General features: G+C 34.4%; 7 protein-coding genes across 10 annotated transcripts; 2 read left to right on the forward strand and 5 right to left on the reverse strand.

The window, feature by feature from the left end:
- The first annotated feature begins 14364 nt into the window (after positions 1-14364).
- LOC108218983 (calcium-transporting ATPase 4, endoplasmic reticulum-type) lies at positions 14365-21163 on the forward strand. Its single transcript, XM_017392190.2, has 9 exons — positions 14365-14546; positions 14712-16159; positions 16550-16622; positions 16710-16831; positions 18245-18526; positions 18628-19005; positions 19647-19756; positions 20065-20293; positions 20385-21163. The coding sequence occupies exons 2-9, from the start codon at positions 14750-14752 to the stop codon at positions 20949-20951; spliced, it is 3171 nt and encodes a 1056-aa protein (XP_017247679.1). The 5' UTR covers positions 14365-14546; positions 14712-14749; the 3' UTR covers positions 20952-21163.
- Positions 21164-26485: 5322 nt separating this feature from the next.
- Positions 26486-29077, reverse strand: LOC108217090 (disease resistance protein RPP13). Its single transcript, XM_017389941.1, has one exon. It carries the CDS (start codon positions 29075-29077, stop codon positions 26486-26488), a length of 2592 nt encoding a protein of 863 aa, XP_017245430.1.
- Positions 29078-29695: 618 nt separating this feature from the next.
- Positions 29696-30484, reverse strand: LOC108216383 (histone H4). The gene is made up of 2 exons (XM_064092421.1): positions 30343-30484; positions 29696-30173 (listed from the first exon to the last, which is right to left on the reverse strand). Exon 2 carries the CDS (start codon positions 30154-30156, stop codon positions 29845-29847), a length of 312 nt encoding a protein of 103 aa, XP_063948491.1. The 5' UTR covers positions 30157-30173; positions 30343-30484; the 3' UTR covers positions 29696-29844.
- Positions 30485-30882: 398 nt separating this feature from the next.
- On the reverse strand, positions 30883-31937 carry LOC108218252 (chitinase 2). The gene has a single exon (XM_017391156.2). It carries the CDS (start codon positions 31887-31889, stop codon positions 30972-30974), a length of 918 nt encoding a protein of 305 aa, XP_017246645.1. The 5' UTR covers positions 31890-31937; the 3' UTR covers positions 30883-30971.
- Positions 31938-34134: 2197 nt separating this feature from the next.
- Positions 34135-38963, forward strand: LOC108217724 (putative respiratory burst oxidase homolog protein H). The gene is made up of 14 exons (XM_017390604.2): positions 34135-34635; positions 34760-34922; positions 35074-35122; positions 35218-35331; positions 35643-36452; positions 36667-36759; positions 36846-36961; positions 37077-37179; positions 37415-37578; positions 37647-37803; positions 37897-38022; positions 38263-38391; positions 38474-38552; positions 38690-38963. Exons 1-14 carry the CDS (start codon positions 34248-34250, stop codon positions 38797-38799), a joined length of 2601 nt encoding a protein of 866 aa, XP_017246093.2. The 5' UTR covers positions 34135-34247; the 3' UTR covers positions 38800-38963.
- Positions 38964-39136: 173 nt separating this feature from the next.
- On the reverse strand, positions 39137-39801 carry LOC108218035 (embryo-specific protein ATS3A-like). The gene is made up of 2 exons (XM_017390958.2): positions 39703-39801; positions 39137-39601 (listed from the first exon to the last, which is right to left on the reverse strand). The coding sequence occupies exons 1-2, from the start codon at positions 39799-39801 to the stop codon at positions 39137-39139; spliced, it is 564 nt and encodes a 187-aa protein (XP_017246447.2).
- Positions 39802-40848: 1047 nt separating this feature from the next.
- LOC108218656 (phototropin-1) lies at positions 40849-52344 on the reverse strand. 4 transcript variants are annotated; one of them, XM_017391696.2, is made up of 24 exons: positions 52210-52344; positions 50392-50891; positions 49961-50129; positions 49581-49763; positions 48187-48278; positions 47824-48100; positions 47477-47726; positions 47239-47309; positions 46908-47014; positions 46596-46645; positions 46401-46505; positions 46252-46311; positions 46062-46151; positions 45757-45833; positions 44038-44122; positions 43687-43767; positions 43234-43337; positions 42994-43043; positions 42539-42645; positions 42255-42431; positions 42039-42090; positions 41704-41816; positions 41440-41580; positions 40849-41319 (listed from the first exon to the last, which is right to left on the reverse strand). In XM_017391696.2, the coding sequence occupies exons 2-24, from the start codon at positions 50885-50887 to the stop codon at positions 41215-41217; spliced, it is 3042 nt and encodes a 1013-aa protein (XP_017247185.1). In that variant the 5' UTR covers positions 50888-50891; positions 52210-52344; the 3' UTR covers positions 40849-41214. The 4 variants fall into 4 exon arrangements, with proteins under 4 accessions (XP_017247185.1, XP_017247183.1, XP_017247184.1 ...); XM_017391694.2 differs by lacking the exon at positions 52210-52344 and adding an exon at positions 52163-52182; XM_017391695.2 differs by lacking the exon at positions 52210-52344 and adding an exon at positions 51715-51901.
- Between the last annotated feature and the right edge of the window lie 19745 nt (positions 52345-72089).

Consider the following 72089-nt stretch of genomic DNA (forward strand, 5'->3'; position numbering starts at 1 on the left):
TATGTATAATTACTTCAATGTCATTGGTTTTTGTGCATGAACGTAAATTAACTAAACGTGTACTAATCAATCTTACACTGAACATGCTATAATATTGTCATTATCGACGGCAAACTGAGCTGTGGACTAACAGACAAGTAGATATTCGTCAAGAATAAAGAATAAAAATATTCAGGAGCCGCCATGATTTAAGAACTTGCGCGGACAGCTTTTTGGGTTTATAGGTGAACAAATATTATTTACAGGATTAAATATGTGTAATGACCACAGATCTCCCAACGACATTTAACAAATTCATGTAAGAATGAAGATTCTCAAAATAAATGATGATAGTGAATTACCAGTTATTTCTGTCCTATTCTATTTATTGTATTTTTCACTTAATATGTTAAATAAATAAAAGACAGATGAATATATTTTGTGGGATTATAAAATATATAAATTAATAGTGATATTCTCTTTGTAATCAAATTTATGATCTTGAAAATGATATTGATTATTATCAGGCGGGCTCTTACAATTTTGTAATGAAGATGGTGGAAGAAAAAAAATCTGCATATCATATCCTAGAGAAAAAGCAATGACCACGGTTTTTTATCCTCCAAGAACCCTTTCATCCACAGTTCTATACTTATGATATTTCATATGCTCAGCAGTGCGGGTAGAATGTGCAAACGCTGCAATCAAAGAGTGATTTTAAAATATCTTAATACCTTCCTCGGAATGATATTGTTCCCGGCATGTGTTGCAGCTTTGTATCGACTAAAGTTACAATACATATAATTTTCCAAATCTTTATCATCATCATAAAACTACATACAATCATTCTCACATGCATGTATTTTTTCATATCCCAAACTCAGCTTATTAATTGTCTTCTTGACAGCATATAATAATTAGAAGGGAGTTTATGTCCCACCGGAAACACGTCCCCAAGTTAAAGGAGCAACTCATCAAAGGCTTTATCACTACATTGGTTAAGACTCTTCTAATGCAGTAATCTTGAAATAAACTTCAATTGTGTGTACTTTATATTGCCCGGATACATTGGCTCCCCAACATTGTTTACATTGTCTATAAATTTAGTTGCTTGCTCGTTCGGGTCCTCAAAAATGTCATTCTCTACTTCCAAAGCTTTCGGCCCAAAAACATCCCTCAACATCTCATATTCATCATACACATTTTCGTGATCATTCATTTGTTCATTTCTCGACCCGCTAGATTCGTAATGAAAGTGACATATGGTATAACTCTCGAGAAAATGGGTTGCAAATAAGTGGAACTCGGCATCGGAAATTAGTTGATGTAATTAATATCTACATGTATCGCAAGGACATCTAATAAGAAGATTTGGATTATGCGGTTCTTTAGAATTGCTCTCGCAAATGCCAAAAAATATTTAACCCTCTCATTATATTCATCCGTAAATCCATAATCAGCGGGAATTATTCGTCGAGTGATCCAACTTCGATCATAAGATATCATATATTCATGAATAATATCTGTATCGATTTCAATATGCATATAAACAAAAATACATACTAACACAAATAAATATTAAAGAATAAGTAGTAACTAGGAAAAGAAAATATTAAAGAATAAGTAAAGATTTATCATATACTTACATTGATGGGAGTGGTGATCGTTGTTGTTATATCATATTTTTGGTGAAATCGCAGAGAAAATTATCTTGCATTGGTATAGAATAGTGAAGTTTAGAAAGAGGAATAGGAGTGCTGCTGGTTGATTATTCAGACTAACTTATTACGACGGACAGCAAATAGTCCGTTGTAAGTTCATTTAAATATATTATTCCGCAACGGTTGACTTAATGTGTATCCTAACATTAATTACGGTTGGTCAATTAATAAATTTAAATTCATTGAAATTACGACGGACTATGTTCTCTCCGTCGTAAACTTCAGTAAAAACGACGTCGGTGTAAGAGTTGGTACTTTTTGATTTTTTTTTAATTAAGTGAAAATATTTAAATAAACTACTTTATGACGGATCTGTTATCCGTCGTAACAACTCACGACGCACACTTGATCTACGTCGTAAGTTCGAGCGTCCGCGGATCCATTTACTCGTAAATGGCTCAGTTTACGTATATCTTGTATTTTATATTTATTATTTAGTTGTATATTTTGTACAGGAGCCATTTCACACTATTGCATCGGCAAGGTAAGAAGGCCAAAGCTCGATCAATAAAATTAAAATTGCAAGCAGGTTACAAGTAGGTTGGAGATGTTATAATAAGAAAGAGCAATGAAAACAATATTGATCAAATTATTATTATAATAAAAAAAATGGATATAGTAATTATTCAAAATCTATTAAGTAAAATTTATAATTTACTTAAATAAAATGATGGATATAAGGAAGAATAAAATTCACTTTTGTCAAATCAAACAAGTTTATTAGACTTTTTACAAGTAATTTTTACGAAAAGAAAGTAAAACTTTTTTTATTAAATTACATCCTACATTCAACCAAATAACCACTTAAATTTTTAAGGGATCACTTATGAAAATATGAAGAATGAACTTTGATTTCACCTCCGGTCGGCATGTTGTTCGAGTTGACCCAAAAACCTTGACCTAAAACTTGAAATTATATTATATTTCATCTCAATATCTTGACATTTTGCTCAATCTTGAAAAGAAAACTTAATTAAATTCATTTGAAATTCTTCATGTGATTTAAAATTGATTAATCATTATTAGTCAAGAACCTTTAAATCATTTCTTTATTAGAGTTGTCTTTCTTCATAATAGCTAATCAGACTTTTTCTACATCTTTTATAAACTTAAAGTTATAAGTTTGTTGGAATATGTTGTAATGACTTAAAAATCAATGACCACAGGCGGAATTTTGTCGTCCACAAATAATTTTGTCCGATTTCTTTAATAATCGCCTATTTTATCACTTACAATCAAATTGGGGCGTTTTGATGCGATCTATCGTCTAAAAGGTCGCATATACCCTGTTTTGAACACTAGGAACAGTAGATTGAAGAATTTCTTTTGTCATAAAAAAAACACTTTCATTAATCAAAACAAGATAAAGTCAAGAAAAAAATCCCCAACTGTCAATACAACATGTTGGAAAACAAATAATTAACAAAAATAATTAGCTAATTTATTTCTTAATCGTTTAACACATAAAATTCAAAAAATCTTAAACTAAAAATGAGATCAAAGATATTTCAAGCGATCCAAATTGCACCAATATCCAAAAAGCAGCAACATCACAATTGATCTTATCTATAAAAGCCTTAGACATGTGTTCATAAATTCTAATCGCATAAACTGATATTGCAGGAGCAGCATCCTAGTTATCTACATGCCGGCTACCAGCGATAGACATACCGTAAGTGTAAACACCCAACGATGTGAAAGTTGAGCTTTTACCATAGTCAATTAGTCATCATTGGCTCTCAGGCTTTCCGGATCTCAAAAACATCAATAAAATTATTTTCAACACATTTAACATCAAATAAATCCAAACATAACTAAACCAAAACATAACAAAATACTATAAAAGTAGGGGTGATAAAAAAAAGCCCAAACCGCATAAACCGTCCGCACCATACCAAATCGCACCACAAAACACGTTTTTTAATTTTCATGGTGCAGTTGCGGTTTGAATTTTTCACAAACTGCGCAGTGCAGTTCAGGTTGCGGTTTGACATGTTACTAGTACAGTTTAAACCGCACCGCACCATAATATTATAATATTTAAATATATTAGTGATTGTCAAATAAAATTATATTATATACATATATATTATTTATAATTATGTTATATATATATTTGTTAAATCTCTGCAAATTATAGTTAATTAGTATTATTTTATCAATCTCGCAATACTATTATACCAAATTTGTATGAAATGATTATATTATTATAATATGTCTCCTAGTACTCATATCTATTATCATATTTACACTTTGTTTGCACTATTTTAGTTGTTGTAGCTCTGAAATGATAAATATCATATAAATTCATTACAAGAAAATGTTTTAATCATCATATATTTAAAATTTGTTTCTTACTTCAACTAAAAATATCTATTCTTAAGTATACACCGTACAAACCGCACCGCACCACAACCACAACATATTTTTGTGGTGCGGTTTGCGATTTTTATGCTAGCGTGGTGCGGTCGTAATTTTGAGTTTTCAACCAAACTGTACAGGCGGTTTGGTTTTCGATTTAGTTTAGAAAAAACTGTCCGGCGATCACCCCTATTAAAAGAGAGACAAAACAAACACACTCTGAAAAAGTCGATGGAAGCCTTTGGATTAGCTTCAAAAGGGACAAAAACATATGACAGGAAGCGGATTTTCAAACCCTAATTTTTGAGAGAGAAAGTGAAAACTAAACCCTGTGATATTTATCTTTTTTCCCCAAGAATGTATCCCCATCTTTGTGTATATTTACCTGCAGTTATTTTAAAATCGATACAACAGTCTCCTCTCATTCTACACTGAATTAAGCACCCAGTGAGTGTCTAGAACTGGCCCTTTCCTTTTCTTTTTAAATATCTGCATAAAGAGTGGACTTTTTATTCTAATTTCTAAGAGTATCTCTAATCAATTAATGTGGTAAGTTACAAAGAATCATATTATAATTTTGATTTATATTATAATTTTGATTTGTATTTAATTGGACGGTTATATTTTAGGAATGGAGGAGAGATGGAGGAGAGTAAGAAAACCGTTATATAATAATTTCTTGCAAAAAGTATGAAGGACTCCAGAAGGGAAGAGAACTTGTTCAACCCAACTTTTACAACAAATTTTTTTGAACCTCTCCATTTACTACACGAAATTATTAATAATAAAGTCTAAGTTAAGTTAATTACACACTCTCTCAGTTTTTTCATCTAAATTTTATATTTTAAATGATATGATTTGGTATGTTACTCCAAATTCTTGATTTTATACTAGTATGGCTGAAATTTCAAATAAAATTTAAATCCTATTTTTTTATTTATCCAAATATGATCAAATTCAGAATTTCGAGATTTAAGTTCTCTAGTATATCATTTCAATATTTTTTAAATAGAATGTACCCTACTCTCACAATTTAAATTGAATCCCGCCACCCCAATTATCTATTTTTTTTTTTTTTGAATGATTATTTTTATGAAAATACTATCGAAACACGGGTGCAGTAATGAGATAGCGAAAGAACGACGTACCCTCGATTTTGGGTTTCTCATAGGACCACAGTACGAAAACATTTCGGTTGGAGTTCTCTAAAGAAGAATAATCAAGTGAATGAACATCGAAAGTAACAAGTTTGTTTATTTGCAGTGAATCTGCATTGGACCTACATGCAGTGACAAGTTTCTTTATGTTTCTCCCGTGATTCAACAAGTTTCTTTTTTTGTCTAAATATTGGAAATCCAAAAGAATAATTTTTGTTTTGTTTCGAGGGTAAGAAACAATCGAAATCATCTTTATGCTGTGGTCCAAATCATCTTGGATTCAATCTCGCCTCGGCTGACCAATGTTAATACGCTTTTTCAATTCCAAAAATACTGTGAGTAAAAGAATGTAGTAAGATATTTTGAATTTGTAATTTCAAACATGTGAAGCGTTCGAGAGATGATATTCTCTTTCTAATAATCAGCCTTTATTCTATGTAAAAATATGGTGAGTACCCAAGCGTTTCTGCTTATAGATTGCTGTTTTTTTTTACTGTGCATTCATACAAAGATGAGCTAAATGTAAGATATCTGTCTAAAGTACTCTTTCTGTCCTCAAGAGTTGAGTACGAAGATTAAAAAAATATATACAATAGATTGGAGAAGTAAAAAAAATAAGAGATAATTGTGGGGATTCACTAATATATTATATATAAAGTAAGTATAGTTGATAAAGTAGTAGGCTTAGTTGATTTTTATATTATAATTTACTATCTTTGATAAGTTTTAAAATATAAAAAGTTAATTGGAATATTTTATATGAGAAAAATATAAAAAATGGCTGAGAGAGGGTATATACAGTGTGTGCACTTTGTAATTCTGTTAACTATCAATCAAACACAGTATTTGAAATATAAATACGCGCACACTACTACCATCTGTGCTTCTATTAGTTTCTGTTAAGGACTGTCAACTCCTGTGTCCATAGTTTGTAGATTAGGTCGTGTATTTTTTTTTTTGACAAATGTAAGAGGATTTCATTAACTTCAATATGATACATTCTGCACACACTCCCAACCGTCGATACAATCAGGAAGTAAAACAAATAACATACTAAAAACAATTGGAAAAAATATCAAATTAGTGACTCGTTCCATTCAAATATATCAAGTAAGTCACCACTTTCGGCCAGTTTGACTTAAATTGGTCACCGAAGTACTTTTTTTGTTCAGCTGGTTAGATTCAAACAAGCGGAACGGTCATTTTTAACGTTAAACGTTAAATCAGCAGAAGACCGCCACGTGGACATGAGTTGGCATGCGAACTAGATTAAGACAAAATAAAACCCAAAGAATCTCAGACAAATATACACATATACATGTATATATGTATAAGTCCTTCTGTTCCCACGCATGTATGTATATGTGTATATTTGTTTGAGATTCCTTGAGTTTTATTTTAACGTTTAACGTTAAAAATGTCTATTCCGCTTGTTTGACTCTAACGGGCTGAACAAAAGAGGTATTTTGGTGATCAATTTGAGTCAAATTGGAAAGTGGCGACTTACTTGATATATTTGAATGGAACGAGTCACCAATTTGATATTTTTCCCAAAAAAAATTAGACGATTTGTTTCATAATCGTTTAACACATAGAATTTAAGAATTCTTGAAGCTAAAAACGAAATCAAAGACATCTCAAGCGATCCAAATTGCACCAACATGTCTGGAAATAGTAACATCACACACTACAAGAAAACAGTCAATAGACATCGGTTTTTAACGGATCTCTATGTTCTTTCCGGACCGATGTCCTTGTCGGTGATGTCTATATATAGACATCGGTCAAAAACCGATGTCTGAAATATATTTAGACATCACCCTTACCATTTTTCATGATGTCCATGCAACCATTATTTACAAAACATGTTGAGAAGTAAATGAGTTTATAATCAAATTAGTCTTACTACATGATATGTACAATTGCCCATATCACATAAAAATCATTGTTAGCTCAATGTTCAAAAACACCAATCGCATAAACTGAGATCGGAGAAGCGGCACCACAGATACCAGCTATACACCTGCCGGAGGCACCCCACCTATCTACATACTGGATACCAGTTATAGACAGGCCGAAAGTGTAAACACGTGAAGGATGAACAATCTTTGGTTGTGTAAGGTGAGCTCTTGCAATAATCACCACCATCCCAAATTCAATACAGTCTTTACAGATCACCAAAAATATCAATAAACTCGTTCTCAACAGATCCAACACGAAATAAACCCAATCATAACTAAACAAAAACATAACAAAACACTCTAAAATGAGAGACAAAACACACACTCCAAGAGAAGAGACACACAAACACCCAAAAGATTGGGTTTTATTGAGAGGAAATTAACGAGAGTAAAAGATAATGAAGGAGTTGGGGCTTTCCACCGGAGAAAATCAGTTAAAGCCCATCGATTTACTTGAAAATGGACAACCCTAATAGATGAGACAAGGGAGGCGGCTGCTGGACTTGATGAGCTCGTGCATTTTCGTGCCATGTGTTTTCGTGTTTCGTGTATTCGAAAGTGGAATCCATACCTTACCCGGTTTGGATTTGTGTTGCTAATCTAAAACCTATATCTGTTTCGAAACGTGTCGTGTACTTTTTGTGTACTTATAATATAGATATAATAACAAAAAATAATTAAAATATAATTTAAAAATACTTTTTTATGTATAATTTTAGGAAATATAAATTAAATCTTTATATTTGTATATAGTTGTGTACAAATTTGTACATAAATATGTATTTTATATATGTAAATATATATATATATTTACATGAAAATATACTTATTTATTTAAAAATATTTTTATATCATTTACATTCGTGTATATAAAATGAAAATCCATATCAAACACTAAATTTACCGTGTATTTTCGTGGCCGTGTACCAAAAATCAAAACTCAAACGTTAACTTTCTGTGTCGTGTATCAAATTGTCAAGTCTAGTACTTTGCTTTCTTTGTTCTCCTTTTTACCTATGTAGCCTTTATAACATCTAATTCCATAAGTATTTTATATTTTTAAAACATTAATATAAAATATTGAATTTTAATAATTTAAGATATTAATAGATATTCACATCTTCAACAATATTCCCTATATTAATTTCTTATATAATATTTATCATTAAAAGATATCATTATCATAAAAGTGAAGAGAGAAAGTGTGTGTTTTGATATAAATAATAAAATAAGAGTTAGAGTAATTTAAATAGTTTAGCTATTTGGAGTCTTAAACTGAAATATAGGAAATGTGGGGAAAAAACTACTCGAACAATATTTTAGCGGATCCTTAATCACTAAGATCTTCTTTTCATTCATTATCATTAACTAACATCTCTCCTTAGAAGACTCTTAGGAGTACAAGGACTATATATTGGTGAAGCTGTATGAAACCTTGAAAACATATGAACTTGTGATGGAGCAAGATGAAGAAATTGAAAAGGGCTAAAAGAAGAAAAAAAAATTGTGACCTTGGTAGCAGTAAATGAACTGAAAGCTGAAGAGGAAAATGCAAATGCAAAAGCGAATGAAACATTTGTCAAGGATGTCAAAGAAGGAAGCTATGAAACAAGCAAGGGAAAGAGCAAGATGATTGAAGAGATTGATTCAGGTGATGATGACATGGATGAAATTGATGAACATATGGCATTTATGTCAAGAAGGTTCTCAAATTCAAGAAGAATCCTGATGCAGCTGAGTCATTCATAAAGGATTTCAATACTGATAAGATGGTTGATAGGTCCAGTTTAAATGCTCAACTGTGGAGTAGCTGGACATTTCTTGAATGAATGCAGAAATTCTAAAGTTGAGTGGAAACAATCTGATAGTATATATGGACTATAAAAAGAAGTATTTTGACCTTCTTAAACAAAAGGAAAGAACATTCATCACAAAGGAGGAGGACTGAGTTGAGGATAATTTTGATGATGGAATTGGACATGTCGATCTTGCTCCTATGACCAAATCAGATTAACAGGAAGATAGTACAGCAAGCAGTCAGGTATATACTACAAACTTGACTGATTTGACAAAAGAAGAATGCAATAGAACTATTGATGAGATGTCTATTGAACTATATCATTTGCATATTACATAACAATCACTAACTAAGAAAAACTTTAGAATTAAAGATGTTAATACCTTTTTCAGTGATGAAAACAATATCTTAGAGTCTCAATTCATTAAATTTTAAAGAATGAAGGTAGAATGTCAAACTATAAAAGATGATCTTTCTTCGTGTCTTAAAAAGAGAATTTTTTTTTTTAAAGAAACGGTTAGAGAATGAATAAGAGATCATAGCAAGGTTAAAATATGATAAGATGTTGCTACCAACATTATTCAGGTTCAGGGTTTGGAAATCTTTGTTGAGAATGCGTGAAAAAGAGACGAGAAGAAAATTGAAGTTTTCCATACTAGCTAGCTCAACAGATGAATCAACGGATAATGATAATTTGTTGAAAGCTGCACACTCAATGGATGGAAATTACGCTTTGAAGAATAATCATCAGTTGACAAGAATACTCTTAACAATCTCAATAAGAAATATGGTTCCGTTGACAAAATTTTTGTAAAGAAAGATTGCAGCAATCTTAAGATTGTTGAAAGAACAAACATAGGTGATTCTGTTTGAAAAGAAATTGAAGTAGAGACTTGAACAGATTGATGTTAAGGCTGAGGATAAGAGAAAAAAACAACAAAATTAAAAAGGTAGACATTAACATCAGATTTCTATGCTCCTAGAAAAATATGTGGTAGATGTGGTGTGTTAATCATCTCTCTCAATTGCAAAACTATCCAAATGCCATCTTTTTCTATTATTATGCATATGCTTATTATGCCTATATGTGGTTTGAATGTGATGCCAAATATATTTGCTCAAACTTCGTATCAGCATGCTAATGCACCATTTAGTTTCAATTCATATTTGAATGTATTTAACAGTTCTTCAAAGAAAGCTGAAAGCAGTTTTTTTCAAAAAGTATGGAGAACATATTTTCCTTAAAAATAACTTTTTAAGGTAAAAATTATTATTCGGAAAAAATTATTATTAACAGACAATTTTTTAGCATAAAGTTATTATTACTGTTTGCTAACACAGTAACCATCGGAACCTTATCTACTCTCTTCGTTCCCCTGAGTAGTATATAGTGGTACAGAGACGCGACACATACTTTAATATTCTTGTAGAGTATAGTTCTGCAATTTATTTTTAAAATCTTTTTATGAAATATAAATTTACATGTTAGATTTTTATTCAATTTTTTTAAAAAATAAATTAGAAAATTAGAAAAAGAGTATGAACTCTTTTTTTTTTATCAAAAGAGTATGAACTCTTCTTCTTTTCTTTTTTTCCCGTCGTTTACAGAGGAGTACTATGAATTGAAAGTCCGTTATCGACTATTCTAGAATTCTAGTATACAAGTTGGACCACTAAAAGTGCCCCACTTGCAAGGGACCCACTATTTGACGTACAGGCTTTATTTTATGCGAAATTTCGACCTTGCGTTAAGTCCAAACACCAAAACAATTCGAATCAAACTTTTGCTTTTAATTACTCAATATACACGAAAGAACTTTTGAAAACGCTTTTCAACAATATCAATCCTGCTGTAAATACCATCATAATTAGTGTTGGCTACACGTATCTTTGATTAGTTGTTAATATTGCATAATGAATATCACAAAGATTCATATTATTTTTAGATTGTATATATTGTTAAACAAATCAAACACTGTTATTATTAATATTAAAAACTTAGTTAGTTTAAAATTATAATTTAAATCAAAATTTAAATAATATTGTATATTCAATTGTGTAATGTGCTACTTTATTCTTTATCAATGTTCCTTTTTGCGCGTTGATTTATTATTGTTTATATATATAACATATTTTTGAATTATTAATTTATTTATTTTGGAAATAAAAAGTATTTGAGTATCATATTTAAGTAATACTAATTACAGACTAGTAAAATAATTAAATGATAGTGATAATTATAATGAATTTTTTTAATATAACATGTATCTATAAATCAAAACTTAATATTTTTTTTAAGTTATTCTATTTTAGAAATATATATGTAAGATATGAAATTATTTCTTAATTTATATGAACTCATAATAAAATTTATTTATTTAAAATTAAAATAATTATATATATATATATGAATTAATTGATTCAAACAAATGTGAATTGGTAAAATACAATCCGGTCTAAATGTACATAAATTTCAAGGTGTGTCTGAAGTTTACACCGATTTGCAAGTTTGTGGCCAAACTTTAAAAATTACAAAAGTGTGGCCGGAGTTCGCATCCGCCTTTTAAAATTTTGGTTGCCGTTAAGTCCATTAGATTTTAACTGTTAACTCACTTAGAAATTAAAAAAATAAGGAGGCAGATACGTAAAAAAATATAATCCCTCCATCCCTTTGGGATGTACATTTGGAATGGGCAGACAGACTAAGGAAAATGTATAAAGTAGTGTAAAGAAATGAGAAAGGGAAAGAAAAGTAGGTAAAGAAGTGGGACTCATGAGTATTTAATTGATAGATTTGAAAAAGTAGATGAAAGTAGTGGGTGAATGTAATTTTTATATTATAAAATTTTACTATTTTGGGAAAATTTTGAAATATATAGAAATGAAAAAGGAATGTGTATAAAAATCAGAGGGACGAAGGAAGTATAGATAAAATTGTTTGGGGTAAAGCGGGAAGAAACAGAGGGGGCTAGGGTTCCTTAATCTTTCCATCTCCCTTTTAGAAGATAAGACATGCTAACTAACTGCCATGTGATTAAAATTGCAACCAGAAGAACTATGCCCGAATTACAAGCAAAATTTCGATGTAGTGACTCGCCCAAAACAAACTCAACCTACAAACTCAACCTACTGTTACTCAGTTGAAAACAAAATAGCTATGCGACTCGACTGTACATTAACGCAAAAAAGAAAGCCACTACTGGCTAGAAAAGTGAATCAGTGAACTCAGAAAAAAAATCACAATAAACAAACCACTCACCCAATTTAAAAAGAAGTGTGAACGCGGTGAGGACGATCATAGAACCACCGCATAAAAGGGGTCCCCATCATTGGTACTCGAGTTTCCAGGACAAGGAGAATCCGAGTGAGATACTTGAAAGGATGATGAGGTAGAAGAGAGTGTGGTGTGAAGAGAGAGAAAAAAAGAGAGAGAGGAGAAGAATTTTTAAAATGTCCAAAAATACCATCAACTATGTTAGCTGTGTTAGAGGTTAAATCGGAAGCCAAAATTTTAAAAGGCGAGGCGAACTCTAACCACACTTTTGTAATTTTTAAAATTCGGCCACAAGTTTGCAAATTGCTGTAAAGTTCAGCCACACCCTTAAAACTTAATCTAAAATATAGACGATTCAAATTCATTAATTCATACAAATTTGATCTTCAATCTATTACGAATCCATCCGTTTATAGCTTTTATACATCAACAATCACCATATATTTTATAAACCGATTTGCCATAGTAAATTTTTTAGCAAACACAACTATAAGGACGTTGCATACAACGTGATGGGTGTATTTACAAGCAACAATGACAACCGAATAAATTCATCAACGTGTTTTAGATATGAAGTTAAATAACCCTTTAATTAGAAGTGAAAATGAACCTTATGACCGAATATGCTGTTTCAGCTTTCTCTTTTCTTTATTCTCTTCCAACTTCCAAGCAATGTCGAGGAAGGTTCGTACATAGATTTCTAATACTTATATCTTCATTAATATAATCCATTCTTAATTACGGCGTGCCTTTATACTTGGAGTATCTTCTACGTGGCAAACAGCTATTGGTGTCTCCCCGGCCATCTTGTGAAACTTCAGTAACAATGCAAATGTGGAGTTTTCAGCTTTTTACAACATGATATAGTTATGTTAAGTGTGTGTAAGAGTGTAGCATAGTTTATTTCATGTTAAAATTTTGTTTATCTTTAAACAATTAGTGAACTTATTCTTTCGTAGAGTATTCTGTAAAATTCTTAACTAAAATTATTATTATATGTCCGGCAAAAAAAAATTATTATTACATGTTATATATAAAAGATTTATATGCGGGAAAGACAAATTTTTATGGGACATTCTTCTACTCCATAATTATAGTCATCTTCTTGTATTTAGACGATGTCCAGACTCCAAAGACCTATAACAGCATTCCACATCATTTATTATCATGTTAAATTATATATTTATTTATAATGATTTGAAAAATTGATTTTATTATTTTAAAAATATAGTCAATCAGTATAGTTAGTATCATCAAAACAAAATATTTTACAAGTTCATCAAATTTAACAGAATATCTTACAAGTTCACTATATCTTACTATTTTTAGTCGATATTATTGGAGATGCTTTTAAACTGCCTTGTAACAAATTAAAGTCTAAAATTCATTGCTAGCAAAAAAATGTGTACTCGACTTTTACTATTATTCAATGCAATATTCACTTCCCTCGAATTTTATTGAATTTTATCTCAAATTATTTTTCAAATAATAAAAAAAAGTATTGTATAAATATAAAACAAATATACTAGATTTGGTGTGAGCTGTCATCATATCTAATGTATTACCCCCTCCTCGTAATAGTTTACGTACACTGTTTGCACGCATTTCGAGTCTTCTATTTTATAGTTTCATAAAATTTTTTTAACATTTTATTTTTTTAATAAAAATTTAAACATCAAATTTTTATTCAGAGAAAAAAATTAAAAAAATATATTATGTAACTATACTTTAAATAAGTGTGAAAAAACGTGCCAAAAATTAACGTAAAAAAAATGAGGGGGACACATGAGTAATAGTTAGTGTGTCCGTGTGAAATTCCTGAAAATCGGTTTTATTTTCCTTGTTGAGATATACACGTCTCTTGATTTCTTCATACGTATTTTTAAACATTTTGACCGCACACTTATAAATATCAATATTAAATTATTATCTTTAAATAAAATTATGATATTAATTTTTTTAATCACAAAATTTTAATAATAATAATTTTAAACACACATTCAAATTTCTTAAAATTACGCGAGAAAAAAAAATAATCCATTAACATATCAAGATAATCTAGGAAGCATTAATTAAAGAATGATGATTTGTGAGCCATGCCTCCAAGAATGTTTGACGTTGTGAAGTAAGTAGTGCTCCTTGTTTTGTTCGTTGTTCCCAATACCCAACGCAACCGTATTCGTCTCACTCTGTCTTCTTCTTTTCTAGAGAGAGATAATTCTAGAGAGACAAACTTCAGTGAACAAAGCTCCCCACTAACGCATTATCTCCCTCTAGTCTCCATCAACCTTCTTGGTAATTCTCTCTCTCTCTCTCCCCCTCTCCCTCTCTCTTTCCCCCTCCATCTCTCTCTCTCCCTCTCTCTCATGTGTATGTATGCCTAGTTGTAGTACGTGTCTGCTCCCTCTTGACCTTATGAGATTTATTTGCTGACTATCATCATTAATTGTACTTCATCAGGTGTGAAATTGCATAGTATAGTTGTATAGTCGATATTTATGGGTAGAGGGGAGAATTATGGGAACGGGGAGGAATTAAATACGATGATATCGAACGAAGCTGTTTTCGTTGCGTGGGCGAAAGATCCACGTGAATGCGAGGAATTGTTGAATGTGAGACGTGAAGATGGTTTGTCGAATGAGGAAGTTGAGAAGCGGAGACGGGTGTTTGGATGGAATGAGCTGGAGAAACTCGAAGGGCAGTCCATAATTAGGTTGATTTTAGATCAGTTTAATGATACTTTAGTTAGGATTTTACTTGTTGCGGCTGTGGTTTCGTTTGTTTTAGCGTGGTATGATGGCGATGAAGGAGGGGAAATGGAGATCACGGCGTTTGTGGAGCCGTTGGTGATTTTTTTGATCTTGATTGTGAATGCGATTGTGGGGGTTTGGCAAGAGAGTAATGCGGAGAAGGCTTTAGAAGCTCTTAAGGAAATTCAGTCAGCGCAGGCGACTGTGATTAGGGATGGGGAGAAGAACTCGAATTTGCCTGCAAAAGAACTTGTTCCGGGTGATATTGTTGAGCTTAGGGTTGGGGATAAAGTGCCTGCGGATATGAGGGTTTTGAGTTTGATTAGCTCTACTTTAAGGCTTGAGCAAGGTTCGTTGACTGGAGAGAGCGAGGCCGTGAGTAAGACTGTGAAGCCTGTGCCTGAGGAATCGGAGATTCAGGGGAAGAAATGTATGGTGTTTGCAGGAACGACAGTTGTTAATGGCAATTGCATTTGTTTGGTCACTCAAACTGGTATGAATACTGAGATCGGAAAGGTGCATTCACAAATTCATGAAGCAGCCCAAAGTGAGGAAGATACACCTCTGAAAAAGAAACTAAATGAGTTTGGAGAGGTTTTGACCATATTAATTGGTTTGATTTGTGCACTGGTTTGGCTTATCAATGTCAAGTATTTTCTATCTTGGGATTATGTTGACGGATGGCCAACAAATTTCAAGTTCTCATTCGAGAAATGCACGTATTACTTTGAAATTGCTGTGGCCTTGGCAGTTGCTGCCATTCCAGAAGGTTTACCTGCTGTTATTACAACATGTTTGGCCCTTGGTACACGTAAGATGGCTCAGAAGAATGCTCTTGTTCGTAAGCTGCCAAGTGTTGAGACTCTTGGTTGCACAACTGTAATTTGTTCAGATAAGACTGGGACACTGACTACTAATCAGATGGCAGTGGTTAAGCTTGTCGCTATGGGTCCTCAAGGACATTCTCTCCGATCTTTCAATGTTGATGGCACCACTTATAATCCGTTTGATGGAGAAATACAAAATTGGCCACTTGGTCAAATGGATACTAACCTTCAAACAATTGCCAAGATTGCTGCTATCTGCAATGACGCTGGTATTGAACACAATGGGACTCATTATGTTTCTAGTGGGATGCCTACTGAAGCAGCATTAAAGGTAACATAATATAAGCTTATCTGTCGAACTTTCGAATAATTCTAATACTCTTTTTTAGCTATAATTCAGATGCCATCATTACTTCATTCCACTTGTTTAAACTCGTGCACAAAACAATGAAGTTGGTTGTATTATACATATGTTAAAAATTGCTACTTTGCTGTGTGCATTGGTGGCTCTAATTAATCTGGAGAACAAAGCAAATCCAAGTTCTTCCCAAATTAAATTCATTTTATTGTTATATTGCTTTAAAGTTGTTTATGCAGAAGATGCTGGGTTAAAAATATACGTGGTAGGTAGTTAATCTGCATTAAATTAGACAGAAATCACACTGACACACAAGCACAAATGTGAAATTTTTTTTTTTTTTTTTTTTTTTTTCTAATTCAGGTTCTTGTTGAGAAAATGGGGCTTCCTGATGGAAAGGATACAAATTCATCCATCACTGGTGGTGATGCCCAACGTATGCCATATATATAATTTAATTATGCATTAGGGTCTGCTCATCAAATTTGTGGTAACACTTAACTTTCACTTATATCCATTGAAGGTTGTTGTCAAAGATGGAGTGAAACTAATTCTCGAATTGGCACACTTGAGTTTGATCGTGATAGGAAATCAATGGGAGTTATTGTAAGTTCTATCTCGGGGAGAAATTCATTACTCGTAAAGGTGATACATCCTTCTTGACTCCTATCAGATGTTCTATATTGAAATAATGATGTATAAGGTGACTAAATAAGGTGAAAACAAAATAGTGAAGCGTATTTGTGTATTGAACCTTGAAAGCTCCCCACCTCCTCAGTTTATTGTTTCACCACGTATTGCCCAATCTCATGCTTACAGATTGAGTTGCTATTATTTCATAATGGAGCCATTTTCCCCGGTTGGCATTTTTTGTGTACAGTTTGGGCTTGTCAGTCATTGTTTCCTTTATAAAGTATTTAGCTGGAACATACTATTAAAGGTATATATACTCAGATATTTTATTTTTTTGGTGTAGGGTCTAGTTCATCTACAAACTACTAACCTAAAAGCCTACAAACCCACAAGCTTTAGTCCGGAAACTTGTAGTGTGTACATCATATAGATTGTAGTTTGTGTAGGTATACAGCTACAAAAACCAACGGATCAAACATAGTAATACGATTCTACAGAGATACAAATAATATGCAGAAATTGCGTAGGAATGCATTTATGGTTCATTAATCTGCTGGTTGGTTCATTTAGGTGGTGACAGCCGATGATTACATTAGCTGGACAACATTAAAGAAGTCAAAGATAAAAATAAAATTTTCCACGGATTCTTTTAACTTCATTAACATTTATGGTTTCAGCTATGGGGGGCTATGATCAATTTTCTCATTGATATGCAAGTGTCCGCTCACAATGCAACTTCAGCAATTCCTAGTTCCATAAGAATCTCTCATAAAATTCTGCAATTCCTAGTTCCGTAACAATCTCTCATAAAAATAATAGAACCTTTTATATTGCTCTTGTATATTTAAATTGATGATTAAGCAATATTGGAAGAAAAAAAAATTATCATTTTTATATAAATCAGTTAATTTTCTTTGGTATTTCAAAGATATAAAATTTCTCTTTTCTGTTGTACACTGATTTCTGAAATAATATTCCATTAAATTCCACTATGTGTGACATTTTAATTCATCTTCGTCTATAATATCAGTTATTTAACCATCATACACTAATGAGATCGTATAATATTAAATTGTTATTGTAATTTATTTCATTTTTCCCTGTACATATTGCATCATAAATAAACACTTAAGCCTTTGAACATTAAACACAGAACTTTAGACTTTAGTCTTTACCTTCCACTCTAATTTTCTTGAATTCCTATGAGTAATCTGTGTAGCCTAGATATTGTATTTTACTGAGTTACTAGATGTTTTAATTTACAATTTTTGAGTTATGTAGGTCAATGAAGTAACTTACGTTGATTAATATTAATGCCTGTACTATATCAGAAGAATATTGTATTGCATCTTGTTCTAATTTCTTCATATATATGCTTTATTTTTTTTCCTGGAAGTTGTCTGACATTTGTTATATGTTCAACAGGGTGCAGTTGAAAACCTGTTGGACAGAAGCTCTTTTATTCAGTTACTTGATGGCTCTGTCGTAGAACTTGACCAGAATGCTAGGAAAGCTATTCTACAGAGCCTTCATGAAATGTCATCGAGTGCATTACGTGTATTGGGTTTTGCATACAAGGATGATTTAGCTGAGTTTGCAACATATACTGGGGATGAAGACCATCCAGCTCATGAGCTTTTACTCAATCCATCCTACTACTCGTCTATTGAAAGTAAACTTGTGTTTGCTGGTCTGGCTGGACTTAGAGTGAGTTGCAAATTTATGTTCACTAAATTGTTGTATATACAAGTGAGTTTTGTGCATCTCTTTATCTTCTGTCTGATGCCTCTGTCAAAAATAATTCACAGGATCCACCTCGAAAAGAAGTTCGCCAAGCTATTGAGGACTGCAAAATAGCTGGTATCCAGGTTATGGTTATTACTGGAGATAACAAGAACACTGCTGAAGCTATATGTCGTGAAATTGGTGTGTTTGGACTGAATGAAGATATCAGTTCCAAAAGCTTAACAGGGAGAGAGTTCATGGATCATCGTGACAAAAAGAGTCATTTAAAGCAGAGTGGAGGGCTCCTCTTCTCTAGGGCAGAACCAAGGCATAAACAAGAGATAGTAAGGCTGCTCAAAGAAAATGGGGAAGTAGTTGCAATGACTGGCGACGGAGTTAATGACGCTCCTGCCCTTAAACTAGCTGACATTGGTATTGCAATGGGCATTGCTGGTACAGAGGTATAAATATCTTATCTCTGTATGTGCAACAGAAACTTCCGTGCATGCAAAAATGTCTGAATCAGATGTTTGTTGGTTAAAGTTCCTACATGTTTCATAAGCAGGTTGCAGAGGAAACTACTAAAAATAATAATGGAATGAATAGAGATGAATCCGGGTGCTTACAATGTGGTCACTTTTGCCATGACTTTTGCTTTAGGCTATCAAAAAGAAACCAGGAGAAAATCTTCATTATATGACAAAAGAAAATGTTGAAATATTAGACATGACAGGATTCAGAAGCTGAAACTTATGGAAATTTCCAATTTTTCTTATCGTGATGGATGCTTCAGAGCATTGCTGCCTTAGAAGCTCAATATAAAAGGAGGCCATCACAGTTTTAATTTTACTTTTTTCTTGCTAAATTAGGTTCAACTATCTTGTTATTCTTTTGTAGTCCCTCTCTTGTGGTCCAACTCAACTTTAGGGTTATGTCGAGTTTGCACTCTGTGTTGTACAAAACTGATGTCTTCATGTTTTTGCGATATCTTTATGTTTAAAAACACATCTCATCTTCTCTCATGGTAGCATTTTTTATATTCTTTGGTTCTATGATCTGTATTTCAGTTACAACTTACATTACTGCTTTATTCTTGTTTTAGGTTGCGAAGGAAGCTTCTGACATGGTTTTAGCTGATGACAATTTTAGCACAATCGTTGCTGCTGTAGGGGAAGGCAGGTCTATCTATAACAATATGAAGGCATTTATCAGGTACTTCTCATATGCCTCTCTGGTTTTACTTTTTTTTGAACTGATTAAGCAAAAAGAAAGCATGGATTCAACATTTTAGTTGATAATAGAAATTATCTTCGTATAATGCATGTGGAGGAACTGTTTCTGCTGTAGAGTTGACTTTCCCTGTATATTCTGGAGGAAGTTTCCTTCTCACTCTCTGAACCAAATTGTTTAATTTTGGCCTTTTTCTTGCCCGCAAATTGATTCTGATTATTTGAAGTATCATAGTTTATGAAGGATCCCTTTCATTAGTTTTGCCAATTTTTTTGTTCTGATATACCTAGGTATATGATTTCCTCAAATATTGGTGAGGTTGCCTCTATATTCCTCACAGCTGCTTTAGGTATACCTGAAGGCCTTATACCTGTTCAGCTTTTGTGGGTCAATCTGGTTACTGATGGACCCCCAGCAACAGCTTTAGGATTTAATCCACCTGACAAGTACATCATGAAGAAGCCCCCTCGCAGAAGTGATGACTCTTTAATCAGTGCATGGATACTGTTCCGCTATTTGGTATTTGCGTTTCATTGAATTCTACTTGAAGGAACTTTAGAACCCATTTTGTTTCGTTCTTTTGCTTACTTTCCTTAATCTGTCAATATAGGTGATTGGTCTTTATGTGGGCATAGCTACTGTAGGAGTGTTCATCATATGGTTCACGCAAGACTCTTTCTTAGGAATTGATTTGAGTAAAGATGGCCACAGTCTAGTCTCCTATTCCCAGCTTTCTAACTGGGACCAGTGCACCTCCTGGGGGAATTTCTCGGTTTCTCCTTTCACTGCCGGGTCACAAGTTTTTAATTTCGACACCGATCCATGCGACTATTTCCAGACTGGAAAAGTCAAAGCTATGACCCTCTCCCTGTCTGTATTGGTCGCCATTGAGATGTTTAATTCCCTTAACGCCCTTTCCGAGGATGTGAGTCTCTTGAGCATGCCTCCTTGGGTCAACCCATGGCTCCTCTTGGCAATGTCCGTTTCTTTTGGATTGCATTTCTTGATCCTTTATGTGCCTTTTCTTGCTCAAATATTTGGCATTGTTCCACTAAGCCTGAACGAGTGGTTATTGGTGGTGGCTGTTGCCTTCCCGGTGATTTTGATTGATGAGGTTCTTAAGTTTGTAGGAAGGTGTACACAATCAAAGAGTTCATTGAAGCTCAAGGCAGAATAAGGTTGTAGGTAAAGATACTAGGTAGATAAGATAATTTACTTACAAAAGCTTCAATAGGTCCAATTAACCTTGTTATTCTTGGTCCCTTAACCTCCATGACGAAACAGGAAGGGTTAGATTATGATGATATACTACATTTAATTAGACATTTGTAATACTCCATACAGACTTTAGTAGATGATTTTAATTTATGTATCAGCCTTGTCCTGAAATCTTTGCTTTTAGGTCATTACACTGGACAGCATGATGTTTCAGTATAGAACCCAGCTTAGAGCTTCAACTTATAATACAATTTCAGATTGTAATGGACAAAATACACATGCAAGAATCTGATTTCTAGAAATATTAAATTTTCAACACCTAATAAATCCTCAAAACTAAAAAATATAATGTAAATATAATTTTTTTTCATGAAATAAGCATATATTTTCATCATTTGAGACAAGTCAAACATATTCATTATCATTCATCCCACATACAGACCAAAGCAAACAGCTAGAACTACCATAAAACCCATAACTTCAATGATCCCATTATCAAAACCTAACCTCTAACCTCCAAATCCGTTACTAATGTAGTTGGATCAAGCAATACACCAATATAGGAACAGCAACGGGAAGCTTTTCTTGCAATACTAAACTAAGCAAAATCTCAAACTTCAACTTGTAAGCTTCTTTAAAACAGCAAGTTGCAAGTTAATGGAATCACGATGAAGATTAATAGTGCAAACTGGATTGAGTTCATAAAAGCAGAAAATATATGTAAGGCTTCAACATTTTCATTAGATACTAAACTGTAAACCGAATATTTCATTACATATTATAACCACACAATTCTACTTCTAAGTTGTGAAGAACAACATTCGAAACACATATCTAAGTTGTTAGCTACATTACTGCTGGAAAGGAAGGTGTCCAGGCGCATCACAGGGTTCTTAAGTTCCTGCCTGAATATGTTGTACTTCAGGCTTCAACTAATGGTCTAGTTTGTTGTCAAAGTTGCTTCGGTTCAAAACCCCGACTAATTTACATCTGCAATCCCATAAACAAGCAATGGATCAGCCTGCCATTTCCTCAATTTGACACCAAAAGCAGCCCAGCCTTAGCTTTTTACCCTTTTTCTGATGTCAAAGATGATGCAACAAACTTTAAAGTTGTTCGAGTTTATGAAGCTGATAAAGAGATATACAATTCTTTGTTTGTATTTGATGTATACTCATCAAAAAACAAAACGTCGAGGATGTCAGTGGAGATATATCACTGTAGTCAAAAATTGTTCAAGAACAAAGGCATCTTTGTGGCAGGTTATCTGTATTGGCTAACAGATGGCGACCAGATCTTGATGTTTAGTCCTAAAGATGAGCTATCTTTGTTGATAGCAGTACCTGTACCGCGAGCAGAGTATAGGAGCATCCCTCAGATGTGTTTAGGAGAATATAAAGGCAAACTTTGTTACGTTGTAGTATCTGTGGATGGACTCGTGCTGTGGGTGCTGGAGGACATGTTTAATTGTGTGGACACTGGAACATTTAGTAGCTCTAGACCTGCTAGAGGTCAAACATCCGTCATTTCCAGGTAACACTTCTAGTAGAATACAGAATCAGTTGGTTCCCCTGATAGATCCTCTACTTGTTACTGACGGACAGTTGTTTATGAGAGTGTCAGCCTGTCAGGGGATATCTTCTTGTATGACTACAACACAGGAGAGATGAAAATGCCGTGTCCCTTTTCTGAGTTGGGATTTAACTACTTTTTCTCTCCACTTGTGCTTCCTGTTCGCAAAAATCTACACGCAAGCGCACGTGATCACAAGTAATATATTAAGTTCGATCCCACAGAGACCGGTGAATTAAGAATATGCACCTATGCAACAATGTATGATCAATTTTCACTGCCAAGACAATTAACAAGGATGGTTTCTTTTATACTAATAACTAAAATTACTAATCAAATTCAGAATAGGAAAACACATGGGTATCTAACTTCATTATCGAACTTATCTAGAATTGAAATTACTGATTAACATGCGACTGTTGATCCTAATCAGACAACACGAAAGTAATACATGCCAACTCTCGTTGCACACATATCATACCAATCAAAATCCGCAATTAAGACAGAAATCTCATGGACACCAACAAAGCTCAGACCCTATATCTCTATAGCGGTAGTGTAAGCAGAGAGGTTTAATAGCAAGTCATCTATCGTGATTACACAGGGTGATAAAAATAGTTCAAGTCTACCACAAATTATGTTTCATTCACATAATCCTATGTTTACATGGCATAGTTCTAAATTCAATCATCCACTCTCGCTTCAGAAAGAATTAACAAACAACTTAGAAGTTAGCTACGCTCCTAAGAAGAATAAGCACGGCTCATGCAAAGAAATCAACGTACGTCGCAAGATCAAGTAATTAATATTCGTTACTAGACTACATCGATAAATCCATTAGAACCCCATGAAGGCGGTTAGTTCATAATCGAACTAATCGACATCATGGGTTCCAATGAAAGCATGATAAATAAAGGACAAGAATTAAACGAAATAAAAATATATACTTGAATTAATAATAAGGATCACACGTTACAGAATTGATGTTCACGATCTCGCTCGAAACTGTCACTTCCTCGCGAAGAACGATCTAATACAAACTGATAATGTGCTTGAATGATTAAAACTAACTTACGATATTGTTCTCTACTAAACTACTTCTACCAGGCTAGGGTTTTACACACGAGAAATTAAATTACATTGACCAAGTCAACCGGGCCTCGACCGCTGCGAAAATCCGTCAGAAAAGCTCCAAAAATCGGCCCGGGGCACTTCTGCTGGGCGCGGCCGCGCTAAACTAGCGCAGGCGCGCTAGTGACAGCAGAAGGTAGCGCGGGCGCGCTAACAAGTAGCGCGGGCGCGCTACTGTCTGTCATGGTGGCCCTGTTTCTTCGTTTCTCGCTCGTTCTCGCGTGCATGTCCTTCCTCGCTCTAGTACCACTTCCGTAGGTGATCACGGTTGCATTTAGCATATGCAACAAGCCCTTTAAACCCCTAGATAGCTCTAGTGGACGAGTGTGCTCTCGTGAGGGTTTGTAGAAGATATACCCACAAAATCCCAAGTCGCGATGAATCCACAATTCTCTATTCTTGCAAATAATGCACCAAAACCAACCTAAAATGATAGAAAATCACTTCATCACCTCAACTCGTGACCTGCACAGAAAAACACTAAAAACACATCAAAAGACACTAAACACTTAAGTACAACCAACCAATTTAAGTGGAAATGAAGGCCTATAAGTGCGTATAAATACCACTTATCACTTCCATATCCAGCAAGTTTGGTTCGATTGTGTAATGTCTAGGGACACAATCATCTGTTCGAATGGTTTGTCATGCCCTCAGTCCTTTTTCCTGAACTCAAATCATATCTATTTACTGGGAGTCTGGGAGCATATATTAAGCATGTGGAAATGATTCACCCTGTCCTTTTTGATCTGAGCTGCGTGCTAATGGTATGCTCTTTCGCTAGAAATTTTCTTATCAGTAGTATTTAATGTTATTTCTGTCATGGACCTACATCTAGTACCGGACCAATGATTTGGGTGATATTCCCGAGGTTTTTTTTTCAAGCGTGGAAGTCAACGAACTAGAATTAGTAGGATTTGTTTTCATAATATAATAATAAACAAAATAAAATAAAATAGGTTGAAATTTTTATAGGAAAAGATAGAAAAAATTAAAAAAATGTCCGATAGCAAGTTGATCGGTTAATTCAAATTAAATAAGAAATGGGAGTTAGCACGCGGTTTTGTTGGTACCCTCCAACCGAATCCAATTCAATAATGAAACTAGTTGTTTACTTATTCAAAGAATCAAAGTTATTTAAACGTTCCTGCTATTCTATATTTCCTTGAAAGGGGCGCTCAGCCCACAGGACATGTTCGGGATCTTTTAAAAAAGGCGGAAGTTTTTATGTAGCTTGTTCCTAATCAAACAAAATTGAATTAAGGAAATAAAGAAATAGAAAGGAGTAGTAATTCTTCTATAAATTAAAAAATTTTGTATTTATATTTTTTCTTTTTTGGATTCTACTCATATCTATTTTGCATTGCTTCTATAAAATCTCATGACTGTAGTATAGAGTATAATCAAGAAACACTTGAGTATTGATCTTCTTAGAAATTATGAATGTTTTACCAGAGATACATCTTGTTTGCATCATCTTCCCCATATACACCTTCATCTTCAAGACAAGGATGGTACGATTTAATAAACTTCCTAAAGTGGGAGCTTACTATATTCAGAGAATTATACTGAAATTGTGAATGTATTTGGTGAAAAAACCACTCTAGTGAATCTGTTATCATAGCCATAACATCGACACTCTTGAGCTGTTAAGAGGTATGATTACTTTTTCCTGTTGATTTTATTTGTTATCATCAGTGGCGGAGGTTGTTCAAATTGAGAGCATCGATTAAGATCGAGTCCTCATACATGTCATAGAGTCTGATCTTTGTTTGGTGTGCAGTCATTAGTGACCATGCACGCCCAGACTCTACGAAGTTACAAAGTCCCTCTGGCTGGTGCCTAGGTGATAAGTACATATTTGTTCCACCGTCTCCCCAGGACTGTGGCTGGAGTGATCTTTGTTGTCCAGAGGTTCCTGCAAAACAATGTCGGACCCGTTTGGCACCTCCGGCGTGATAATCAGATGACAGTATATTTATGATTTTATGATAGTAGATGTTGCTAGTGATAATCAACTTACCCCCAATCTCTCACCTAAGGCTCTTATTTATAGAAGATGCAACACTCGCATCCGCTTGTCATGTGCTGGATGACGGGAACACCCGTTGTCTGATGGCTTCTAGGCTGTCTGCGGGGAGGCCATGCTGGTGATAACGGGGTGCAAAGTGGGCCCTATCACTAGGAAAATTCTTCATACAGCAACAACCAACAACTTTAGTGTTTAAGTGACCAGTAAACTCTAAGATAATTTTAAATAGTTAAACTTGCGATTAGACTCGGCAATTTGTTACACGACACGAAAAGTTAGTGTCTGGGTTTTGGATTTTGGTACACGAACACGAAAATACATGGTGAATTTATTGTTGGATATGGATTTTCATTTAAAATACACGAATGTACATGATATAAAAATATATATTTATGTACAAATATGTACACCATTGTATAAAATATAAAAGACTTAATTTATATTTCTGAAAATAATACATAAAATTGCACTTTTAAAACATATTTTAATTAAATTTTTATCATTATATTTATATTAAATGTACACGAAATCTACACGACGCGTTTCAAAATGGATATGAATTTCAGATTGGGTACACGAATCTTAAACTGGTCGTGTACGGATTTCACTTTTGAATACACGAAACACAAAAGTACATTACAGAGGATTGACAGGTCTACTTGCAATGTACATAGTTTATTTTTACTGCTAAAACTATATTATAGTTATAGATATGCGGGATCAGATACTCTTCCCAACTGTAACAACAAAAATTGAACTTAAAACAAACAATCATATGGGAGTGGAGGAACATCTCTAACTCGTTCGGTAACTACTTCCAAATTTTGACAACAGATTATCTGAAAACCTTTGAGCAAAGGCAAGGCTCTTTCCTCCACTTCCAATTCCTGTAAACTGGGGAGTTTACATAATGTTAAGAACCGTAGACTTGGAAAAGAATCATGAACGCATACCATTTTCTCCCCCAAGTACGCGCAATCCAAATAAAGGCTCATAAGATTTGACAAACTTCCCAAACTGGGCATTGGATCTTGCCTGAACAAAGTATTGACTAGTTTTAACTTAGTAACAGAATCTGGCAAAAAACATAAGTCTGATGGATGTTTAATAATACCCCACAAGTTGACATCGTTGAGACGTTTGCAAAACGAAAGAGGTTTGACGGTTGGGATGGCTCTGTAAAAAAACATGAGGATGAATGTCTGGAGACTTGTTAAGTTAGCAATGGAGTCCAAAGTGTCAGCATTTTCTTCTATTGATGCATCTAACATAACCAAACTATTGAGGTTGGTTAGATGTACAGTATCAGTCAGGATCCAGTTCTGATACCATATGCTATCTACGGTCTGGAGCTTTGTTTGGTGGCTACCAATCATCAGATTGATTGCAGAAAACTTCTGGCGGAAGTTTATATGCCTCAACTCTGGCAGCCCACATATTTCGCTAGGAAAGACGTAGTTATTGCCACCTAGACCGCACAAAGTTTGTAGCTTTTTCAGCTTTCCGATGGTTGGAGGAATTACTAATGCTCCAACCAAATTTGTGCAACTCGGTACGCCTAGGTACTTCAACAAAACCAAATTCCCAATTTCTTCTGGTATTACTTCTGAAGAACTACTGGTTAAATCTAGAACTTTGAGATATTTAAATCTTTCAGAGATCAATTTGATTTCTATTCCCACAAGTCCTGTAATTATTTTACCAGTTGTTGCTAATGAACGCAACTTGGAATTGTCAGGATGAGGTCCAATTAGTTTCAGGTAATTACCAATTCCATTATAAATGGCATGTCGTGGTTGTTCGCGCAACAGATGGACAGGACTTGGATGGTTATTACTTGAGTCGAAAATTCCTAGTAATCTCTCCTCCTTTGCCTTCTGTACAGCAAGATCACGTACAAGATCATGGACCCGGCATGCCGCAACTCGTCCATCGCAGTACGAGTCTACTATCTGAATCATGTTGCGATTAATCAACTCATGTAGATAATCCTTAGCCACGTCCTCCATAAGTAATCCATCTCTTTCGTCAATTTCAGATATGAATTCCTCAGCAATCCATAAATGCCCCAACATGTCAACGTCAAATATAAAGTCTTCTGGGTACTTGGCAAGGTAGAGAAAACATTTCCTCTTCTGGAAAGACAAGTCATTATAACTCAAGTTGAGTATCTCTTGAATCTCCACAGAATTGCCCTTCAACTGGCTCCAAATATGATCATGCACCTCTAACCAACCTTGGTACCCCTTGTGCAATAATAGCCCACTCAGGACTACAATTGCAAGTGGTAAGCCTTGACATTTACCTACCATCTCCTCTCCTAACTTCTCCAGATTCTTGGTTGGTTTTGCTCTCTTACAGAACAATTGCCAGCTCTCATCGTTACTCAGGAAATGGAGTTCATGGACAAAACATCTGTCATCTACCATCTGAGCAATTTTTTTATTTCTTGTAGTTATAACGACCCTACTACCATATTTCGTGCCTGCAAAAGCTTTTTTAATCTTTTCCCAACCCTCTATTTCCCACATATCATCAATCACAACCAAACAGCGATCACAAGTTTGTAGTATAGCTTGCATGTTTCGCAGCAAGTCGACCTCTTTCATGTGGGACAAATTAGCTGCAAGCTTGTCGAAAGACATTATCATTGTTCTTAAAACATCTTCAAAGTTATATGCCTGGGAAAAACAAACCCAGGCACGAGTCTCGAAATGGCTCAACTCGCTGGAGTGGTACAACTTACTGGCAAGTGTAGTCTTGCCCAAACCTCCCATTCCGTGGATGGAAATAACGCCAAGTGAGTCATCCTCTTTAACAAGTTCAGCCAACAGAACCTTAGTATCTTCCTCATAACCAACTACGTCCACCTGGTTTTCAAAAGACGTTGCTCTTAGTAATGCTTTTTTACCTCGCTGCACTGTTGCAGTGGCTAAAATGTTGGAAATGCCATAATCTTCTCGCCTGTTCTTGATCTCCACAATTCTTTCCTTAAGTGACTCGATTTGCTTGCCAATATCATACAGATTTGATTCTTTTCTGCACATGCAGATAAACCTCCGCAGACGATTCAGAATACCATGTTTAAGAGCTTCATGTTCTTCTTTGAGGAAGTTAAACCTCTCCAGGATAAGAATAGCTTCATTGGCAACATCTTTGACATTGTTTATCCATAGGCGGACTAGTTCATCCTCTTGTTTTGCTTCTGCAGCTCTTACAGAAGACTGGAGGTAGCACAATTCATCTTTGAGCCACCTTACACCGTTTTTCACTCCTATCCTTATATCAACTTCCCTGGCGAGAAAATTACCAAGCTTTTCAATTGCAAAGGATATAGTTTTATCAACCATTTTTATGTTTTATGATTTTCAAATTTTCGAGAATGCTGTATATGTATGATGCCCACACAGAAGAAACTCAGAATATACCACAAAGCTTTGAAATTTGATATTCTATTTAACTTGTCTACTTGTTCTATACTAATAATATGCTAGCTATCATGGTATCGTCAATCTAATATCATATGATCACATTATTGATAGTTAGCTATGACTTTAGATCTGAAAAAGAAATTTAAGGGTTGTATAATAATCAAAGCTCCTGGGCACAAGTTATTGCTACTGTATCACAATCATGCACTGCGTAAGTAGTATTTAAAAAAAAAATCATTCTTTTAAATAGACATCGAATGCAACAGCCGACGACTTTAAGCATTGCTGCTTTAAGATAATTAACAACAAATTAAAGAACTAATGCTTAGAGGTCAAGTAAATTTAAGGGTGTAAGCATACAAATTGAGCAACAGTTATTGTGATCATTACCTCAGTGGTATATAATTTACAGATTCTCTGGTGTGTCCTTATTGGCGCACACTAGCATTTAGCAACCACTTGTTAGTTAGGTGGTGGATTTCAATTTGCTCCCATCTCATTAATAATGATGACCAAAAATCTTCACCAATCAAAAGCTTCAACAAAACATTTTCATTAAATATTAAACTATAAAGTAAATATTTCATTACATATTATAACCACACAATTCTACTTCTAAGTTGTGAAAAACAACATTTGAAACATCATTTATAAGTTTGCAACTAAAAATTGTTTCAAATTCGAATTTAGCCTCCAAAACCATAAAGGGTCCTGCCCTGCCTCTTAAGTGCATAAACAACATCCATAGCCGTCACAGTCTTCCTCCTGGCATGCTCCGTATAAGTCACCGCATCGCGAATCACATTCTCCAAAAAGATCTTCAACACACCTCTCGTTTCCTCATAAATCAATCCGCTTATTCGCTTGACACCGCCTCTTCGAGCCAATCTCCGAATGGCGGGTTTGGTGATCCCCTGGATGTTGTCACGGAGCACTTTGCGGTGCCTCTTGGCTCCCCCCTTTCCCAGTCCCTTGCCTCCCTTTCCTCTTCCTGACATTGTCGCTGCTTAATATTCTGCAAGACATTCAATCAAACATTTTATAAGCAGTACTAATATCAAATCAGGAACTATAAGTTCAAACAGGCAAGTTATCAAACAGCTTGGATGCATTGCCAATAAATACAAAAATAGAAATTACAACATAAAGTGAGATAAAACTAAAGATTGTAAAGAGGGACAAACCTGAAATCAGAAATGGAGATGGTTAATGGATATATGAGTCAAGGGTTCGTTGTTGAATTTATAGAGTGACAAGTTTGTTATCGATCCGTGAGAATTAGATGGGTATGTTTTGACCGTTGATGGATGTGATGATCGACGGTATAGATTGCATTTTCTGGACTCGCACGGATAGGTGAAATTTTGGCGCTTGTATTTTGGGATTAAAACTTGAAATAGTGTAGTTTTTAAAATACACGCGGGAGGGGGAGGTTGTCATTTTGAATTATTTAGATAATTTCGATGTTTATAGTTAATTTAGGTCCAAATATATAGTGGTCTTTTTATTTGAATATATGTACATGGATTCGGCCGCTCAAGTGTGTATTATCGAATCACTGAAATGGTGAAATATTAATATTATGAGTAAAATGTATGAGTAGTGGTCGGATTTTAGTTCGGCCACAGTGTTGTCATTTTTGTATTTAGCAACGTTAAGCATCTTCACATTTTTGTATTTAGCAATGTTAAGCATCTTCAACAATGTTAATTTTAATCACGATATATCTATAGGTGAAAGTATATTGATAGATGAAAGATAAAAACACAGCAAAAGATCATACACAGAAAAAGATCATACTGATAACTTAACACTAGTGAGAGATTGCTAATAGTGCTTGTGATTGCTTCTCATAGGGGAATCCTCTTGACATAGAATCATCAGCAGACCATATAAATATACCATGAAGTTCTTTCTTGCTTTTGAGCCTTTGGCATGCAGTGAAGAAGCCATTTTCTGGAGACAAACCTCCACTTCCATCAGTACTAAAGCTAGCCAACACCTTCCCTCCGTTGTATTTCGATGTCTGAGTCTCAAAATAATTCATAAATTGAGAAACAGTTGTTCCTGCGTCGTATGCATAGAATTGAAAGTTCACGTAGTCGATGAGATGACCATAACTCTTCCAAAGAGCCAGGTAATGGCTTTGAACCTCATCATCGTCGTATGGTGCTATGGAAGCGAAAGAAATGACACCATTCTTCTTAAGGGCGGTTATGAGCTGTCCAATACATTCTGCAAATGTGTCAGGATCTCCTTGGAAATGTTCATAATCGATATCAATGCCATCTAGATTATACTCTTGGATGATGTTTGTGAGTGAAGATATGGCATTTGAAACCCATGAATCCACGGAAGATGGACTAAAGTAAGCGCTTCCTCCTCCAACGCTATCACCACCTAAGCTTAGTGCTACTTTTACATTTGAATGCTTTTTCTTGATTGCGGAGACTTTGGAAGCACTGAGATTATCGTTGTCCCAGAATATATTGAATTTTCCATTGGTAGGAGAAGGAGACGAAGAAGTGGTATAATCGATGGCAAAAGCAAGGATAAAGTGAAACTCCACGTTGGGGTTTATTGGTACATCTGAGAATTTTATGTTATTGAACTCTGCACCAATGTATTCGCGGAAGATATCTGAGGTTGCAGGGGCAGTTAAGTGTTTAGCTGAGGTGATTAGGAGAGCTTGAAGAGCGAAAATAGTTAGGAAAGCCTTTGAGAACTCCATACTGGGAAAAGAAGATGTGTTTGGTGGCTTTGATATTGAAATACAATCAGAAAGCATGCATATATATACTAATTTGGAGATGTAACATGTTACTAATTATGTAAATTAATATGCATGACTGCTTGTTAAGACAAGCTTAATCGCTTATGATATCAAGCGTACGATGTCTCCTTGATAGTTTAACGTAAAAGGAGTATTATTTAGGTGACTGTTAATTACATCTTGAACAAGTGTCTGTTTTTTGCAGAAGCCAGTTTTGTTTGCTTCCTTATAACCATTAAAGGTTTTAAAAATGATAATACTCTTATCAACTTCTTCCTCAAGGCACAGCATTCAATTAGCTGACTAAAGCCGACACCCTCACCATATCTGTCCTGCTCGCAAGCTTCTTACTTATAAGTTATAATCGAGCTTTAGACCAATCCAGAAAAATTGATCAAGTGATCTGGAACTTCCCTTGAGAAAAAAATGCTAGTTTTAGTATCTTATAGATTTCGACTGTCCTAAATCTATTGTGTAGAAACTGATTAATTTGTCTATCCTAATAATCACACACATGACTTCATGAGTACCTCATCTTGCCAAAAGAATAGAAGTGAGTATCAAAATAGAGGACAACGCTTAGGACTGCTAATTTAGCAGTCTTACTAACAAAGGCCTACATTGAGGTATAGCAAATCTGGCTTAACTAATAGTACACGTACAACCAGATCTCTTTCGCTTGCTCACTCCCTCCCCCGATCAAAATCTGATATGGGTAACTCACAATTTTCTACCTCGGATATGTATGGAGTATGGTGAATGCAGAGAGTTTACTTACCTGCGTTTTAGCCATGATCTCCGTCTGTTTTAGTTTGTAGGTGACTCGTGACTTGTACATGGCATACAAGCACAACATATCTTCAGACCTATGATCTACAGATTTGGTACTTAAACTCATCGTAATAAAAATGTAGTGTCATCATTAGCAAGGTTGCCAGAAGCTGCAGAGAGTGGAAGTTTAATGGGTGCAAGCTAAACTTGCACGTCTTTATAATATATGGTGATGGTCCAGGTGCAAGACTAGCACCATAGTCTAGGTGAATAATGGTAATCAACTAAATTGCACCACTGTTTTTCCATTGTCTTTCAGAAGGCATCTCCACGTACATTTGCTTGCTGAGTGCATTGGAAGGCTCATAACAACCCTCAAGAGGAACAATGTTATATCTTTTGCTTCAATGGCTCCATTTGATGGTGATCAAGGTCAACGCCACTATAAGGATCTTCAGAGTAGATATGGCTATGTCATAGACCACGTAAACTTGCAGTTTTACGTGTAAGACTCAAGTACAACCGTGCCTGAGCTTTTGAGTTACTTCAGAACTCAAACATCAAACTATCAAGGTGCTAAGGTTTTGGCAAGTTTTACAAGTACTGGTGGTGGAGCCTTATCACCAGAACCTGGTTTCTTTACTGCCTGCAGCACTCTAAAAGATCTTGAGGGGTTAAAAACGTATATAATAACTAAATGTTCCAAGGTAGAAGGATTTTCGAGTGCCCACTGTTAGAATATAAGATCCTGGAAAGGGCCTTTCTCTAACACCTTGAGGTTTTAGAGTAACTGGTTCCTTGACATGGTATCAGAGCCAGGTTGGCGGAGGACTCGGGTTCGATTCCTGCCACCCCCAATATTCTCACAATTTATAGTGGCACGAATGGCAAATTAATGCTCCAAAGATGAGCGCCCGTGATCCTCAGAGTACATTTGGTGGATTAAGCTCATACAGGCGAGAGACGGTGACACCCACGTACCCTGTTCCTTCCATCCTAGAGCACTAGATATGATGGCTTTAAGTTTTAGCTAATGCAGGTTTCAACTGATTTATATAGGAGAAAAGAGATTGAGATAAAAGTAGCAAGCAAATGAGCAAAATTATTTTCCAAGTATGTGTTTCACCTGGTTTAAAATATTATTAGCCTCAGTCCTTATGTATCATAACACTATGATAAATACACATTTGACAGTCATACAAAATAACATCTTTCGAACAATTATGCATGCAGAGACACATATTGAACAATTATGCATGCAGAGACACGTTGCCCCTTTTTATGTGTAGATTATTTAACAGAATTTTCGTTATTGTCTTTCTATTTTTAGAAAAGAATTAACTAAACCAACATTGTGACATTGATATATTATTTGTCCTTGCTTGCTATCTTCTTGGTTTGACGATGTTTCCTCCTTTCTCTTCTCTCTTCTTTCACCTCCACCACTTTTCTTCACACCATGCAACTTGCAACTATCCATCTTTTGCGAAAAAATCTTCAAATCGATACTAAAACTCAGAGGAAAACGAAATCATTGCAGCATTCATGGATAACTTGCATACACGTAGGAGACCAGGCGATTCTGAAAAAGTCGTTCTTCAGGGCGTTAAGATTGATAAATTGAACAATGAGCAGAACAATATGGCGTCACCGCAATCACAAAATCAAACGCGTCAGACATTGCCTAAATCTGTAAGCAAAAGCACTTTTGGTAGGATTGCTAGTACCTTTAAAGCCTCTAGGAATGCATCTAAAGGCATTGGCCATAGGCACGCCCCTCATTCTGGAGCGCTTAGAGGCCTTAATAGTGTCCGATTTATTGATAAAAAACAAGTAGGGAAAGAGGGTGATGGTTGGCACAATGTGGAGAATCGTTTTCATCAAATGGCAGTCAATGGAAAGCTCAGTAGAGAAAAATTTGGAGTTTGTGTTGGTAAATACTATATATACAACCTTTTGTTATTTGTCGGTGCAAATTTTGGTTCATTTTATTGTTGGCTATGGTCTGTATTTCTATTTTTGAGCTGCTCGTGATTTTTATTTTTTCGGTTAAAAAGGAATGGGGGAGAGCAGAGACTTTGCAGTAGAGTTATTCGATACGTTGGCAAGGCGGAGGGATGTAAATACAGAAAATGGGATAGACTTGGAACAACTGAAGTTGTTCTGGGAAGACATTGCACTACAAGACAGTGATACAAGGCTTAGCATATTCTTTGATATGTAAGGAACTCATCTCTAAAGTATTTTTATAACACCTTGTGTCAAAGGAAGATAAAATGTAATGTGCAGGCGTTACTTCATAGTTTTTCAGCTTTGTCCACAAGTTATTTCTGCAACATAGCCTGAAAATGTAACAATGGTAGTTTTTCAGGTGTGACAAGAATGGTGACGGTAGGTTATCTGAGGAAGAGGTGAAAGAGGTGAGGAAGTTATAGCCGTTATAATTGTTCTGTGTTTTGCATTTTTATGATTAATCACAAGTGAACTCATCTAACTAGCTATTGTCATGGGGAAGGTACTTATAATGAGTGCTTCGGCTAACAAGCTCGGAACTTTCAAGAAACATGCTGGCCGCTATGCAGCTGTCATCATGGAAGAACTGGACCCTGATCATTTGGGCTATATAGAGGTAAGAGCATTCTCATTCTTCCTCATTTTCTGTACAATCTTCATTATAAAAAATTATACTCCCTTGTGTTTATAACTTTTTATTCCATTCTCTCCCCATTCCTTTCCGATCAAGTGAATGTGATCTATCTAATACTTTAGTTAGGCTTAAGGTCGTCTTCATGAACTTCCACATTCTAAAAATGTAGGTGAGCTTATAAACTTAAAAGTAGCACTGAAGTAATTTACATGCTCAGACTGATGGCCCCTTATGGCCCCAGAGTTGTGTTGTCGAAATTCCTAAAGCTCTTCTAATTTTCTTTGTGCAAACAGATGTGGCAACTTGAAGCAATATTAAGAGGGGGGTTGGCCAATCAAGAAGGAGGCAACTCCGGTGGCGCTGCTATGAAGAAATCACAATCACTTGCAAGAACCATGATACCTACAAGATACAGAGGTGCAATAGGTAAATATGGAAGTTTAGCCTTGGAAAAAACATATGAAAACTGGCAGAAAATATGGGTAATGCTCTTGTGGTTGTACGTGAATGCTCAACTCTTTGCCTGGAAGTTTCAAGAATACAAAAAGAAACCAAGTTTCTTAGTCTGTAGCTATTGTGTTTGCTTTGCCAAGGGTGCAGCTGAGACTCTCAAGTTCAACATGGCTCTCATTCTATTTCCTGTATGCAGAAGAACATTAACTAAAATCCGTGAATCATTTCTTGGAACCTTTATACCTTTTGATGAAAACATCAACTTCCACAAAATTATTGCATTAGGGGTCGCCATTGGGGTTGCTGTACATACAGGGTTTCATCTTACTTGCAATCTTGTGAGAATGTCAAGTTGTTCTCGGTCATTATTTATGAGTACCCTCGGACCAAGCTTCGACTACAAGCAGCCATCTTATATGGACATTGTAATGACCATTCCAGGTATAACCGGCGTGCTCATGATTTTAATTATGGCTTTTTCATTCACTCTAGCCACACATGCATTCAGAAGGAATGTTGTAAAATTGCCATGGATATTCCATCACTTAGCTGGTTTTAATGCTTTCTGGTACTCACATCATCTTCTGGCGGTAGTCTATATCCTCTTCTACATTCATGGCACCATGTTAATCATTGGCAAGGAAAAGACGGTACGTTCATCTACACATGTCATGATCTTTTAAGAGGAATGCCAAAATTTGAGCATAAATGAATTGTCCACACATTAGTACATTTACACAGATCTGTCCTAGCTACAAACATAGTAATACCGTTATAATCTTCTATTTCTTATTAGCTACAGTTCCATATTTTTCCAGTTATCAGTTAGGCTAATGCATCTGAAACAATTTGTTTTCTGTGTAGACGTGGATGTATATCACAGTTCCAATACTTTGCTATGCAACTGAACGGCTTTTGGTTCTTCGCGATCTCAATTTTGATGTCCAGATCATAAAGGTTGGATTAACACATCAGATTCACATGATCGATGATTACTACTGAAGATACAATATCAACGTAACTAATCTGTAAATGATATGCAGGCTATTATATACACGGGAAATGTGTTAGCCTTATACATGAGCAAACCTCCATCATTCAAGTACCAGAGTGGGATGTACCTTTTTGTCAAGTGTCCAGATATTTCGCCTTTTGAATGGTATATGTTCAACAATTATATATTCAGCAACATTCATATAGATATATGAAGTTAACATCGATATGTTTCATTTATTATTCTTTTGCAAATAAACCACGTTGATGGACGAAAACAGGCATCCGTTCTCAATTACTTCTGCACCAGGAGATGACTACCTAAGTATTCACATTCGTACTCTGGGAGACTGGACCACTGAACTTAAAGACAGATTTGCGAAGGTAAGTATGGTACATTTTTATATTCGCTCTGAACTTAAGCTTGATGGACTTAAAATTCATACTCCCCCCTATGAATCCACAGGCCTTATTATCAATTTGTAGTTTAGACAATTAAACCTGCTACCAAGAATTTCTTATATTTATTTATATTGTGATTCTGTTTATTAATCTTTTTATACTTCAAATCAATTTGACTCGAGCTTCCTTTAAGAGTTCTAATGCATGCAAATAACAGGTCTGTGAAGTCAAAGACGCGAAACCAAGACAAGGAAATCTTGTAAGAATGGAAACAAGATCAAATGTCAGATCTGCAAGCTTAGCTTCACGCTCATCAGCTGCGGAATGCGTGCCCAAGTCAGGCCCATTGCAGATTGAGCCAGAATCATCTTCAGATCAAGAGTAAGCAAGTTTAAGCTGCTATACTTTGATTAATCCATATTATTGTTAATTCATATCCTTTGGTGCAGTTTCCCAACGATTATCATCAAAGGACCTTACGGTGCACCAGCTCAGAATTACAAGAAATATGACGTACTTTTACTTATTGGCCTAGGAATAGGAGCAACTCCCTTTATCAGCATATTAAAAGACCTTTTAAACAACATTGGCGATTACAAGAAACAGGTAAGTCAAATGCTTGATGACTTTCAATTGTCTAGATCGGAAATTTGGATACATGGACAAAAAGTAAATTCAGAGCATTTTCGACTACTGCAGGACTTTGATGAGGAGGCTGATGCAAAAATTCCTGATCGAGCATACTTCTATTGGGTGACAAGAGAACAAGGCTCCTTTGAATGGTTCAAAGGCGTAATGGATGATGTTGCAGAACAAGACGTCAATGTATGTTCTGAAAATACTAATATTACTAGGTTATCTGGATTTAATGATATAGTCCCTCACTTCGTAAAAGGCAAATTCATTGGGATTCACATTTTTTCCAAGATAAATTTGTCTATCAGGCTTCACAAAAGGGCTTTAGATTACCACAATCAATGAAACTTTTAACTTTCAAAATGCATGAATTCTTATATATGATCTTATCACATGAAAGCTTCTCTCACAAATTTTCTGCTATTGCAGCATATAATCGAAATGCATAACTATCTGACTAGTGTATATGAAGAAGGCGATGCTCGATCTGCACTCATAACAATGGTTCAGTCTTTGGAACGTGCTAAAAAGGGTGTTGATGTCGTTTCAAATAGTAAGGTATAACATTATTACACTGGATATGCTCCTATTTACATTATTGTAGACTTGAGCTTGTTTCTAATAATTAAAAGCACCACAGATAATAACACACTTTGCAAGACCAAACTGGAGAAAGGTGTTTACTGATTTAGCGACGACCCATGATAAACATATCATAGGTAATATATTTGTACAATTTAAGTACTAAAGATCTTACTGTGCTATACAGACGTAATTTTTTGTTTTATTACACTTTTGTGGCCATCATTTAACTTATCTCCATTTCCCAGACCCTTAACATTTGCTAAATTTTCAGGCGTGTTCTACTGTGGAAGTCCTACACTTACAAAACCACTCAGGGAGCTCTGTGAAGAATTTAGCTTGGAAACCTCAAGTCGCTTTGAATTCCACAAGGAAAACTTCTAAGTAGATAGGCAATCTAGTACAAAGTGTTGTATGTCATATAGCAGATTCGGTCACTTCTTTTCAAGTCACATGTGTACACATAACGGAACTTCTGAATCTTGAAGTGTTAGTTCCTCTTACATTTTCTGACAGATTAATGATGCATTATAATGTTTTTCAGAGAACATAGAAAGTGTTCTAATCTTATTATGGTGTTGTATAGACTTGATATCAAAGCTAGAGCTATATGAGAAATCATATTATTCAACTATTTTGTAACTTAAACAGATCTTTGCATTTTTCTGCCTATGAACAAACCCACAGAATATAGGAAAATATGGGGCTAGGTCATGAATGTTCAAGCATGCTTCTTTCCCAACACTTTCCTCTTGTACTTGACTCCAAAAGGAGTAACTTCAGTCTCACACATATCAGAGCCATGCCAAACATGCCTGGGCAGGTATCGACGAACATAAAAATAATCAGAGCTGAAATGGGATCCTTCAAACACTTTGACCTGCACGAAACCCGGCCTCCAATCATCATTTCCATTTAATTTTAAGTATAGGTAACAGATCATCGACTCAACACACGGTCCTGTAACTTGAAACTGATCCACCATGCAGGCTTGAAATGGTTTTCTAGGAATATCATCAAGAACTTGTGGCTGCAATGGATCTAATCTTCGTAGGTGCTTCGAGTTAAGATGGTGCACAAGTATATCATTTGATTTTGCGTCTCCAAACCTCAAGCTGACATGGTTGGATGTCTCAGCACCTCTGGTACAAGTTGTTTCTACTGTAACTGCATAGCTGCAATTTCCCTGATATGAACCACAGACAAACATAACATATGAAGTAACACATACAAACATATATTGTTTCTAAGATATGAGTTATAGGAAATGTAAGAACTAGAATGTACCTTGTTTTTTGTTGATAGCTGGGCACTTAGAGCTGTCTGAAAAATCTCTGAAATCAATCCAATAGTTAAGAAAATCCGTAAACCTCCAGAGCGTCTCATTTTCATATGCATTCAGATCGAAGAAAAAATAGTAATGCCAATTATGTGAGAGGAGATCATGAAGTTACTTATAGCAGTTTTTCGTACCAAAGTTTCTCACATATCCTTTTCTTGAAGGTTTTCTTAAGTAAAATTCTTTGGTTTCTCTCCATTTCTGTAAAGCATATAATCCCTTTCTAAATATAAGCTTTGCTACTAAACCTTAAATTCGAGTGCTTTAAAGCTTAAAGTGTTTGCTCTGCTTTCACTTATGCAACTTTAGACAAACCATCATCTGTCAGGTGAAGTAAAGAATATATCACATGATCAAATGGATCACTCCAAGAAAAATAAAGGAATAAGTAATACTGATGAAATGAATTAGAGATAAAGTTATGAGAATCAATTGTTAGAACCACTAGCCCTATTTTCAGGTAATTTGTTTATATTTAAGATGAAAAATTGACAGGACTTGTAATATAACATCAGTTTAGGCAGTAAAACGCGATCCCAGGTAACACATTACGCCAACAATTTATCAGATTTATATACAGTAAGAAGATGTGGACTTATAATCCTACTGACTCGAGCAAGAATGACTCAAGTAAAGATGGTAATGACATTTTCTATGAGAGGATCATACAAGAATGATAAATCACGAATGAGAAGCATCGAGCAACTGTGGAGATGTCAAGAATTGCTTAAGGTCATATAATGAAAGACTTGATTCTTAGAAGCTAAAGTTGATGATTTGGATGATCTTAAATTTCTCATGGTCCAACAAAATCATGTGCTACCATACTCTTGTGATCTGGATATTTTTGTGCAGGGTCTGTAACGAACAATTTACTATGTGAGAAAACTTTGCTAATTCAGTAGCTGATGCAGTCAGATATGTAAGGTTACAAGAGGAATCATTGACTGCAAGTTTTCGAAAATTTATTAAAACCTATGTATCCTGTGACCAAGAGGAAACATTCTCTGAAAGCTGTATGCATCTGACCCTAGTTTCCAGTTTCAAAATATTATAAAAGATGCTAGATTACGAAAAGTAAAGGATAGCAAATATAATTCTAACAATCCACGATCTTTATGAAAATACTGGCAACTTATGTACATTACTTCTTATTATGAGAATTTGTATCAAGTTATCAACAATTTTGAGGAAGAAACTATAACAATGGTACCACCACTTCATTCCCTAAAATATCTGCTTACAGAGAGTGTTACTACCCAGGTAAACACCATATACATTAGTTTTCCTGTACTGCCAAGAACTTCCGTAACATATTAAAGTAATGAACAGGCTCAATGTGGCAACATATATGCATTAAAACAATATGTATCTTCAAGAAAATCAGAACATGAACCGGAGACTTTTATATGTTGGCAGTTCGCACAGGCTGCACTTAGAATGGAGCATAAAGGAGTGATTTAGAAAATATTCGTTTGAAGATCTTGTAGCCCAGGATCGACCTTTTCAGCTTTTGCTTCCGCTTCTATCAGCTCGAAAAGAGGAGAATCAAGCTTAGGAGGGCTCTGTAAAATGAATACTGCATATGTTAGCCACTTAAATTTTCTTTCATGAAAACCAACAAAACAATGAAGTGTGCAGTGAACCATGAGAAATGCACGTGTTATGGTTCCTAATTAAAATACCTGACAACGAACTAGAGCCCAATTGATTCCATGGAAGAATGGATGTTGCTTAATTTCGTTTGCACCTTCACGAGCTCCCAATCTGTTTTTAGGATCTTTGTGTAACAACCGATATATCAACTGCTTTGCCTGAAGACTCACCTGTACGAATGAAGAGTACTTTACTATCACAGATGATACTTCTTCGATATATGCTTTCAGATCATTTCTTTCTCTTATAGTATGTATAATATTGTTGGAAAGTACCATAATAAACAGACTTACCACTTTACTTCCTGGAAATTTAATATCTTTCTGCAGAACATTGGCAAAAGTTCTTTGCCTGGTCTTTCCTCTAAATGGTGTATATCCATAGAGCATTTCATATAGAAGAACCCCTACAGTAATATATAATGTATCAGCCTAGATAGTTATGATGTTAACAAATTACATATTAGACGTCTCTATAAGTATGCATATCATCTTTTTGTTTCTTTCTAAATATGCATATCATCTATGTTTTGGCACTGATAACTTAATCCAAAGGTAATCTATATTCAAGACCATGTGTTAGTGAGTATGAAAGATCCATATTTATACTTGAGTCAAAAGTAACTTACCAAGAGCCCACCAGTCCACTGCGCTAGTATGACCTGCTCCTGATATAATTTCCTGAAGATCAGAATGCTCTGATGAGAGACAGAGATAAGTGCTTTGCTTTTGTTTACAAGGTTGTCTTATGGATAAAAGATTTAAATTTAGAAAACAACAGATATCTGTGAATCTTCATTTAATAAGAAAAGTGCCTAACAACAGTGTTTTATAAAAGAACAAACCGGAGCTATGTATTCTTCAGTTCCAACAAAAGAGTTTGACGCTCGCATTGGTTCAGCCATAAAGATGGGATCCGGTTGACCTTTCTGATGTGTATTGCGCAAGATAGGGTACAGTTCTTTTGTATCCTTAGTCTTCTTCTTTTTCTTTTTCTTATCAGTGATCTCAGGAATTAAAAGCTACAAACAAAACATGAACTTCACTTCTGAAAACATCCTAGGCAAGAAATTAACAATATAACAAGGATACAATGAACTTAGCCTAAAGCAAGGAATAGCAGACACACCTGTGGCTTGCAGGATGTTAAACAGGACAAATCAAAATCTGTTAACACCACGTGTCCGTTTTGCTGGATCAAAATATTTTCAGGCTTCAAATCTCTGTAAATAATGCCTGGGTAGAAATTTAAATACAGACAGGAAACTTGTCACACATATGATACTTTTTCTATTTTCTTTGATGGATAATAAAATTAAGCATTTGATTGACAATGACACATCTAGGAGAATGTTTCTGTAACCTTCTTTAATATGTTATTGATACTTCCAAATTTGATTGACAAAAGAAAGAGTGCAGTCAGATTCTTAATTGGAAACATCATAGGTTTTCTTACTTAATAATCTTTTAAAAAAGAATTTACTATGGATTTTTCTGATGAGAAACACAATAGAAAAGTCATCTACTTTCATTCAGCGAGCCAAACCATGAAGATATTATAGACAGAATGAAAGTGAGCCGTACCTTGACAATGAAGGTACTCTAAAGCCACAACTACTTCGGCAGCAAAGAACCTGCATGCAAGAGGATATCAAAACAAAATCAAATTTATATCATTTTCCACAAAAATCACATTTTTGACTTAGTTTTCTTAAAGAGAGCGCCGCGGATGGCGTATACATGATTGGTTGCATACTGAATTTAGATTTTATAGCCAGCAAGGCACTAATCTAATATGCCAAAAATCATCTTTTCTGATATTACCTTACAGCATCTTCCTTCAGCACCTTTGTTGGTTGTCTGTCTAAAAGCACAAACAGCTCTCCTCCGGGGCAATAATCAGTTATAAGACAAATATGTGTTTTGGTCTGCAAGACACGTAAATTAGAATCAAGTTCCTGTTTTAGTCTGGACAACGCATAGTTTTTAATTACTGTCTAGAAGACTTTACATGAACCGGAGAGATAGCCTAATCTTTTTATGTTAACACTGTTCTTACTACAAGCTTCATTTCATATAAGTGAGAAATTATTTGATGAAATCATTATTTACCAACTAAACAGTAATACAGTTTTACATTGAGAATTTATTAATAGGCTAGGTTAAAAGTATTATGCAATTTGGTGGTATACATTGAGTTCCTGCAGCTCTAGTTTACCTTTGTAGTAAACACAAGTATACCCGCAAAACATATTCAATAAAAGTCCCATCTCTCACCTGAAATGAAGCATACAAGGCAGGAAGAAAAGGGTGGTCCAACATGTCTAGGATTTCTCTTTCTGCACAAGCTCTATGGACCTGCAGGAGAAAAATCAAGAAAAGAAAAGAAAAATTGTAAGCATAACCAAGAGACAGAGAGATTAACTTGAAATTGAATAAAAAAGATAGTCTATGTGGAAATACTTTTAATATTTTCTTAGTTAAAGATTTTTAATATGCTCAGTAAAAGGAAACGGCTTTGTCTTTACAGTTATATTATCACAGTCCAGTGAAAGAACATTATGCTGAGGCTAGATCTGGAACAGAAACTTAGGAATGGAAACAGATTTTGAAGTTCAATTTCTATACCTTGTTGCGGTTAAGCATCACACTTTTATCCATGGCTTTCATTGCAAAATATTCACCCGTACCACACAATTCCACCAAATGCACACTGTCATTTCAAAAAGACAGGTTCTTTGCTTATTAAAAATCTGAGGGAGGATAAACTAACTTGTACACAAATAAACTCTTATTCAATAGCATGTAAACTTTGTTTACAGATTTATATACAGATGCAGGAATGATTTTTTCTGTGAGTCGCATGATTATGTGAAAATTGGATTTCATTACAGTTGCAAGCAGCACATGCAGGGATATAAGGCATGATCATGCCAAAATAAGGGAATTACAACTGTGTGGAAGCAGCGGTAGATATATCCAATTATCATCTCCTATTGAATTTAAAACCCTCAGAGCTTTCTCATCTTCTCTTATTCATTCAAGAATTCTCCCTTGTGGATTCAAGTATTGATTTGTGGTTTCAAGGAGTTAAAATGATTGCTCGTGTAAGAGTCCGGTGGATTCAATAATTTATCAATTGAACTCGGAACAGTGCTTCCAAATTCAATCTTGTTTTGGAGGATTAATGATGATTGATCCGAGCTTTCGTATTGCATTAGTTGGCAATGCTTGACATCAGACTCCTGTGTTTTTGGTACTTTGTTACCTGATTGTGACGTGGAACCAAATTACCAAATAAAAAACTGGTTTTACTCCAGCGATAAGTAGTTTGAGTCGTGATTTTCTAGAACTGCCTAACCTGAAAGAGAACAGCTAATGCGTTCCACTAATTGATTTTAACTAAAATGATTGAATTCAAAAAAAAATTTGTGATAGTGATCAAGCTTCTGACAAATCATATAAATAGCAACAACAATAACTAACGACGTACGTACGAACTAGTGCTTCAGTTTAATATACGGTTATTTATATGTGTGTGACTTGAGGAGTTCCTCTGTTGGCTGATGAAGGGTGATAGATTTTTCTATGTGAGCTCATGAAACTTTTTATTTCTCCTTGTTCTTTTAAACTAGAAATATTTATGAGCATAAATCAAGATTTGAATAAAACTATTATATGATCCTGGAGAGAAGTTGCTTAGACCATCTCATTTCTAACATCCCATATCCCACCCGGCAATGAATTGAGCTACCGTATTATCTGTTTTAATATGACTTTATCAATGGAACACAATAATCAGTTATAAGCAACATATGTTTAGCGGAAAAAATTGCTGGATGGTAAAAATCCTAAAATCAGTAATTTTTCCGCTGAAAGATACAGTAATCCCCTGCATTTTCATCAAAAATCTAGGATTAATGCTATCCAGCAGAAAAAGTGATGATAGTATGTTGCATCATACGTATGTCACGGACCTTTAATTAAGATGTCTTTATTTAGCGTTTTTACATTCCTGTGTAAACATATGTATTCTATTATTGAATTACATATACCTAAGAGTTCTCTTCATCTTTTCTTGTGAATTGAAAAATTCTTTCTTATGTACTCAAGGTTTGCCTTTTTAATTCAGGGTGTTAAAAAATTTCTCATGTACAGGTCATTAAATCTCATATTTCAGGGTTTATCAATTAAAATTATGCTTGTTATTTAGGATTAAAGATTATTCATCGTTTCAGTACTGCATCAGTTACAGTACCCAAGACCAACCATATTGTTCAGGTAAATCAGCAAACTCCAAAATACTTTGTAAAAAATAACATAATTTAGCTAGCAAAATTGACAAACCTTCCGGTGTCACCAGATCCCAGAGGTTTTACTGGCCTAAAGTGCTTCAAAGCAAGCTGTTCTCCATTATCAAGAATCTGAAGATGGACCAAGTGAAGAGATCATTAAGATATAATAGTCACAACTGGAATAACAATATTCAACTTTCAAGTTTCTCAGATATATGACACAGATCGAACATTCAAGATATAAGATAGACACATGACAGGAATGAAGCGATTTTTGTTGGATGACAGTATTGTGTCATTTGAACCATTTCGTCACAGTTTCACAGTAGTAAAATACATAAAAACCCGTACATATACCTTCTCAATAGCCTTCCAAGCAGAGCTATCCTTTTTATGAGGTTTAGCATGAACCGTTTTCGAGTGGTTTCTCCATAAATCTTCCGGTTTCTGCAATAGAGATTTTGTTCCAGATATTGTCAACATCATATTCCAATGACTAAGCACCACCTCACAATCACAATTATTGTGTAATTACTAGAATAATTACCGAATTAGCATCTGGAAGTTCTCTCACTGCTTCATCAACGTTCACTGCAGTTTCTTTCACCTAAAATTTGTACAAAAATGAATCATGTAATGTGCAGAGTCAATTACTAGTTACAAAGAACAACAAGAGAATGTTCCTATTGTTAAGACCTGTACTGCGCTCTCTGTAGCAGTTGTCTCGGGTATACAGCTGTGAAGTGGCTCGACATGCTGACTTCCATCTAGTTGTACCCCTATAAAATACTGAACATCTCCCTGCGCATATAATCATATCGACATTACAAATAATCATAAATATGAAATCGAGCATTTGCTAAACTGAAATAGATCACTCCTATACAATACCTTATGATCACGCATAGGCTGCAGATGAAACAGATTCCAGAACTTTTTGCCTAGATAATAAAAATTTAACATAATCAGAGTGATGCAAAATTAGCGACACATGTATATGAATCTAAATGTATCCGAAATACAAAATAGAATACTGTTAATAAGTTTTCCAGATCTTGCAAATTTGCAAGGCATTATACTTCCCCTTGCTCGAAAATCCATTGCTAGGCAGATGAATTATAAAATTGGCAACAGAGAACATGTTGGTAGCTATGGTGTCTAGACTACATTATGAAGCTGAGATTGTAAAGAAATACTAAGTACCAGTTTTGGTGTAGTTGATAAGCTGAACAGTAACTTCCTTCTGGCTATCAATAGCTTCTCTTATTTTTTTTACAGTAGCTGGATCAGTTTCAGGCCCTTGAAGAAACCTGTAAGAGCAGTACATATGAGATCATTCAACCCGGGATCAATGATATAAGTTATAATATGTAAATCTTATGGATTAACTTGCGTCTAGAAAATGTCTAGTCAAGCTTATGACATTACATGGCAGGGCTAAAAACAAATTTTCTTACTTTCTCAAACAAAAAAATAGCAACATTCACTGCATTAACTCATTAAATCTGAAAATAAACCAGTCTAAAATTTGGACCTGCAATTTCTTCCTAAGATTTCTTCACGACTGTACTCTGTCAACTCCAAGAAGCTATCTGATGCAAATATCTGGAAAATAAACAGCCATCGATTGTCAATATATTTTCAATATTTAATTTAGTCGATTCTTACAAACAGAAAAATCCTTAATATATCAGAAACTAGAGATAATAATAACACATGGAAATATAGAATCAAGTAAGCATAAGGATAGTGAATTGCATGCATGATCTTACTATAGGATTATCAGGCAGTCTTGGATCAGTAATGACAAAGTTTTTCTCGATACGTTCAAGAGTAGTAGCAAGATCAAGTCCTTTTCTTTTCTCCTTTTGCTTTACTTTGTCATCCAAACTTCCTGGTCGCTCATCATCACCATTTGGCACACTGATGTCGTCGTCATCATCATCTTCTCCATCTTCAAGAGATAAATCTTTGAACTGATGATCATCACTTTCATTACTAGCTCGTCGTTTCTTAATAATCCTGTAGGTAAACCATAAAGGTTGATATATGCATGTCTAACTAATTAAAAATATACGATTATATTAGCTTGTGAGTTATGCTTGCATGTAGCACATACCCCATGAAAGAATGGCGTCGCGAAGTCTTTTTTGGTTTTTTATCCGGTACTTCATTGATCCTCTGCATTGAGGTCCGGATACCAGCATGAGAGTTTCTCCTAGGAGGAGGAGCTGTCGTAACAGCTGTATAGTACTTGCCAAGACCATCTAATTGATCCTTGTCAGTGCCTTGATCAGATGATCTTCGTATTAGAGGTCGAACATTCATTGATTCAGGCCTTTCCACTGCTTCCAATAGTTCTGTTACAGAAGTCGATGCCATCTCTTTCTGTCGAGCTGCATTGTTTAATTCTCTGTTAATTATTTCCAAACTTTGCCAATTTGTTCTTCAAATAATTATGGTTCAATACACGAGTACTTACCATCGTATCGAATTAAAGATTCAGGTAATCCATTGGGACGGAGCATGTTCTCCTTAGAACCTTCTGTGTGCTTGCTCACCTCCACTTGCATTCTGTACATTCAATTATTTAGAAATAAGTTCATGATTCTTTCAATATACTGCAAGTTCTAACAAATTCTTGACAGTTTAACAACAAGTACTTATTTTCGATACATGAGGCTGGTTATACATTTTTAAGTGGGTTTGTGTGTTAGAAAACAGACACCTGCTAATATATTTACGATTAAATGTTAGTCAGTTACGGTTGGTTATGACCTGATAACTGACGGGTTGTGCATAAGCGCCCAGAGTTTATCTGACCATTGCCATTGACAGGAAAAATGTATAGATGTCGACTATATGACGACGTTTCCATCATTAAATGTCAGAAAAAGTCCTTTTTGAAAGAATAATTAATATTCATATAATTGTACTAAGTTTTTATGGAAGGCTTTGGACTGAGTCGTTTAGGACAGCAACTGTCGAAGCAAATGACAATCTTTATCCAGGTTTATTTCAGATTGGGAGCTGTTTCGTATCAGGTTGTATAAATTCTGAAAGGTCGTGGGAGAATGATAAAAAATCAAGGGAACTAAGCAGGTCCGCACCAGACCCATCGGTATCAAGATAAAAAAATCTAGCAATATCAAGACATAAATTTTATGTGGCCCAAATTGGACAATTAAAGATGCTAGCGTCCAAGAATCTGCTGCTGATTCTATTATTAGTTTGTCATGTTTATTGATCAGAACTCATCCAACGGTGGAGGGGTAGGAAGAAACAAAGACCCACTTTGTTGTTATCCATATCTTGGTGGGATTTGGTGGAATCTAGCAAATACATGAATTATTTGCAGCTGAGAATAAGAATAGCATTGCCACTGCCAGTCTGCCACTTATCACTTTGAGTCATTTAGCTTCTTTACAGTTTACAAGGTCGGGCACTTGGGCCAATAGGCAAATGTATGCCCATTTGACAGTTGGGTATCCCACAAAACGCACACTACTGGTCTACTCCACTGGTAAATGCATATGCTCGTTATCCGATTGCCAGTGGAGTATCCTGTCAGTTATTTTTGTTCTTCTCTTCTTTAAAATCGTCAATTTTGTCACTACTTTTTAAAACACGTAAAATTTGAATTTGGTTTTCACTACTGAACGTCCAGGCTACAGAATTGTGATAAATCAGATGACCATCCAAAATTTATATTTTGATATCCACTTTTTTCCACAAAATGAGCAACTATATAAAATTTTTCTAGAGAGTGTCTACTAGGACTATAATAACTATGATAAGATAATGTCGGCACTATAGTAGTATACATATCAACTTTATGTATGCTTTAAGAAATAGCAACAATGACAGGCAACTGACCCGATGAATTTGAGAGTTTTGCCAGTTTCATCCTTGATAGGAGAAACGGTGAGAAGGTTCCAAAAAGGCGACCCATCTTTCTTGTAATTCAACAGCCTCCCACAATATGTCTTCCCTTCTTGTAGTGCTTCTCTGATCTTTGCCACATCTTCTGGATTCGTATCTGCACCCTGCATGAATCGACTGCCCAAAGACTATTTTTACTAATATTTTCAATGCATTAATATACTACTCCCTAACGGATACCCCTCTACTCTTGGTAACAAGAGTTTGATGGTTCGGATGCTATTAGAGTAGGGATCGTGTAGTAAAATTTATGTAATCGACCATTACTAAAATTTAATTTCAGCCACTAGATACAATTTTATGAAGATACCTACCAGTTTCTGCCAATAACTTCTTTAGGTGTGTAGCCAGTCATTTTAAAGAAACCAGCACTTGCATAGAGTATTGGATAATCTGGCTTTGTTGCATCTGATACTACAAATGTTTGTTGAAAGGCTGATAACGCATCCTTCAAGTCTTCAGACACCCTCGGAATCCCTTTATCTGCATAATTAGATTTATATCAATAAGGCGAACTCATCTCAGACAAAAATTTGGCACTGAAAAATACAAGTTCTGATCATTAATTTCATATATTACAACAATGCTAGAAATATCAAGCATATGTGAGATGATCCCCCAAATAATAATGAGACAATGTGACTATTAACAGAATGGTACACTATCACAACATATTTTGGTACACCATTTATTAGATATTCCAAGGCATGTACTCTGTCTACAGATATTCCTATAATTTTCTTACCTCCATCATCGGATAAATCACCAGAGCTTCTAACTGAGGTACTTGAGTTCTTTCTCGATGTCGAAGCAACAGTTTTATTATTGTTAGGCTCATCACCACCAGAGTTTCTCACCTTGACACCCTTTAACTTTCCAGTCTCATCATCTGTCTTCAGTACTAATCCCCACTCTGCTGCTCTCTGAGCCACAGAACCACCTCCAATGGGGGATTTAAGGCCCTCGTTAATCACCAACTGTGGCGGTGGTGTTGAGTCTTTGAGTGCCATCCATGAGGTGACCTTATCAGAGGCATCATTATGTCTGCCAGAGATATTTTCCGGTGGTTCAGTGCTCTTGTCAGTCCAGTTTTTCCAGGAAGATTGTGGCCGGAAGACTTGGTAATTACTCGGGCGATTATAAGTCGATGGATTGAAGACTTCAAGCGAGCCCCGTGAGTTTCTTGTGGAGGATGATGCTGCCGCTGGTGGAGACATTACTTTGTTCTCTGCATGCTCCATTACTCTGCTTGCTCACAAGTCATAAAAATTATGATTAGAGTTAGAGAGGCCTAGCTAGTCCTGCTAAACCAGAAAAAATATTTAAAGATTTTTTTAATTTCATTATCTTTAATATATATTTCCTGAAGATTGAAGATTTTGTTTGAAAATATCTGTGGACAATATTATTTGACATGCAATTGTCATGGCAACTAGCTAGCATAAATATCAAATTTTTACCAGACTTTCCATCAGACAAGGAGAAGATCAGGGCTATATATGTCATCCTGATAGATAGCTAGAATGCCAACTCATACAACAACCATCACCTCATACTCAATTTGGTGTAGTGAAAATATCTAAGAAGATATCAAATATTACACAAAATGCTCATTGACAACTACATATATTCTCCTTGACAAATAGGTCCTTACTTATCCGAAAACATTGCAGGTCCTTCCCTTGTCAAGATAAATCTACATGCAACACACATAACATGTAATCATCTTATATTAATATATGTGTTATATGAACAATATGGATATACAAGATAGTATAATTTTTCAGTAGGCAAAATTTATTACAATTTTTTAGAAGTATATTCGGGTAGTTCTAGTAAGGCGGACTGCTCATCGACGATGCAAATATATTTAGGTATATTTTGTTAGTAGAAAATTTACTGGAAAATAAGACAATGAAGATTTTTGGCATGTATGAACTCACTTCCTAGAAGAAGTATTTAGCTACAGAAAGAGAAACGTAAAAATATTTGAGTTGGTAGTCACAAGAAAACAAATATTGAAATAAACATGGGGAAATTAATTCTATAAAAAGCATGACAGTGGTACCTGAACTAAAGCTCAGCTTGCAGCTAAATCTGTTCTTGATTTCAGTGCATGTAATGACTAATTATGAGGGTGAGAGGGAGAGAGAGATGGGGGGAGAGCGGGAGAGAGAGGGGGGAGGGAAAGGGGGAGAGGGAGAGAGAGAGAGAGAGAGAGAGAGAGAGAGAGAGAGAGATGTCTATGTTCTGGTAATAAAGTCAGGCACAACACATGCCTAATCTATCTGTATCTGCATGAATTCTCGATGATCATGATTTGATGCAAAGGAATGTTAGTTGTACCATATATTGCATGGATGTACAGACCATAGACAGTACTAGATGCCTTGCATTTGAGTTTCTCAGACACAATGATTTATGGGAAAGAAGTAAGGCTATAGTAGATAGATAAGGAAAATCGCATGAGCAGGACTTGTCCTAAAAATACAAGATATATACAAGAAGAAACATACAGCATGCAACAGAAAAGAAGCCAGCAGTAGGGAGATTTGGTGTTTACCCCAAAAGCCAAGTTACATATTTTCCTCCACACAATCCCAATTGATTCTCCCTCCTAATGTCTTTCTTCAACACATGTGGCTACCAATCTATTACATGTCTGCATCTTCTTTAAGAGCTATTTGTAACATAGATTCTCTTACAACCAACTGGGTATTTGATCAGTTAAGTTAATTTATAGATGATCTCACACTTAGCTAATTTCGAACAAGACTTTGAGTGTTACTCCAACCATTTGGTAGATTAAAGATGCATTTGGTTTTCATCTTTCTCAAATTCCCCCCATAAAAAAAAATGTTTTGCCGAAAAATTATTCCCAAATCTTAGTTGCCAATTTTTCATTAGTTCCAGTCACACTAATAACAATGAGATTGTAAGTATATACATAAATCGTCCAATGAAAATCAATCGTGTGTCTTAATGTGTTGGTAAAAAAATTTGAGATAAGTACTATTCGAATTTATGATCCCGTTATTGTACGTTCTCCAAATTTTTTGTCAAATGGCATGGCATATAGATGAATAATTATAATTAGGTGGTTTATATGCATTGAGCGGCCCTATTATTATCAATTTGAGTGAAATGAATCATACGTTGCCAACTAGATTTAAGAAAAAAATCTGAGATCATTTTTTGAATACCTAACAATTTTCCTGACTATTAAAGAAATAGTTCTTTTGTTTCATCTAAATGGTAAACAGCATTTAAACATGGAACGTAATTTGTGCAAGAAATTCATAAAATACCCACATGACACACACAGTCACTCATTTATGAATATTACGAAGAGACAACAGTAGATGGGGACAGAGAGGAGAGGAAGGTAGGGTAATCGGCACGTGAAGAGGGTTATCTTCTCACCATCAGTGGGGGTCGGAGAATGGAGTCACATCACACACACACAGAAGTCTCTCAAGTTTATACTGTAACATTATAAATGCCCAGATGCATGCTATTGTAGATCACAGTTACTGCTTCATCCACTACAAGTTGGTGTTTTGCTTGTTTTATGTTTAGCTTGCTTTCTTCATTTCCCTTTGATATATTTTATCATTCGATTTTATTTTAAATTTTGGGAAATAAACTTTTGCTTGTTCACACCCTGCATCGCTTTAATGTCCCATTCACAGCATTTCTTAAGGTTACCACGTGATTAAATAACAATATAATTTTTTTAAATGCTATCCGTGAGATCATTTTTAACACCCTTTTTTTTAAGAAAAAAGCGAATTTGCGAATTTCATTAAAAAGAAGAATCCAACAAAACAGTCTCTACCAAACATACAGGAGGGGAGGAGACGTAAAGTCATTATGACGATTAACTATACAAGGTATTCTTGCACTCTCATGTGCTATCATACCTTGATTCCTAACAAAGTGAACGGAAGTTTTTTTTGTTAACCAATATGTGAAAAACAAGCAACTAAATAAAAGTCATTTTTGTGTGTGTATACGACATAATAGTTAGATGAGATAGAAAACAAAGCATATGAACAAATTCGGGTCCAGCGCACAACTGTCTTTTTAAAACGTATTCTCCCCATCGTATCACCGTATGTGTAGAATGATTGTGTAGAACTATTGATCGCTTTGTAGGATAAAATGGATTATGATATCATTGTAGAAGAACGGTACCAACGAGTTAGAAACTGAGCAAGAGAATTATCACCAGAGGAGAGATGATAAAGAAAGGCTGTGACAACTATGTATTTTTAGGGTGATTAACACTAACCACCAATAGAAATATACATAGGTGCAGAGAAACATGCGCGCTACTCTTTTCCATAATTAAATATCATTAATTATTGAATCAATGTAAAACTTACAAGTTACTTTATTCCATAAATTAATCTGAAATAAAATCAAATTAATTTATATATATATATATATATATATATATATATATATATATCAAAATATATATACACCATCAGTTATTCTGAAACAAAATCAAATTAATTTATAACATAATCTTTGAGCCCAAGCCTAGTTGAAAATAATAACTTCCACTACTAAGGAATATCTTTGGATCATCTTATCCCATCCATCCCTTAGTCATAATGCTCAAAATATGACTTGTCAATATAGGACTCATACCCACATTTTCCAACAATCCCCCACATGGGTGAGATTGGTGATCTTAGTAGTACACTAGACAGACAAACAAACAGACACCGGATTTGACTTGGTGATAATGTTTTCGATTAGATATAATATACGATGGGTAGAGAATGCTTCTTGACTCGCTCGATGAAGCATATCGACTTTACTAGTAGACAGTAGACCTGCTTGTCCTTGAACTGTTCGACCGTTTGTGTAAATGATTACATACTTATCACTATATCTCTTCTGACTCGTTTCAGCTCTCATAATTATGTCCATGGAACATTGTCCTAGTTCTGCAAGAGTTTTTAAAGAATTATTCCTCACAATCCTCCTTTAAAGGGGCCCAACTCCTCTCCCACATAGGTGATCTTTATCTTAGGGAGTAATACGAGTTTACTCAATCGAATTCCATGCATTCAAAACTTTGAACTCGATAATTTCATCAAGGATCATTAAAAGCATAAGCTTATCCTCACGATTATAGTCTTTCTTGTCCTTTGAAATCATCCTTTGTTGCTCCTCTCCAACTACAACATAAAGCTTTGTTGGCTTATGTGGTCCATCATAAATCCTGTCAAGGTATTCTAGATCAATAGCTTCCAGAAACATAGCCATCTTCACTTTCCAGGTTGGATATTCAGATTCCCTGAGAATTGGAATCCTTATGGATTCATATCTGCTGACTATTGATGTTTGTGTTTTTTTTAACATGATTGTGTAGCTTTTTTTTTGGATCTTAACTGTTGTGTGTTAACAAATTGGCTCTGATACCAATTACTAGGCCTCAAACCACTATAGAAGGGGGGTTGAATATAGTGGATACAATCAAATTTGAAATATACAACAAACACAAGTAAATTAAAACTTAGTTTCTATTGAATGATAAAAACTATTACAACAGAAATAAATTCCTCTCTTAAAGATGTATGAATATCAATGAGAGCTGCTGGGTTACAAGAATGATGTATCTAGAATTCGACACATATAGTATTAACCTATCGGTGCTTATATACTGCATAGTTACAATCAATCACCTAAGTGATATGCTACAATTCAGCTACATAAAATATATCAATCAGTGATTCTGAAACAATCTACTAAAGTTTGTAATATCTCCGTAACATATCTCATAGATTTAGAACCAATCCGCTCTTGAAAACCAGCTTTGACAAGCTCTGAAGAATATTCTCTATGAGCGAACTTTGACATTCTCAGAATGTGACAAACTCGAATCTTCATATGTAATCTCTTACATCAAACTCTGATTCAAAAATCTGATAACAGATATGGTATCATCAAATACATTTAACACAATATCGTCTTTTAGCCGAAATTTGGTTTCTATTTCTATTTTGGACAAATATGGTTACTCTTGTTATTTGGAAATAATAAATTAGTATACTTTTTAATTCTTCTTTGGTTGCGACTAGTTCCTTGATTGATAATTTATATATGAACAAAATTGCTTCATCTAATGAAACCTTGCACATAACATCAAGAGGTACAAAACATAAATTATCAAAGGAGAATTCCGCTATGTTATGGCAAAAGAAGTTTAGGACATATCTCAAAAGGAAGATTTGAGAGACTTGTGTCACACTGAATACTTGGACCCCTCGATTGTACTAACCTTAATGTTTGTGTAAAATGTATCAAATGAAAACAGACAAACATAATGTTTAGTGCCAATGAGACTACTGATGTCTTACAATTGATATATATTGATATACATGGTCCATTTCCTATAGCTTCTTGGAATGGTCAGCAGTATTTTATCACTTTAATAGACGACTATTCTTGTTATGGGTATTTATAATTAATTCATGAAAAGTCACAGTCTTTGGACATGTTTAAAGTCTTCAAAGCTGAAGTTGATTAAAGCTGTCAAATCTAACCATGAAGGCGAAATGGTCGGTATGACGATCTTGGTGAACAACTACCTAGACCTTTTGTAAAATTCCTAGAGGAATGTGGAATCGTCCAACAATACATAATGCCTGGGCAAGCACGCATAAATGATGTTGCTAAAAGACGAAACCGAACTCTTAAGGATATGGTTAGAAGTATGATTAGTCATTCTTCTTTGCCAGAATCAATCTAGGGAGATACACTTAAGAATGTAGCCTATATTTTGAATAAAGTACCCATCAAAATAGTGGGTAAGGACCCTTATGAATTATGGACTAATAATACTCTTAGTCTCAAGCATTTTCATGTTTGGACTAATTATGAATTATGATCATTTGACAAAAACCTTTTTCTAAACGGGAAAATCTAGATTTCTTGAAGATCTTGTGTTGGAGGGGGAAGATAAAGTTAGGAATGTTGTCTTTGAGAAAGAGTGTATTTCTTTTGTTACGAAAAGAAGATTCATTGATGCATCTAGAAAGCATAAGTATGAAGGCTGAGGAACAATGTAGTCATCAGAAACTGATATGCGATCAGGAACTGATACAAAAGAATCAGTATGGGGATACTTAATCAGTAGCGAGTAATATAATTATCTGGAGACTGAACGCAGAAGTAAACAAGAGAAGATTAATACTGGATAGCTAGTTTATAGGAAAATATTCTATCTTACATGATATGCATGGAAATAGATAAATATTGATAGAAAATATCTTGTAATTGATATATTGAAGCTGTGTAGTATATAAACTCAGTTATTATGTTATACGAATGTATGTACAACACGCGAGATATCATTGTAACCTAGCAGCTCTTAAGAACAAAGTTCTTGAGAGAGTTTGTACAAATCTTAAAAATAAATAAGAGTAGTTGATTAGAGTATTGGTTGTTTACGTTTATCAATTTGGCATTTAAACCTTAGCAATAAAGTTATTCTGCCTAGTCTATTGTTTTAAATCTCGGGCAACATCTTTACCTCATATAGTTCAAGATAACAATATGGATATACCTATACACATTCCTACTAAAAATTAAGATGATGTTCAAGAAAGAAAACAAATCAATCTCAAGAAGGGGAAGTGCCACTTCGAAGATCCACTAAAGAGAGATGGAGTGTATTTCGGTTGATTGTATATTATTTCTTCAAGAGCATAAGTTTGACATTAGTGTAATGGAAGATCATAAGTGGACTCAAGCATGAATAATAAGATAAAATCAAATTAAGGACAATGATGTTTGGAATTTTATCAAGTTGCCTGAAGGTGTGAAACCGATAGGTTATAAATGGATATTTAAAACCAAAAAGGATTCTAAAGGCAACAATGAGAGATATAAAGAACATTTAGTTGCAAAATGATACTCTCAAATAAATGACATTGACTATAAATAAACTTTATCTCCGGTATCATCCAAAGGTATCATCCAAAGATTCTTATAGGACAACAATGGTAAATGTGGCTCAATTTGTTTTGTAGTTACACCAGATGTATGTTAAAATAACTTTTCTCAATGGTGACATTGATGAAAGTATATACATGACACAACTAGAGAACTTTAAGATTGGCGATCCAAAGTCTATGGTTTATAAATTGAAACAATCCATCTAAGGTACAAAGAAAGCTTCTCGTATGCGGAATAACAAATTTTATCAAACCATTGTCTCATACGATTTTAGATCAAATGTTGTTGAGAATTGCATATATAACAAGTTCAGTGTGAGTAAATTTATATTCCTTGTGCTATATATTGATAACATAATCTTGGCATGTAATGATATATGCTTATTGTACGAAACTAATAGATTTCTGTCAAATCATTTTGAGATGAAAGATCTTGGTCACACCTCTTTTGTATTAGAAATAAAGATACATCGAGATCGCTCTCAGGATAACCTTGGGTACATATCATAAAAGAGCCATATTGAGAAGGTACTTGCTAGGTTTGACATGAAAGATTGTTCACAAATAAATACTTTCGTTGGTAAAGGAGAAGAGTTGAGTCTCAAACAGTGCCCCAAGAATGATCTTGAAGGAAAAGATATGCAGAATATTTCCCATGCTTCAACTATTGGGGGTCTTATGTACGCTCAAGTTTTTTCCTAACTGGATTGGCTTTTATTGTGTGTATGTCAAGCAGTTTTTCGGCCAAACTCGGAATGGATCAGTAGATTGCAATCAAGTGGGTTATGAGGTACTTATAAGGAACAATATATTGCATCCTCATTTGTTGAAAATCTGAAAATGTGGAGATAATTGGGTATTTCGATTCTGATCTTGCTGATTACATGGATACAAAAAAATCTACTTTTAGTTATGTTCTTAAGTTACCAGGTGGAGCTATATCATGGAAGACTGCTACGCAGACACTCATAGCTCAGTCTATCATGGAAATAGAGTTCATAGCTTGTTATGAGGCATCCAATCATGCAATGGTTGAGGAAATTTGTAACATGATTGCGGTTTGTTAATGGAATTGAAATTAGACCATTGAAAGTTTATTGTGCTAATTGAATAGCAACCGCGTTTTTAGATAATAATTGAAGTTCCACAACTTATAAACATATAGATATTAAATATCTAGTTATTACATAGAGATTGTAAAATCATATAGTGTATATATTAGCAAATGGAAACAAACTTTATTCTAGCAGACCCAATTACTGAAGCTTTGACACATAAAATCTTTCATGTACGTGCATACTGATCAAATGGGCATTGCCTCGTTTGAGGATGTTCATATCTAGTATGAATTTTATTTTGTTCTTATTATGTGGTTATTTAGTTCATATGTTGATGCTATGATGATACTTTATGTATTTTAAGTTTTCTGCATGATAAATTTCGTATTATATTCTCTTTGTTTGCCCTTTATGAGTTATCTTTTAATTATAGTTTTGAAATAAAGGTTTGAAAAAAAAATAAACCTTTTAATCTCACTGAGGTATATAATATCATCTGGAAATAAGCATGATCAAAATCACATTGCAAGTAATTTCTAATTACATATCCATACTTAATCAATGTCATTGAGGATCGAGTTACGATAATGTAACGAAGGTCGCTTTGATTTCATATTTTTATGTGAGATGGACTAGATTGACTCCGGAAGATGTATTTAAAATTGAACAATTTTGTGCGCACATTTGGTTATTGATTTGGTATAATTTGTATCCCAAGTCGAAAATTGTTAGATTTTATTTATTAATCTAATAATAATATGTGCGCATACAAACTAAAGATAATTATATTTATTATGTTTATTCTATTTATTAGACTAAATAAATGGTCTAAAACAAAGAGCCCTTAAATCATCTTATTTGTTATGATTTTATAATGTGTAATACCCAGTAGTAAACCTTATTAGGGTTAATGGGGTTTGATAGGGCTACCATATAAAGAATCTTATGCAGTTTTGGTCGACAAGACAATTCCAACCTCTACCCCTCTATTCCCATCAGTTCAACATATGACCAGAGGCCAATCAATTCCCACAATCTTAGTTAGTATCTAAAGATATGGAATGAGGCATGTTATACAGTTTTATTGTAACCTTAATAATATCACATAAGATGATCTTTGATTATACATGATCTAACACACCCTCCTTTAATTCAAAAGTGCACATGAATTCATACACAAGCTCTTCATATGTGTCAACATTGAAATAATAAAATAATATAAATGATAATAACTTAACTAAATAATCTAGTAATATAATTAATAAAGTAGAATAATATTATATAAGTAATTTTATTATCTAAAATATAATACAATATAACATAAGATAATATAATGTTGCACACCCTTTTTTAAACCATCACTACTACAAAAATGAGCTTAGGATACGGTCGTTATATAGAATTTTAGCATGTGCTATGCAAGTATGTAACTTGTATAACATTTTTTTTTAAATAAACGCTATGTAAGTTTCAAGGAAAAAAAATGTTACAAATAAAAAAATAGGAAAAATGATTAGCGCTTTTTTTAGTAAAACACTATTTAAGTACAAACTTACAAATTATTTTGTTAAACGTTATGTAAGTTAACATTTTTAAGTAATTTATATTATTCACTTATTAAGTTGAATACCTGGCTAGCGTTTATGACCCGTTGTCTAAGTTGGTGCATCGTATTTTCCCCAAATCAGTTTCTGCGAAGATATACATCTCCGGCTCAGACACACAAGTTAATCGATTAGGCTATTGCATCTAAGAGATCAATCATTAATTCATCATCGCCAGAATCTCTAGATCAGGCTGTTTATCGCCATCGTCGTTCATAACTTCCTCTAAATCGGGACAAATTTGTTGGGTCTCTGTGGTCATCATCTGTATTTTTCGGTCATTACTTCCTCTAAATCGGAACAAATTTTCCGGTCATCAGGTATTCTTTACTATTTTTCTCATCAGTATTTGTTTTATGTGGTCATTACTTCAATTGATTTTGTGTATATTATTTGCCGGTCATTACTTCAATTGATTTTGTATATATTATTTTCCGGTCATTACTTCCTCTAAATTAAGACAAATTTGCCGGTCATTAGGTATTCTTTACTGTTTTTATCATCAGTATTTTTGTTATATGTTCATTAATTCTGTTGAATTTGTGTATATTTTTTGCGCATATATTATTCTTCTCATAACATCATTTTGAATAGATTTAAGGGTAGAAATTGTAGAAAGATCCCTATATTTTCTAATACTATTGTTAAACACCTTGTAATGGTTGTTAACAAACATATCTGACTTACAGATGAGTCTCAAAGCACTCATGCTCCACTGTTGCCTAGGTTTTTCAATGAGCCGCAACATTTCTTTGACAACTATCATTCACATACACGGATTAATTCATTACAAGAAAGCAATGTAACATAAAAATATGTGCATATGTTAATGTATCACTACGCCATAGATGGCCAATTGTAATGCTCAAATCGTGTTACAATAGGTCCTAAATCCATTAAAATAAATCTACTATAACACTAGGGGGCATTGCGTTTGCGAGCGTTACAATTGCTTCCTATTGTAGCACATTTGGACTCTAATGTAACAACTAAAAAGCATTACAACAGCGACCTACTGTAACAGTATAATGGGATATTATAATTGTCAAACCACTGATATACATTAGCTTAATCCACGTAGTTTTCTAATATAAGTGGGGCCCACATAGCCACGTCGACGACCATGCTAACATGTGGGGCCCACACAACTACACTGCCTCCCACGTCAGTATGTGGGTCCCATAGTGCCACGTTAGCATGTGCGGCCCACAAACCTCTGTGGGTCCCATCCGGCCACGTCAGCATGTGGGTCCCACAACGAGGGACCATATGGCCACGTCAGCATGTGGGACCCACATTGCCATGTGATCTGCCACGTCAGCAGGTGGGGCCCCACTTGGCTCTGTTTTCTTCCACGTCAGCATGTTGGGGCCCCCACAGCCACATGGTCACACATGTGGGACCCACATTGCCACGTCAGCATTTTGAACCCACACTGTCGCTTCATTATGCGGGACTGACTTATTGGGTTTTATCATGCTTATTGTAACACTAAAAAAGTGCTATTTCAATAGCATTTATTTGTCTTATGTAACACTAGCTATGTCTACTGATGTAACACAAACAACGAATATAACACTGAAATAAGCAATTGTAAGACATTTTTGAAAAATGCTGCAATGCCTGCATTGTTTAGGTAACATTCCCCTTTAAAATATAATCCAAAAAACATTTATCCAAACTTCCAACCAAGCATCGAGCCAAAAACTGCAAATATCAAACTCCAAAACTACAACCATCCTCCAACAAGTCGAACATAAAACTATCCATCCACACTACTTAAGAAATCTAACATCGAAATTAATCCAACGACAAAAACTAAGCACCAAAAGTTCATAGTAAATAAAGTCATTGCAGGATAAACACAAACAGAGTTATATTCAAGAAATATAACTTCGCTTCCATCTCACTCTCTAGATGACTAATCTCTGCATTCAGCTCCTCGACCTTAGACTGTTGAACTAGAGTAGCCAGAGTTTCTGTCGGGCAACTGCTGTACCTTGCCTTCCCACCAACCAATCTCAACGGTTCTTTTTTCTGGGATCTTTATAGAAATCCCACAAGAGAAAGTTTCATCAAGTTTAGAGAGGTAAAGGTATAATGAGTTCAAATATATACTTTTAATGATAATATAATTACAATTTTGTTTTTGTTCCATGGCTCTTGACGTAGCCACCTAAAAGAGCACAACAATTTTGCTTCTAAAAAACAGATCACAACTTTGCTGAAATTAAAATATAAACTAGAGAATGTGAAAATGTTAGTTTTGAAAATAGCAAGGTGAGTAAAAGAGTGCTTAGCAAATATAATAATTTAAAACAATTAAACAAATGAAACCCGAAGTATACATGCAAAATCATGATTTAATCGTGAAATCATATCTATTTCAAAAGTTTAATCAATTTTCCTTATAAAAAATGTTTAATTAAATTTAGAATTCCATATTATTTAGATATATTTGACATTTTAAACTTCTATTGCAGCGTTACCGAATAACGGGCCTCTTTTGCAACTTCGATATTTGATAATTTTACATATACGCGAAAAGTCAAAACATATATAAATATATTATAAAACCTTAACTTTCTTAATCTTTGTTTGATTTCAATAATCAAAGCAACTTTAACAAAGTGATTAATAACCATCAAGTTTACCTTAAAGCTAGTATTGAATTTAATATTTTATTATTTTTTTGAAATTAATGATATATATTATCCTTTAAAGATCAACATATAATAAAACGAGCCTCAATATAGTTTTTTTTTTGAAATTGTTCAATTTAATATAGCATTTTTTAGTCCAACAATTATAATATTTGTTAACCTCCAACATGATCAATATGTGTTGTTTTATTCCTACAAAATTTGTAAAATTATATTTAAAAATAAAATATTTGAAAAAACCATTGTATAGTTTGGAAGAAAAACACATTAATATCTCTTTGGAAGTTACAAAATAGAAAAAACCTAAAACCTAAGAGGCACTAGCTTGGTTATTGTAAGTGTGTACTTCCTTCTTGTTTGCTTCCAGATGTTCAATAACATCATGGAGACTATTAATAGTCTCTTGAAAATCCCTAGCCTTGACCTCAAGGTCACTTTTTTGAGCTAATGCTTCCACTAGCCTCTTCCGTTCCATTTCCCTCCTGGGATTGCTACAAGCATGTCAGACCTGTGAGCTCGTTTTGATTTGTTTGGAAACAATTACAAATTCGAAAATGATTCTAGCATAATTTTCGGATTCCACTTCTCTAAAAGCTTACCATGCATATACTACTGAGTGGATAGGAGATCGTTTTTAAATTTTTCATGATAAATATAGGAGTTTGGTAGTACACCATTGTTGGTGTGTACAACTTGAAGTGAACTTCTGGTTCCCGCAGTCATAAGGCCTGTACCACCAATGTCTTTGGGGATTCATATATAATATAAGGGTTTATAAATCAATAAGTAACAAACATGAATACCAAAAAACTGGCCTATTAAAATATAATTATTTATCAACTAATGTCCGTGGAAAGTAGTTGTGACAGAATCTAACTCATAAATATTTTCTTTAAGAGTTCTGTTGATCAAAAGCATATTTGCAACACATTTTACTTATGCTTAGGTATTAGAAATGAAGAACTTAAACCAAAAAAGATTGGGGATCTATATAATGCAGTAATCTTAGGAGAGTATGGGACTATATATACCTAGATAAAATAAGGGTGAATTCAGGGAGGAGGGTTTAGTTCTCTTTATTATATTGACACCTACAAATTAATAAAGAAGAAAAGTTGTAAGTCAGATTTTCGAACTGAACTTTCTAATTATGTAGATTAAAAAATGACTAATTTAATATAAACACATTAAGCAAATAATAGATGCTTCACTTACTTAGATGTTTATGTAATTACCTTAAACTTGAGGGGCATGAGTTTTTCAATCTATGGACACCATCAAATTGTTTCCAACTATCACCATCAAATTGAAAATTTATGCAAATTGTTTTAGTGAGACATTTTTTGTTGCTAAATCAGAAAATTCTTTAATAGGAAAATAAGATACAAATGCAGTCACGCAAACAACACTGATCCCTTCTCTACTGATAATCCTTACAAATTGACAAAAGTTCTTAAACAAAAGCATGATGAAATAACCTAATAGTAGAAACACCATTGTAAAATAAACTTCCCCTATACATTACTTTGAATCATCAGTTCTTCATAGACAACCCAATTCCTTAGAATCCGTTCTACCTCCATTAACTCCATGTCTTCTATCTGCATTTTTGCCTCCTCGTCAGGCAGAGCAATCTCTACCACTGAATCACCTTGAGCTCCTTGGACATGTTGATAACTAAGTTACTCTTTCCATTCTTTGCCGATTCTTTCCTCTATTCCGGTAGGGAATTATGACTGCCTCGAAAAACTCCCTCCAAGACATCTTTCATTGGGTTTGTGGACTCAGATTCAGAATATTGAACTCCAATTAGAGTTAGGTATTTGAAAGTTGGACTCCTATTTTGGTTAGGCCATTTTCTGAACCACGTAAATCTTTGTTTTGTATGATTGTCGTTTATTTTCACCTTCTTGTTTATTCACTTTGGGTTTTTCTTTCGTTGTTGTATACTCAACAACTGTAATGAAGACACTCGACCATAATTCCTATTCCATGTTTAGGACAACCCTAGTAAACTGGAGATATATATCAGTTAGCCACCCATGCTCAAGTGCAGTTACCACTTCCACTTTGAATACACCATTGTCATCAAAACTCAAAAGTCTTATCCGCATAAATCTTTTCTTTTCCTATAAATTTTCTCACCTCTTCAATCTGTCCGTAGCAAGTTGAGATACTTGAGGAATAACATCTGTGGCCTCGTCCCTGTATCAATTCAATATTTTATTTTATTTTGATATTTAGCTACCATGGATAGAATAAGTAGATACTAGCATATGCATGGTTGTCTCATCATGAAATTAGAAATATTTTGAACAAAATTAAAACATAAATTATGTACTAAACTTGTTTGAAGTTGCATTAGTTTCACTAGTTGACAACTAAAATTTCACAACAAATAATTTTTTTTAAAATTTTGATATTTTCTAAAGTCATTAAAAAATAGATTCTAATATCAGTACGGTTGGATCATCAAGAAAATACAGTATTTTTTCTGCTTAAAAATAAAACATCAGTTTGGAACCAGACTTTTTTGAAGTAGTAGTAGTTTTACTAATTGAATATTAAAATTTCACATCAAATATATTTTTTGGTTTTTGATATTTTTGTAATGAATTAAAATAAGTTTATCTCAACCTCTATACGGTTGAATCATCAACAAATACTTTAAAGACTTTTTAAATGTAAATTGAATTTGTATAAAAAATAAAAGTTCTGCGAAATGCTAGACACGACTCAAATCTGACTCAGACTCAAATCTACCCAAATTTTCGCCAACAACTCAAACTCGAGTTCGAATAACAAAAAATGATCGATAAACTTAACGACCAAACTATACTTGTTAAGAAAAAACCCGAACTCGAACTCGATAACTAAAAACTCCACTCGATTCGGTTCATTAACCCTTATTCAAGAGAGTACAAGACTATTTATATATATATATATATATATATATATATATATATATATAGTAAACTGAACTTTCACAATTTCGAGAATTAATTAGTTAATTATGTAGATTCACAAATGTAGAATTGTATGTAAATATTTTAAGCAAATAATAGATACATACATGCACTAGCTTAGATATTTATGTAATTACCTTAAACTCTAGTGGCATGAGTTTTTCAATTGTTATAGTATTGCCACCATCCAATTTGTTTTGAACTGCAAAACGTTTCCAACCATCAACCCCAGGTGCAAGTTTATTCACACTGAACTGAGTGATATACTCTTTACCATCTTCACTAACAGAACCTTTTCATCACACTCAGGTAAGTGTGTTTCAACAAAACTTGCAGGATAACTCTTGTTCTAAATGATTACACCAAAGAAAACAAGGTTAAGTATAAAATCCACACTCCATCTATTAGTTATAACAGAAAATATATGTGCAATTGCTAGTAGTGAGAGATATCCTCTCCGCATCTCCAGATTAACACTCTGGGAAGTATTTTGGGTAATTCGCAGCTTGTAGAGAGACATTTTTAATGCTATATCAGGAAATTCATTAATAGGAACAAAAGATACAAGTGCAGCCACAGAAAAACACTGAGACAAGCCAACATGCCAGTACTTGGATCCCTGCCCTACTTATAATCCTTACAAATTGACAGAAGTTCATAAAAAAAGCATGACGAAATAACCTAACAACACAGAAGAAACACCATAATTAGACATCTTCCCATGCACATTACTTTGCATTATTCAGTTCTTCATAGATAGCCCATTCCGTTAGAATCTGTTCTACCTCCATTGACTCCATGTCTTCCATATGCTTTATTGCGTCCTCATCCGGTAGAGGAATCCCTACCACTGAATCATCTTGACCTCCTTGGACAGGGTTGATAACAAAGTTGCTGTTTCCTGGCACCGAATTAAGACTGCCTCCAGCAACTCCCTCCAAGACATCCTTGACAAAGAGACCAGGCCATAACTCCTGTTCCAAGTTTAGCACAACCCTACTAAAAACTGGTGATACCTCTGTTAGCCACCCATTCTCCAGTGCTGTTACCACTTTCACATTCAATAAACCGTTGTCATTAAAAGCCTTATCCGCATAGATCTTTTCTTTTCCTTTAAATTTCCTCACCTCTTCACTGTGGTCCATAGCAAGTTGAGATACTTGAGGAATAACTTCTATGGCCTCCTCCAAGTCACGATGATTTTCCTCCTCCACAGCTTGTAGAGAGACATTGGGAATCCATCTTTTCCTTTGGCTCCTTCATGTGACATGTATACCAAGTAGTCAAGTAATTATGTAGTTAGTGCAGGCACAAAAAAATAAAGACAGATGTTTTACATGTAGAAAGCATTCATTCGTTCAGTTACATAGTCACGTAACCAGTGGCAGAACGAGGACTAAAATCTTGGGGTGACTCAAATATTTAATTATATCCCTAAGAACTTCCACTACCGATGGACACATCAAAAAGAGACTACTGATGGACACATTAAAAAGATACGAAGTATTGTTTTAAGATGTCAACCCCACCGTGTATCTCATGTTCGAATTAAAGAAGTTTCTTGATTCTTCCTTTTTTTCTCAGAAAATATATCATCACTTTCTATACGTTATAGTGTAAGCATATCATTTCTCTTGCACGAAGCCTCAACTAGTTCACAATACGACAAAGTTGATAAAAATTATCACTTATGCAAGAGAAAATATAGCCACAACAACCACTAATAACTGCAATTTCATGATTCTCATGGTATTTAAATGTATGCATTGTCTGACTCATGGTAATTTAAAGTAATTCGACAGTACCAAATTCAACTACCACATTTCTATAATTCACAACTAACAAAGAATTCTATATTATCGTTCTAATTAGTCAAGACTTCCAAATTCAATTGAAGATCAAACAAACTACATAGGTGTTAGAGAGAAACTTTCAAACTCCAACTCTTTGGGAAACCCCGATTAACAATTTCATTATACAAAATCACAAAAGATACAAAAAGATAAAAGACTAGCCATTTATCCGAGAATCAAAAAACTCATAAACAAAAAGTGATAAAAATAAAAAGATAATCAATCAATCTATGAAACCTTGCAATTTAGAAAGAAAGTGAGAAGACAGTGTATTCACTAATCACTGAAACACTGAATGAATGTAGAGAGGGGAAGGAGGGGGAGGATAATGTCGGGTGTACTTTATTGGACATTTGAAAAAAAAAAATAGGTTGACATCTATATTTCAGCTGGGGTTGAAAAAATATACAATATATTTTCGAGCTTAGCTCTCTACGATCCCCTGGCCCTCCTCTAGTTCGGCCACTGAGTAGTACATAATTAATTTAATTGTGAACCTTGTTTGTTAAAAAATATAAAAAAAATGCTATAGGTACATGATTACAAAAATGGTTTTAAATGACACACGTTTGTAATTTAAATAATAAGAGTGGACCCTGCATTCACGTTAATCTCCCAAGTTAAATCATTTCAAACACCAAAATTGATTTCACATATTTTTAGCAAATTTTTTATCCAATATACTCAAAAATATATCTACAAAATTTACTTTTAAAAAATTATTTAATATATGTTGAGCACTAACATTTTCAAACTTTTAAATGGACATAAAGAACATATGATTGATAAATGATTTATATAATTTTTTTAAAATTATATGGTTTATGAGAGCAATACCAATTTTTTTAATTAAGATATAATCTCATATATGTATTGTTAAAAATAATTACAAATTTTTATATACAGATCATATATCAATATATCACTTATATATATACACAAAAACACACAAGTGTGCAAGTGTATGTGTATATATACCAACAAATAATAGCACTTGACATTATGAATTTCGGTTTATGACTTAGCAAAAATGTTGTTATATAATATTTTTAATTAATAAGACTAATTAAGAAATATATATTAAAAGAATTTAAAAAAAATTCACAAAATCTTTTTTCTCACCTTGTCCCTCTGGTAGCCCCCAGCACCTACATCAATAATTGAATTTACTATTAGTCATCTTATCACCTAACAAGTAACCATCCATATATATATTCTAATCTAATAAAATAAGATTAAAAAATAAATGTAACAACAGGAAGACATCATCTTATTATAGAGAAACTATTGAGAAAAACATAATTTGCACAAATAATTTGAACATATAAATAATTATGAAAATTTGTATAGGATACCAAGGGTCTTGTTTCAGTATTGGAATTGGAAGAGTCTCTTTCCCGTTCTTCATCAAATTCAGGATTTGGTAGAGAAAGTGTTGGATTGGAATTGTAAGGTTTTGCTTGGAGATTTTTTTGATTTTCAACTTCAGAGAGTGGTAGATCGGAAGTGAAAGTATTTGTTTGGGGATTTTTTTGATTTTCAACTTCAGCATCATTTGTTCCCATCTCAACTGATGATGTTGTTTTCCTGATAGACTAAATACTTTGTAGGATGTTATCTTTGAAGAAACTGAGTGAGATGGGATGGTAGGATAACAATATATATAAAGCTTTATTTTAGTATAATCTAGATTCTTCTACATAATCCATGATTTTGGAGGCCTCAAATAAATCAAAATTGGGCCTTAATATGCTTGAATTTTAATTATAACAAGGCCCAATTTTGATTTGGTTGAGGCCTCCAAAATCATGGTTTATGTAGAAGAATCTAGATTATACTAACTAATATAAACCTTTATAAATATTGCTATCCTACCATCTCATCTCACTCAGTTTCTTCAAGGATAACATCCTGCAAAGTATTTAGTCTATTAGAAAAACAACCTCGTCAGTTGAGATGGGAACAAACAATGCTGAAGTTGAAAAGTCAAAATAATCCCCAAACAAATACTTTCACTTCCGATCTACCACTTTATGAAGTTGAAAATCAAAAAAATCTCCAAGCAAAAACTTTCGATCCCAATCCATCACTTTCTCTACCAAATCCTGAATTTGATGAAGAACCGGAAAGAGGCTCTTCCGATTCCAATACCGAAACAAGATCCTTGATATCCTATACAAATTTTCATTATTATATATATGTTTAAATTATTTCTGCGAATTATATTTTTCTCAATAGTTTCCCTATAATAAGATGATGTCTTCATGTTTTTACATTTATTTTCTAATGGTATTTTATTTTATTGGAATATATATAGGTGGTTACTTCTTAGGTTACTAATAGTAAATTTTTCTTTATTGATGTCGTGCTAGGGGCTACGCGAGGGACAAGGTGAGAATAAAGATTTTGTGAATTTTTTTAAATTTTTTTAGTATATATTTCTTAAGTCTTATAAAATAAAAATATCATACAATAAAATTTTAGCTAAGTCATAAACTCAAAATTCATAATGTCAAGTGCTATTATTTGTTGGGATATATACACATACACTTGCACACTTGTGTGTTTGTGTATATATATATTTAAGTGATATATAGATATATGATCTCGTAATAAAAATTTGTAATTATTTTTAAAAATACATATGTGAGATTATATCTTAATTTAAGAATATTTGTATTACTCTCATAAATCATATACCATAAAAAAATTATATGAATCATTTATGACACCGGAAGCAATGGAAACAAGTAGATCAGGGTTTAATACTCGTCACACTAAGGAATCCACCCTAGAGATAAGAGCAAACTCGCCACCCAAAGGAACCCAACCCCAGGGATAAGAGTATAAAGATCAATATTCTTTTAACAAAAGAAATATTTAATTTTTGTATTTTCAATTTCAGCTTATAGGTACATAGTTGTGATAGTCTTTATATAGACTTGGCCAGAAACATCCCTTCTGCCATAGGTAGGTGCAATGAACATGAGATTAATGCTAATCTTTTGATATTCTTTGACTTGGACTACTAAAAGATATAACTGATATCATTCCTAGGGACTTGCTAATACATGAACTAGCCTAGTAAATGATATGAATACCAGAAAATAATCTCAATGCAAATACTTTAACTCAGAATGTACCCTGCTGGACAGCTTGACCACCTCTGACTAAAAATGAGATAACTTCTTGTAGATAATGTATTTCTTTGATCCGTAAAATTTGTTGAAAACTAGACTCCAATACCTTTCCAATGATATATCACACTGCACCCAGAACGTCCTAGATAAAATCAGTTTATTCTTCGAAGTTGACTCAAAATATCCTCAGAATTCTGAATTTTCTGCGTCATTCTCCCCGGGTTGAAAAGGACTCGTCCTCGAGTCTTTATTGCCGTCATTATCTATGTAAGGTGAGAGATCGGACACATTAAATGTAGCAGACACACCATAGTTACCAGGCAGTTCAATCTTGTAAGCATTTTCACCAATTCTTTGAAGTACTTTAAATGGGCCATCAGCTCTAGGACTTAACTTTCCGGATCTTCCTCTAGGGAAGCGTTCTTTACGCAGATGAATCCATACCAGATCACCCTCTTTGAAGACAACTGGTTTTCTGTACTTGTCTGCTTGCTTCTTATACTTCTCATTTTGCTTCGCTATTTTTAATCTGACATGCTCATGTAGCTTCTTGATGTGATCAGCTCTATCAGCTGCATCTCCACTGAAATGACTAGTAGCTGGTAGCGGAGCTAGGTCCAATGGACTAGAAGGATTCTGATCATAAACAACCTCAAAAGGACTTTTTCCCGTTGTCTGGCTTATTGACCGATTGTATGCAAACTCGGATTGGGCTAACGTCAGATCCCATTGGCGTGGATTGTTACCAACTAAACTCCTCAATAGATTTCCGAGACTCCTATTAAAAACTTCAGTTTGTCCATCCGTTTGTGGATGATGGGACGGACTAAATTGCAGATGAGTTCCCAGCTTCTTCCATAATGTACGCCAAAAGTGACCCGTAAACTTTGTGTCACGATCTGAAGTTATTGTCTTTGGAACACCATGGAGTTTCACAATCTCTCTGAAATATAAGTCAGCCACATGAGAAGCATCTAATGTTTTAGAACATGGCACAAAGTGAGCCATTTTTGAAAATCGATCAACTACTACCATTATAGAATCTTTGCTTCGTTGAGTTCTTGGTAACCCAACCACAAAATCTAAACTCACATCTTCCCAAGGTGCAAGAGGAACCGGAAGTGGGGTGTATAATCCTGTATTTTGTGAACGACTCTTTGCAATGCGGCAAACTCGACATCCT

The sequence above is a fragment of the Daucus carota genome, chromosome 4 (genome assembly GCF_001625215.2).
Source record: "Daucus carota subsp. sativus chromosome 4, DH1 v3.0, whole genome shotgun sequence".
Classification (NCBI taxonomy): domain Eukaryota; kingdom Viridiplantae; phylum Streptophyta; class Magnoliopsida; order Apiales; family Apiaceae; genus Daucus; species Daucus carota.

Excerpts from the sequence above, each read along its gene's own strand:
- LOC108217090 (XM_017389941.1), bottom strand. The coding sequence starts at position 29,077 with ATGGTTGATAAAACTATATCCTTTGCAATTGAAAAGCTTGGTAATTTT.
- LOC108217724 (XM_017390604.2), top strand. The coding sequence starts at position 34,248 with ATGGATAACTTGCATACACGTAGGAGACCAGGCGATTCTGAAAAAGTC. Across the intron at positions 36,760-36,845 it reads TTGATGTCCAGATCATAAAG|GCTATTATATACACGGGAAA; the intron begins GTTGGATTAACA and ends AATGATATGCAG. Across the intron at positions 38,553-38,689 it reads CCATGATAAACATATCATAG|GCGTGTTCTACTGTGGAAGT; the intron begins GTAATATATTTG and ends CTAAATTTTCAG.
- LOC108218252 (XM_017391156.2), bottom strand. The coding sequence starts at position 31,889 with ATGGAGTTCTCAAAGGCTTTCCTAACTATTTTCGCTCTTCAAGCTCTC.
- LOC108218983 (XM_017392190.2), top strand. The coding sequence starts at position 14,750 with ATGGGTAGAGGGGAGAATTATGGGAACGGGGAGGAATTAAATACGATG. Across the intron at positions 18,527-18,627 it reads CTGGTCTGGCTGGACTTAGA|GATCCACCTCGAAAAGAAGT; the intron begins GTGAGTTGCAAA and ends AATAATTCACAG. Across the intron at positions 20,294-20,384 it reads GGATACTGTTCCGCTATTTG|GTGATTGGTCTTTATGTGGG; the intron begins GTATTTGCGTTT and ends CTGTCAATATAG.
- LOC108218656 (XM_017391694.2), bottom strand. Across the intron at positions 47,310-47,476 it reads GACTGCCTGATAATCCTATA|ATATTTGCATCAGATAGCTT; the intron begins GTAAGATCATGC and ends TTTATTTTCCAG. Across the intron at positions 41,817-42,038 it reads AGTGGACTGGTGGGCTCTTG|GGGTTCTTCTATATGAAATG; the intron begins GTAAGTTACTTT and ends ATATTACTGTAG.
- LOC108218035 (XM_017390958.2), bottom strand. The coding sequence starts at position 39,801 with ATGAGACGCTCTGGAGGTTTACGGATTTTCTTAACTATTGGATTGATT. Across the intron at positions 39,602-39,702 it reads AGCTATCAACAAAAAACAAG|GGAAATTGCAGCTATGCAGT; the intron begins GTACATTCTAGT and ends GGTTCATATCAG.
- LOC108216383 (XM_064092421.1), bottom strand. The coding sequence starts at position 30,156 with ATGTCAGGAAGAGGAAAGGGAGGCAAGGGACTGGGAAAGGGGGGAGCC.